Source organism: Meriones unguiculatus, chromosome 12 (assembly GCF_030254825.1).
Source record: "Meriones unguiculatus strain TT.TT164.6M chromosome 12, Bangor_MerUng_6.1, whole genome shotgun sequence".
NCBI lineage: Eukaryota > Metazoa > Chordata > Mammalia > Rodentia > Muridae > Meriones > Meriones unguiculatus.
Window position 1 is genome coordinate 12,553,321 of NC_083360.1, and position 71,295 is coordinate 12,624,615.

Here is a 71,295-nt window from a genome sequence, read left to right on the forward strand (position 1 = left end):
CTGAAGCTGTTTATGCTAGGGTATTTTACCATAGCAACAGGAAAAGTAACCAAGACAGTGTCTTACTCTTTTCCACAAAGTGCCCTACTAGCAGCCCACTTTCTATCCCTGAATCCTTTGGCCAGTCTATTGCATCCATGTAACCCTGAAAAGGTCCTCCTTTGGGCTATCTGCACAGCTAGATTGAAGTTTTCTGCCCATATGGACTGTCCCATAGTGGACAGCCCGGGATTTCCCACGTGAATGGTGCTAAAATGGTTCAAGAATAAGTGACAGTGTTGACGAGTGTCCTCTTCTGCAATGCTGTGCTTGTTTCAGGTGCACGCTAACATGAGAATGGTTTGCCTGACGGACAGGTCACAGCTCTGAGCAGTTGCAGGGCTGGGGTAGGGGACTTCCAATGTTTTGTTCTGCTTTGGCATTTTCCTCCGTTTCCCCAGCTGCGCACTACCTTCAAGCTCCTTGAGACAAATTCCAGAAGTAGAAAAGGGGCTCTCTGGGGCAAGTTACAAATCTCCATCTCAGGCCCTAGTCTTTCTTCTCTGGTATTGACTGTTAACACCAGACCTGACAGTTACCGACCTACGGAAGCCTCCTGGGCTTCAGTTTTCTCACCGGTGGATTCTGGAGGGTGGCTAGGATCTGCTAAGGGTCAGTCGACGAAAGGGCAAGTGTTCGGTGAAGCAAACTCTGTTTCTCTCTGCAATCTGTGCCTCCATCATTTAATAGGGGTGGTGGGGCCGTGTAGGCCACTGTGTTGAGCCAGGGGAAACTTTTCCCAGATTTTTTTTTTCAGGGCCCAGCATGGGAAGAGGTACCAGCTGTGGCAGTCTTACGATTCTACTGCCTCTGGGCAATAGAAAGTGGCTGGCTTCAGTGAGCTCAGGTGCAGACCCCACAGGGTCGGCCAGCCGGGCCCCTTTGCCACATTCACCTTAGGTCCTCAGAATCAATGCAGTCTGCTCAGAAGTCTGGCCTCTTTGGAGAGCTCAGGGCAGCGACCCATCTCCCAAGTCAAGCCATTGCTTCTAACCCCTTCTTTTCTCAGGGTGTGGGGGCTCCTACTTTTGTTTTTAATTTTTATTTTTTTGCTGGAAGGACGCTCACATTTTGACCTCGCAGAAAGAAGTCCAGTGTCTCCGAAATTCTTTGCAGCCCGTAGAAGGATTGCGGGTCCCTGCTCCCTGCTTCACTCAGGGGGATCCCAGAGAGGTCTGAGCCACGGCCTGCCCCTCCCCCAAGGTCATCCAACTTTTCTCTTCCCCTCCCCCGCAGGGGCAGGGCGGGCCCCCGGGTGCATTATTCATTGGTCCGGGCCCGCGGCGAGCGCGGGTGCTGATGTCAGGCCAGCGCGGGTGAGGCGGGTGCGGCGGCCGCCCAGCAGCCCGGGCGCGAGTGGGGGGGCGCCGAGTGGGGGTGGCGGCCAGCATGCTGCTCGGCTGCGGCTCGGCCTCCCACACCCGCGGCGCCCGCGTCCTCGCCAGCAGCGCTGGCGGCCGATCGGCGAGCGGCACCCGCGTCTGCAGCGGCTCCGGGTCCGAGCGCGCGGCGCGGGGCGGCGGCGGCGGCGGCGGCGGCGGGGGTCCGGGCCCGGACGGGGACCCGGGGAGCCGGGCACCCGGCATGGCGCTGCGGAGAAGCGGCGGGGCTTTGGGACTGCTGCTGCTGAGCGCCGCGTGCCTCATCCCGCCCAGCGCGCAGGTGAGGCGGTTGGCGCGCTGCCCCGCCACTTGCAGCTGTACCAAGGAGTCCATCATCTGCGTGGGCTCCTCCTGGGTGCCCAGGATCGTGCCTGGCGACATCAGCTCCCTGTGAGTGGGACCCCTCCGTGTCCGCCCCGCCCCGCCCTGCGCCGGCCGCCACCGGGGAGTTGCGGCTGGTGCTGGGGCAGCGCCACCTGACCCTGCTCCTCGGTCCCTTTCTTTGCGTTTGGGTTGGGGGCGCGGAACGTGGGTGGAGTCTGTGCAGCGGGGAGGGTGGGGGGGGACCCCGAACCCCGGAGTACAGGAATCCAGACAGGTTCGCGTGACAGTTTCTCACTGTGGCCCGCGGCCACCTGCATCAGACCTACCTGGGGGAGGTACGACTGCAGACCCAGGACCCACCTGGGGTAGGGCCTCTGCACCCGAGACTGTAGCCTGCTCCCCGGGGGGATCCTCGGGGTGCTTTAAAGTTTTGAGTGGTTCTGTTGTGTTGTCGGGTGGGTGGGTGTGTGACTGGAGAAGAGCTAAATGTCCCTTGATTGAACGGGCTACCTAGGGATGGGTGAGGCCTCACCGCAGCCTCCCTCAGAGGTGCTGTGAGGTGTTTGGCCCCCTCCCGACCTCTCCACACTGCAGGCTAGGAAGAGCCTAGCCTGGGCAAAGGCTTGTGAAAATGGAGGGGCTGCTCCATGTGGGCTCCAAGCGGGAGGCCCCAGAGGGCTTCCAGTGCCTTACAGTTTAGGTGTCCAGCTGAAGCCCTAGGGTAGGAAACCACCTCGACTTCTTGCCTTGATTGTCACCTTTCTCCATGGTGGGATGTACTGCCAGCCCTGACGGAACTAAAGAGAAAGGGTTCTCTGTCCGATTGCTAAGCACTTTCAACTAGGTCTCACACAGTCACACGGGTGAAATGTTGCTGTGGAAGGGGCCTTAGGGCATTATCTTTATTGCTGGGATATCTCCTTCTAGGATAGTCCTGTTGTTCCAGGCTGAGGTTCTGGGGTTGTAGAGGAGGGAATCCTTAGGTCGATGGAGTCCTGGGGATCACATTGCTTGTGCTTTCTCCTGTGTGTCATCATTCTTGTGCCTCTTCTCCAAGGCGAAAACAGCATCAGGGTTCAGGGATGGAGAAGGTCTGTGTCCTTTTTACATCTGTAAAAAGTTGCAAGAGTTTGGCTGTGGGGAACAGCGGGCCTGTTTGAATATTACTATTGGTAAATTAGATCACATGGAAGATTCTAGAATTTCTCTTGTTAAACCCTTGGGATGTGATCAAAGCTGAACTGTTCTACATGTTAACTCCGGTAATGTATAGAAGTCCTGCTGTGTCCCAAAAGAGTAGGTGACCCTGAGGCAGAAACAAGCAAGCTTCTTCCCGGAGCTGACTGTTTATCTGGCAGATGGCCTTGCCTCTTACTTCCAGGGCAAGTTCAGGTGTCTCCTAAGTTTCCCCCAAGGCTTTCACAGTGCATTTAATCAGAAGCGCTCTGCGTGTCTTTCAGAGACATGTGCCTCCAAGGGGAACGCTTAATCCTACCCAGAGTTTTGTGGATCCACATTAGCTTTGTGTCTGCACAAACAGAATCTTGGGTGAAGCAATTATCCATCTTCAGCCGGGCCTCCTGTAGTTAAGTGGAGGAAGCTAGGGGATTGATTTAAGCTGACTGAGCTAATGTCTGTGCAAGGAGCCAGACCCATGGTGTGGGATTCTGTTAGGCAGACTAGTTTTTCTATGGATCGAGTGCACTGGACAGCAACTAGCCTCTCTCCTCTTGCTCCCTAAGAAGATGCTGGCCAAACACACAAGGCTTCTCCCCAGAGAGGGGCAAGTGCCGGTGGAGGATGGGGCCACCTGCCCGCTCGGCTTGGCACCTCCTGAAAGAAAGCCGGGCCTCACCCTGTCCCTCTCTTGCCCGTAGGAGCCTAGTGAACGGGACATTTTTGGAAATCAAGGACCGCATGTTTTCCCATCTGCCTTCCCTGCAGCTGCTGTGAGTATGGGGCATCTCTGCAACATGGGGTCCCTGACAAGTGTTTCTTGAAGGGAGCTCTCTGCCTTGCTGGTGTGGGTCTCCCTGTAACACGCCGGTCCCTGAGTCACCCGGCTGGCTCCTACTTTAGCTTGTCCTGTGATGACCACGTTAAACCACTGCCCTCCTGCTCTACTTCCTTCCCTGACTTTATGCCAGCTTCTCCGTTGGGACTTCGTGGTAGATCCCGCTCACAGACCTGGCAGTTAGGAGGTGCTGGCATTGATCAGAACCAGAGTCTCACCTCAATGCAGAGTTGCCCCAAGCATCTCACCGCACGGGAAACTCATCTTTAAAAATCGTGGTGCCACTTTCAGACAGGAGCATTTCCAGTGTGTCTCGCGTGCACGCAGGTAGCACAGTAGGCATTGCAGCTGTGCGCGCGTTTATCTCACTGGCCTGGCATCTCTTCAGAAAAGGTGCTTTTGCTTGCCCATCTGACATGAAGAAACTGGTGCTCAGGAAAGGTACTTTGCCTTGATTCACAGAGGCAGGATTCAAACCCCAAACCCAAAGCTGTGTTTGCCCCAGCTCCTCGTAGTGAATCATGTCCAAGTCAAACACGGTGAGTGCCACATAGGGCCCTGAAACCCAAATCGTTTGATGCTTGATAATGAAAATGAATGTCCCAAAGTAACTTTTTGAAAGCAATTCACTAGGCGGGGGTGTGTGTGTGAGGAGTAGGCAGCTCAGTGGAGCGCTTGCCTACTCTACAGGAAGCCCTGGCTTCCATCCTTAGCACAGCATAAACGAAATGGAAATGAGCAGGGGGTCTTGAGTAGATAGGGCAGACTCTTACCATCGTTCTTAGGCTCAGTAAGACTATGCCACAGCGAGCAATGCACTGTAGAAAAAATACAGGCATACCAATCACTACCTAGCCACATTAAGTTGCCATTGGTTTTTAACGTGACACGTGCTTCCTGTAACATTAAACTTGCCACCTGAAATCTCAGTTTGTATGTCAGCAAGATGACCCAGTAGGCAACGGTGCTTGCTGCTGTGCCTAATGACCTAAGTTTGACCCCTGGATCCTGTATGGTAGAAGGAATGAACCGACTCCTGCAAATGATCCTCTGACAGCACGTCTGTGTTGTGGCACACTTGTGCCCACAGATATTTCATACACTTATACAGTGAATGAATGAATGAATGAATAATAACTTTGATTCTTAACTCTTTTAGGATGGAAATATAGCTTAGATATTATTTAGTAAAGAAAACAGGCATTTTCTATAAATATTTACCAAAAGGATTTACCTGGTTACTCAAATTGAAGCTGCATACTGATAATCTTCTAGAGATTTCTTAACCTTTTAAAAATGATTATTTCTCATGAGAATGTACAGTGTGGTGGAAAGATTTTGCTTTTTTGTCCCCACACTGTGTGACTTTAATTCTCTTATCTTCTTTGGGCTCAAGTATCTCTAGAATTCAGTTGGGTTAGATCCTTGAAGATCTGTAATTCCAGAGTTTCTTGGGCGTCATGAAGTATTCATTGGCTATCCTGTTGTGCCTAGCAGAAAGCTGTTTTTGAATAATGACCATTAGTTCATATTTCCTAAGATCCTCCAGGAGAGAGTGAAGTTATATTGGAGATAGCAGAAAGTTCAGCCAACCAGGATCCCTTCCTCACTGATACCTCACAGTGAGGAGGACAGTTGGAGACCTACGGGTTTGTCCTTAGGCTAAGAAGAGCCCTCATTTGCCTCTGGATCAGCACCTAGCAAAAGAAAAATACATGGCCTCACCACGTGACGTAACCTTTCTGCTAAAGCCTGTCTTGTTTTCAGATTGCTGAACTCTAACTCATTCACGGTGATCCGGGATGATGCCTTTGCTGGCCTTTTTCATCTCGAATACCTGTAAGTGTTGTGGTGTGTGTGTCTGCTGAAAGTTTGTTCCCTCCGGTGGGCTTTCCGAGCTGTGTCCTGTAGAGGGGATGGGGTGCAGAAAGCCCGTTCTCACGCTAGCACCGACCTGTGGGTTGACTTACTTTCCAGCATGCTGGGGCAGGAGGAGGCTGGAGACAGAGCCCAGGACGGGAGGCACTCACTCATTCATTCTCTGCTGACATTTAATTTGTCATGTAGTAAGCACGACTGGAAATTGTGTTGGATATTTTTACCCCCATAACTAGGCATGGATTTGCTGATGGGCCAAAAATAGAGCTGGATGGTTCTGAGGGCTACTTATTTTTAAACAAAGTTTCCCTATTTGGGGGGTAAATTGCCTGGTTTTTATCCAGCTGTCCCATATCCCATTTGCTCTAGCTCCTGTGAGTTCTGCTAAAGGTCTAATTAGATTTTCCTTTTTCTAAGAATGAAAAACCCAACCCAACCGAAACCCTAACAACAAAAAAGCAGGAGAGAGAGTTATTTTCCCCTCTTCAGATGCACCACGGCCCCCTTTAGCAGGACTTGGCTGTCGTTCTTACTTCAGCCTTTCTCGCGTTCAAGTCTCTCTCTTCCCCCTGAAGTTGTCCCTGTATTCGCTAAGTCTGTAATAACGTTAATCCTGCTATCAGTCGGCATTTCCTTGCTTAGCATTCAGAGGATTTGCAAAGCCTTGTTCCTGCTGTCTTATCTGAGGCGAGCAGGTAGATGTTGGGATTCTAGACACATACCAGGTAGAGCAAGCTCTCTGCTGGTGTGAGGTCTCAGGGAAGGATGTCTCCCCAGGAATTCTTTCTCCGGAGAACCCTCTCATAATCTGGTATTTTGGCATGTATTTCATGTGGAAAGAGTGTCACAGCTGCAGGGTTGAAGCCACCAGGGTCTGCTAAAAGCCCCATAATAGCAGTGGGGTCCCTGGGATTTTCTCTGGTAGGGAGTTTGCTCACTGCCTAGGGCATGAGGTAGGAAGCTAGCTTATCAGGGTATGCTATAGTCTAGTACTAAACAGACACCAGAGTTTTTAAAAACAGGCATCAGAGAATTCTCCATGGGAGAACTAACTCATCAATTGTGTTACAGACGTGGCAAAGCCTTTCCCTTGGACCATCTCGTCAAAGACCCACCAGCATTTGACTTAACTCCTTGGCCCTGGAGAACAGTTACACTGTATCCCTGTCATATCTTGAGAGTTTGTAGCTTGGCCAGTGTCATTGCTACAAGGGAGCCCAGTACCATTTCAGCCCAAAGAAAGTCAGCCTTGCTCCCTGTACTGTCCTTCCTGCTTCCTAGCCTTGTCCAGCTTTGAGAGCAGCCCTCCCTTGTTCCCATTTGCCCAGATAGGACAGGATGAGCTCACGGTTGCTGGAAGCAAGGCTTAATGGAACTCTTCCTCAGCAAAAATGAAAATATGGAGATATCTGTAAAACAATGGGCTCACCTCTAGGGATTGTGGTATCAACAAAAGTATAGATAGCTAGGCACAGGGCCGTGGAAGAAGCAGGGAAATGCCTGGCAGCTCTCCAGTGTTACAGAGAATTCCAGCGTTGGGAGGATTTCTGGCCTCTGTGCAGCACATCCTTCATCCTTCCTCAAGCCCAAGATGTTATTGCCCAGGCTGCCAGCTCTGAGTTTGGAGACATCCATGCTGGTCTGGAAGGATCAGAGAACAGGCATTCTTGCTCACGTACCCCGCTCCCTCATGGGGTTTAGCAAAGCTTGCTGCTAACTTGGGAGTTTCTATACTTCACGAGTGCTCTCTGACTTTATTGCCGAAGCATACTGTATCATCTGTTAGAGATGTTAAGGAGAGGGAATTCAGTTATATTATATTGCTTCTCTCCTTAGGTTCATTGAAGGGAACAAAATAGAAACCATTTCAAGAAATGCCTTTCGGGGCCTCCGGGACCTGACTCACCTGTAAGTCCTGTGAGATCTGCTGTGTGGGCAGGGGAAATGGCTCAGTCTGTAAAGTGCTGACAAGCATACAAACACAAGGTCCTTGGTTTGATCCCCCAAACCCATGTAAGAGACAGGCATGGTGGTGCACACTTGTAATCCTCTGTTGGGGAAGCAGAGATGGGAGGATCCCTGGGGCTTTCTGGCCAGCCAGCCTTGCCTAAGCAGTGATCCCTAGGTCCCAGAGAGAAACTTTGTCCCCCCAAATAAGGTAGATGGCTCCTGAGGTCACATGTGCACAAATGTACAGGAACATAACACACACACTCATACTCACACATACAGAGAAAGATAATTGTTTTCCCTTGCTATTTCCATATTCACAACAGCTCTCAGAAGAAACTCATTCTCAGATTGCCCAAGAGGTTACTACGCTGTCAGACAACACTCATTGTGGTGACCAACTGCATACTGGTCTCCATCATCCTATGTCACCATGGGGACCACATGGCTCCATGTGAAATGGGAAACCCTCAGTGCTGTGAGAGCCTTGTGTTCACGGAGGAAGTGGGATAGAAGAATGGCTTTTATACCCACTTGGTGGCAGGTGCCAGGCTGGTGCCCAAAGGTCTTCTCCATGTTTTATGGTAATCCTTGAGTTCCCATTTTTCAAAAGTAGGAGTAAGACTTAAAAGACTCTGTGAAAGACGTCACCTAGAGGATAAAGTGGCATAGAGACATTGAGTGTCCTCCCATTATGATGAAAGTTGCTTTTTCTTTTATGTTAGATTAACCTGTAGTTTCAGCTAAGCTCTCCAATTCCTTAATGGCCTGCCAGAGACCAAAGGGGAAAAAAGGAATTGATCTGAATTGATTGGTATATCAGAATGAAGCAAGTGTACACACTTATAAAAGCTAACAAGATTGGAAAAAATAATAGCTGTGTTTGTGAAAATGCAAAACTAGTCATTGTCATGGTAGATGTCATTTATCAGCCAAGACCCGGGCTTCATTTGCATAATATATAGTTTCTGTCTGAGGAAGATGATGGGTACTTTATTATAAACGTAGTCACCTTGTTTATAATAAAAAAGAGAATGGGGACCTTGGAGGGTACTGAATCTAGGTGCTGGGCAGGGGTGGTGGTCCCTTTGAGTGGAGCCCTGACCATAGTATTGGGGTGTGGTCATTTAAAAAAGAGTCTTCTCACTAAGCTGTAATATCCTGGTGAAGGCATCTGCTAGTGGACACAGTGAGCCTGGGTGCTGGGGCCACCAAGAAGAAGCCCTGCCTGAGCTGGAGAGCAAGGAGATGGGAAGTAACTGCGGCGAATGTGCGTCCTGTCGACATCATTGTTCTGGGGTTTCCTTGCTTTCTGTGGAAGTTCAGAGTCAACCTGTATGCTGTAGTCCTAAGTTCCCATGGACTGAGACTTCAGGTCTGGGTTCAAAACTCCAGTCATCACTTATTGATATTACTTGGCTTTTCTGACCTTTAGTTCCCTCATTCTCAAGATAAGCATGATTATACTGACTGGCTAGCTGACATACATAATAAATTTATGATGTTTTGGCTGTAAAGACTGAAGTCCTATTCTCCGTGGTAAATGCCAATGCTAAGGGTATGACCGGCATCACCATCCTCCTCATCCTCGACATCATCATGATATTCTCATCAACGACCGTATCATCCCATCCTTCTAGTCATTAAAAAGTCTAGGTTTTCTCTCTGGATTGCTAAGTTGGTGATTTGAGTATCTAGACAGACTGCAAAAGGCTAGATAGTTGTCTGGGGAAGAATAGCTGAGGCGGATAAGTGTGGGTCTCAAAAGTTGGAAAGGAGGGCCGTTGTTCTTGGGCACAGGCTGCAGGCAGAACTCACACGTTGTTTCTATATGGAACTGTCCCCATCTCCCCTTTAAATTTCTCACACAGAGGAAATCTCAGCTCCAGAATTCACTTGCTTCCTTCGGGAAGACACTACCCAGAATCTTCTCATTTAAATGAAGTGTTTGATGTTGGCCTTTTGTGAACTCCCAACACTTAAAGACCCACATTCATATTAAAACATGAGTTGGGTTCCAAAGCAGAGGAAGCAGTGCCAATCTGTAACTAAAATCTAGGACATTTGTTTTCCAGCAGTCTTATAGAACCCAGGGGACAGAAAGCTATTAAATAGTTTGAGAAATGAAGTAAGTGCTAAGGAGTTTGTAGACAAAATGAAATTGAAAGGAAGATGCTAAGCACTTAGCATGGGTAGGGTAGATAGCTCATGAAAATTGGGCTGGCTCCTGAAACCTAAGTTACAAGCTTGCTAATTATTCTTTCTTTCTTCTTCTTTCCTTTTTCTCTTTTGCTTTGGCCATTCTATATATTATTACATTATTACCATTTCAATGCAACAGCTTCCAGATAGCCATATTTTTTTTATGCTGAACAATTAACTGATATTTAGCTAAAGATTTTTTGCTCTTTGCTTCCTAAATCAAAACAAACACCTCCCTTCTTAAAATTTCCAAAAGTTCCCCCCAGTGAATGTTCAATGTGATTATATAATCAGCTCATTTCCCAACACATCAAAAAATGTGTAAGTGCCTCATTAAGAAAGGCAAAGCAAAACATCACACAAAATGGTATTCTAATCCATTTATGGTTACCTGAGTGGGAAGAGGAATAATTAGAAAGGGTTCTTCTCCTCATTCTCAGTCAGTATCTGAAGGAAGATGGTTTGGAGTCAAAATGGGCTTAAACTTTCTACTACAACTGACTGTAAAAATAACCACTCATTAATTTAACCATCATTCTAGGATAGGCATGGCTCTGCTATGACTAGGTATGACTAACTCCATACATGTTTTATAAACTACCTATCCACTTATCATTTATACATGTAGTGATTTGTACTTACGAGTAGAAGAAAAGTCTAGAAGAAGCATGCATTTACTGACCAGTTGACCTCAGCATCCGGGGGAAATCACAGACTTGTACATCCTTTCTACCCAGCATCTTCCCACAAGAGCACTGCACTGTGGGTATCCATTTTCAGCTGGTTGGCAACAGGGCACTGCAGAATCCCAGATCAAGAGGAGTTGATGCTTTTCATAACTGTCTACCTTAGCTGGAGGTGGGTGTGGCCTAGCATCTCAGGCACCTCTTCAACACTAAGAAGAAGCAGGGAAATGACTTCTTACCAGCCTTAGTTATGAGAAGATGGAATTGATGACAATATCACAACATTCATTTCTAATCATGCCACTTTACTAAGAGTTTATTACGTCATCCGAATGTGCCAGAGCAGAGTGTCTTCATGTAAGAGAGTGATCACTGAGTCCACTTCAGAAACACAGATGATCAAATGTACTTTGATGGACAATGAGAGAATTTCTTGGGAAAAGATTGTGCATCTCCTGTTGTTAGTTGTACACTGTTGCTTCATTCGGTTTTCAAAAGAGCATATCCACCTTCTTAATTAACAAAAATTTCACAACTTTCTGCGTGTCTGCCCTTTTCTAGGGATGGGGTAAAACCACAGATAGACAGCAATCTCAATCTGTGTGTTGCTTTTGTGTTGGGAAGGTATGCAGTCAAGAAGCAAACAGATAATTTTTGTCTGTTTGCAAATGAACACCCTCCAATGCAGTTCAAGGATCCATGACAGAGATTCACGTGTGGATGAATGAGAGTAGTGGTGCAGTCTCAGCTAATTGGGGAGGGGGTGTTTCTGGACTGTGGAGAGTCCTACACACATAGAATGGAACCTTGTCATGTTTTCCTGGTTTTGTTTTTCCCTTTTTTTGAAGGCAGGGTCTCCCTGTCTAGGACTGGCTGGCCTGAAATTCACTGTGTATACCAGGCTGGCCTCAAGCTCACAGAGATCCACCTGCCTCTGCCTTCCAAGGGCTAGAAGTAAGGACATTGCTCTACTAGACCTGGCCTAGGACCTTGGCTTTTATCCCAAGAACCATAGAAGCCATCTATAGTTTAATAGCTATGCATAAAGAACTTAATAAAGTGCATATTTTCAAAACAAAAAAGCTTACATTCAAATCCAGTTGTCTTTGTGTAATGGAACTTGTATCTCTCTCTCAGTGTTGGTGATCAAAGCCATGGATTGAGCCGTGCTTTGGTGAGGAGGCTCAGAACTCTCCTTGAATCATTAGATGTGCTTAAAGAGACTTCAGAATGACTGGCAGGAAGGGAGTAACCACATTAAAATGTGACTTTCTTTTTCTAGTTCTTTGGCCAACAACCACATTAAAGCACTTCCAAGGGATGTCTTCAGTGATCTAGATTCTCTGATTGAACTGTAAGTAATGCAATTTAAGTTTGTGTATACTGTCACCGGCTGTAGTCAAATACATTTTCCAAATCCCTAGCCTCTTGACCACAAAGTAGTACATGCTGAGAAATAGCATGTATATTGTCTTCTGTTAAATTCAGCCATTACACTATATGCTGTGTCCAAAGTAAATTAAGATTGCTGGCTGAGTGGTCCCTGTGTAGTCTATTCATCCGCTGTGCCTTCTCAAATTTCACTAGAAGCATCATGACAGTAGCACATCTTACCGGATGCAGTTTAACAAGACCGTGACTATTCCGGTTATGTTTCTGATACTGTCTTCCTATTACATTCATTAATGGGAAACCTATACTAGGATGTTTTCCTCTCATCCCTTCCCACTTCCACCATTGCACTGAGACAATTTTAAAAGGATCATCTTTGAGAACTCTGTATGCCGTTCAGTTAAAATCGCTGCATCAAAAAATATTCGGTAAAGACAATGATAAGTACAAGAAAATAGACGTATGGATTACAACTATTTTTTTTAAGTACCGTATTTGGATTGTTTTAGATGGATAATTCCATTGTTTTACATTAATACCAAAATACAGCAGTCACTGTCTGTTTCCCTGTGTGTGTATTTGTGTTTTGTATTTTAGAGACCTAAGAGGTAATAAATTTGAATGTGACTGCAAAGCCAAATGGCTGTACCTATGGCTGAAGATGACCAATTCCACTGTGTCTGATGTGCTCTGCATCGGTCCACCAGAATACCAAGAGAAGAAGCTCAACGATGTGGCCAGCTTTGACTATGAGTGTACCACAACAGGTGGGCAGTGTCTCCAACCTCAGAGGTGGCCATGTAGAATAATCCTTTCTTTTCCCTGTGACCTGTCAGCTGCAAATGAGGCAAAGCGAATATACATATTTTCTATCAAAATCATTTTCAAGAAAATGTAAGGATTTTAAAAGAAATCCATGACAAGGTGGTTTATTGAGTAAAGGTGCTTGCCACCATATTGGGTGACCTGAGTAGTTCAATGCTGAGAAAACACACACACACACACACACACACACACACACACACACACACACCATGTAAAATATTTAAGAAATGAGTCAGTGTGCATACGAAAATATCTAAACAGTTGGGAAGGGTTTTGTTAGCTGTACTGGCTCTAATTTTAATTTTTTCTTTAGCATTGTTCTCCTTTTGAGAAAGGGTGTTGCTATGTAGCTCAGGCTGGCCTGATTCCTGCTATGTTGAACAGGCTGGCCTTGAATTCAAGGCAATTGTTCTGCTTCAGCCTCCCAAGGGCTAGGCATTGTGGTTTTTTTTTTTTTTTCACCAAGCCTGTTTTAATTTTGATTCTTTGCAAAATTCAAATTCTTCCCTCTAATTGTGTGTGCACACATGTGTGCATGCAAATGTTCGTGTGTGCACGCATGGGTATGTAGATGCCAGAGGTCAAACATGGGTGTCATTCCTCAAGCTTGCTTTGTGAGGCAGCATCTCTCATTGGTCTGGAGCCTGCTGATTCAGCTGGGCTGCACAGCTGGTGAGACACTGGGGCTCTGCCTGTCTCTGCTTCCCCAGCACTGAGCTTTGATGTGTACTTTACCAAGTCCAGTTTTTGCTTTGTTTTGTTTTGTTTTGTTTTAATGTAAGTTCTGGGGAAGAAAACTTAAGTCCTCATATGCAGAAAATACTTTCCTGACTGAGTTAGCTCCCAGCTCACCTGTTGGCCGGTCTGTCTGTCTTTCAAGACCTTAAGAACTTGGCATGAGACCCTCTTCCAACTGGCTCACTTTTCATGGGAAGCCAATGCAGAAAGGCCTGGGTATTTTTGTTGTCACTGGCTTTTATTTTTATTTTTTACTCCAGTAAGATGATACTTATTGTAAGTTTAAAGCCATATATATTTTTTTTATCTACAAATTATTTTCCATCTCAAGTAGGAAGAGATAACTAGGGAAATTATAGCCGGTGGCAGAGTAGAATTTATAACTTGACAAGTGCTTGCCGAAGAGAAACAATCACACTGAGGGAAACCGGCAAAGGCGGTTTGGCTTTGTTGTTTTCAGAGCCCACCTCAGGGTTTCCGTTTCCATGTTTTTGAGGTTATAGAATAAAATTAAAATGCCGACTACCTCCAAGTCCCTGCAGGTAGAGGGCAGGGGGCTACCTCTGTTTGAAAGGTTCAAGCAGGTTTCCACTGCTTCTGAAGCCGGATTTTCAAGGAGAGAGGATCAATGCGCAGTATGCAGCCAGCTTTCTAGATGTTTGTGGAAATAAATGGTGAGGCTAGGAGTTGCTATCTACAAAGCCTGAAGGCATGTCAAGAGGAACAGTGGGAATGAGAACTCAGAAAACAGTTAAGGAACTGCGAAAGTCATAAAAAGAATCCCCAAGAACAAAGTATCGTATTTAGTCTAAAATCTACTGCTCCCTTCTAAACCAATAAGCCAAAACATACCATGCAGAACTGAATTCCAGGTGTTTGAATTTGTGTGCACGCGCATGTGTGTCTGTTTGCAGCTAGAGAAACTCACACGTTTTGCTCTTTCACGGGAAACTGGAAGTTTCTGGGAAGTAGCCTTGTCTTTCGCCAAAGCTGCGGCGTATTCAGCTGTGTAATTGGCAGGTGCCCTTCACTCAGCCAGGCAACTAAGAGGTTATTTATTGTGCTATCAGGCCAGCGCAAAAAATCAGAGGTCACGGTCAATGACATTTGTACAGAGAGGTGTCATTCAAGACCACTTAGCATTAAGTGCTGTACTATAGCTTTCTGAGGCTCCTCTTGGCCTTTTCTTCAATTCTTTTCCGGAGGGCTCTAAACTCCACAGCGAGGCTGATATCTCCTGTCATTCCATTTGCACCTGGTCGCAGCATCCGTCTCTGAAAAGATGACCCAGGCTTATAGGAAACTCTGGGAACAGAGCATCATTTTCACCAGAAAACGGGATTTTTGACCTCGGGGCTTTGTGGATGGTTCTAATTCTGTTCTGGGACTGAGAATTGTCATTGGAAAGGAGACGCCTTGGAATTGGAGCAGCCAGGGTCCTGGGTCCCAGAATCCATGGGAGCAATGTGGGCCCTCTCACACTTGGGCCATCTCTCTTGAGTTTATTTGTCTTTGCTAACAAGCTTCCTACTCCTTTGCAAAGTCCACACGAGGCTTTCAGGTAAGACGTAGCTGACTGTTCTGTCCCTGTTCCTTAAGGCTGGTGGACACATTAGCTCTGCTCTGAGACTTTCCTACGGGGATGGGGAATGACACAACAAGATGACCTGTCCTCAGATACTGTCCCTGACACCTAGGGGCAGTGTGTGATCAATAAATTGTGAGGGTGTGATGCTCTTGTCTTCTGCTCACATCAAGCCCTGGCCTCTGGTGCTTTCCTCAGAAGGGTGTGTGTTTGTGAGGATGGAGACTTCACTGAGAGAGAGAGAGAGAGAGCGCGCTCAGGGTCACCTTATGGCTTCCTTACTTTGGAGGAACCCAGCTCTTAGCTCAGATGCCTCCCTGTTTGGCCCAAGAGAGGAAGGCATTGTTGCCGTGCCTTTCTCCGCCGAGGGGAGTAATGAGCATGCAGCCGCCGCCCGGCTGCCTCAGCAATTCAGATTAATCACAAGTCTATCCCCACCCTCGCCTTCAAGTCTATTTTTAAACCAGGCAGAGATTCCTGTTACCCACTGATGATCCCATGTTAGGTGGATAATTCGCTAAATTCCTTAGAGGGAGTGAGTTTTGCATCCTAATTGTCCTGTTGCCATCCCTGTTTCGGGGCTGATGAAAATGCAAAGAGAAATAATGCACTAACGTGCACATCTCTCCCCACAGGCTCAGGATCATGTATAATTTATTTTCCGCAAGCTCTATAAATAGCTGTGTAAAAATGCGAGCATCCAGTGGGAGAAAGGCCGAAATTGTAAGAGACCCACTGACTTCATGAACTGGATCTGGTGTGAGTGGAGGCAGTGGCTCTCGTGGCAGAATGTACCATTAATATTTTAACGCTAGTAAATTGATGTCACTTCTGTATGTGCGCCCTTTGAGGTCTCCCTACAATGGTTGTGCCTTTGGCTTTTGTGAAAGTCGAGTTCAAATGTGGGTAGGAAAAGGCATTTAAATTTGTCTGCCTCTCTCCACAATGTAGAGATGCCTGTGTCTCAGTCCCTGCCCTTCACCCTTTCTTCCTTCTCCTTTGATGGTGGGAGTGAGGCTGTGTCTTCTATGAAGGATTAGTCATTTACGTGATTAACAATCTGTGTCATGCCAGATAGTCAGCATATAGAAAATATTATGAAATGATGAATTAAATTTGGAAAAGTAAATTAAAGCAGGGCCAGGGAATCTTGATTTGTGTAACATGTTCTGTATTCTGGTAGAACTTCTTTTTAACAGAAAAATTTCATTTTATTTTTAAGTTGTGTATATGCGTATGGGTTTGTTCATACATTTGTGCCTATGGAGGCCAGAAGAGGGTGTGGTATCCCTTGCAGCTGGAGTTACAGGCAGTTATGAGCCCCCTGACATGAGTGCTGGGAATCGAACTAGGGTCCTCTGCAAAAAGCCGCAAGTCCTCTTAAGCACGGAGCCATCTCTCCAGTCCATCTGGTTGATCCTTTATATTTCAGGATTCCTCAGTAAAGGTGGAAACCTTTTGTTCTACTTTAAAGTGCACACATTCTAATGTAGGGACTTAACGTTTCTGAGATTTGAAAACACAGTTGGGAGAGAAGCGCATACCAGTAGGTATGTGAGCTGAAGACATCGGGGAGCATTTAGAACCTGTGGCCTTTATGATGAAAGGAAAGCAGCTTAATGGAGAGGAGTTTATCACTGTCTCTGATGAAATGAAAAGAGCTGCATTCTTTGATGTTTTAGAGCCCAAGAAAGGGAGCCTGCAGGAGCTGCCTTCTTTCTTCCTGTTCACTGGCCTTGAACATAAGCAGCCTTGATCACATGCTAGTTGCCTTCTGTGCTGGCTTGGCAGTTATTTCTTGGTGGGGGTGGGGATGTCAGGGACAGGCTAGAAGCTCCTGGGCATCTTCCCCGAGTCTTCGGCAGGTGGCTTGCTACTGCCATCTTGCATAAGTAGAACCCTTGCTGATTGGCCTGGCTAAGTGCTGTGCCTCATGCTACCACCTGTGGAAATGTAGGCTCCTCTGATATTACCCTGGAGGCTCCCGAGGCTCCATCTCCCACCTTCAATCACATGGAAGGTGATCGATATATAGACCAGAATCACATGATTCTGCCTGTCCTTTAGGGCTGGCCTCCCCTGGACTCTTTGCTCTCTGCTGGGATGAAGGGGGCGGGATGTCATTCTCTCCACTAGAAACATTGATCCCTCTTGTTCACCTTCTACCTGTTGGGCTACAGAGGCATCTTCTTAGTTTCTAGTGACAAAACTTCCCTCCCATCTCCCTGTTCTCACAGGTCCTGCTTTCTCTACTCAGCCTTATTGTCTTTCTCCCACAGGTGCCACAACAGACCGGGTTAGGGCTATGTCCATCAATTAAGTTTAAAAAAAAGTATATTAAGTACTTATTGTGTACCGCAGATAAGGGAGGGGCACCTCTTAAAGTGAGGACTATGACCTTCCTTTTCTGTTAGACTAAGCAGTACTCATATGTTTACAGATGTACGTACACGCATAGGAAGGCAAAGAGAGGTCATGTCATTTCCCCAAGATCACCCAGTAGCAACATCAAGAATCAGCTCAGCAAGCATGTTATTAAAATAGACACCCCCACCCCACAAAGATGGTCAGGATGTAGACGCAGCCTGTGGATTAGCCTGTGTGTGAATCTGTTTATACTCAGCGTGCTGAGCTCTGACATAGGCGTCTCCACCCTCCATGATCTGATCCCCACCCACCATGTAGTTGAGAGGGGGAGCCTCCTTCTCTCATCTTATGACAAACATTCTGAGACCTGGAAGTGACCAGTCCTGGGTCTTAAGGGCAGGTCTTAATAATAGCAGAAAGTAGCTTCAGGCCGTTTGCCTCCTGACTTTTTCATGCTACCTGCCGTTACTAAACCCTTCTCACCCCTGCCTCGTATTTGCCACCTCAGTGCTTACCCAGCTGCTGTTGCCTTGCCTGCCTCTTCCATTGAATGGGCTCCCTTGCTGCATGGCTCACGTGTGACTACAAATTAGACTCATATTATTGTTTGAGGTTGTGTGATTAAAACTTAAACATCATCAACCAGAGATGAGTCCAGCTAGTGTTGTGGGGGCTAGTCAGAGATGGCCTTGCTGGTGACATGAATTTGAATAAGGATAGAACAGTCTCCTCCTGGATGTGTAACCAAGGGGCTGTACGTGTTGGAGCATTTCTGGCCAGAAGAACTGCTTAGTCTGTTTTGTAACCCTTTGTTGTGAGTTTTTGTTTGTTCGTTTTTGAGACAGGGTTTCAGTGTGTAGCCCTAGCTGGGCTAGAGCTTGCTATATAGACCAGGCTGACCTTGGACTCATAGAAATCTACCTGTCTCTGTCTCCTGAGGAATGGAGTTAGAGGCATGCTCCACACATCCCGAGTGTGCTCTCTCTTTCCCTTCCTCCCTCATTCCCTTCCTCTTTTCCTTCCTCCTTTCTTTCCCCCCCTCCTTCCTTCCCCTTTTTCTCTGTGTGTGTTTTAAAGAATTTCTTTTTCTATATAGATTTCTAATTCTGCCACGTACAGGCTATGCTAGCTCTGTGGGCATGCCCCCTCTGTCCCTTGGCAATTCTGTGCCATACCGAACTTCCACAAAGAGTTGGTTGTCACTTATGGGCTCAGTGTGGGAGGAACACTCAGTCCCCAGGAGACAGAAGAGGAGGGCCCATGTCACTATGCTAACACCACGTGTTCCTGCAGTGTTCCTTGCCTGTTTGCTGCTCTGTCACGATGCCCAGACCCTAGGCACAGGACACCAAGGCCAGTGTCCAGAGAGCTCATTTAAGTTTCGTCCAATTTCCCAGGGGTGCTTCGTAAACCTCTGAGACCCCTGCAGAAAGTATGTACTTAATGCATGCTCTGTTTGGAGTATAGTACTCACTGTGGCCTGCAGGGGTGCTGTTTCCCAATAGGGGGTGTACGGAACTGGGTGCAACGGGATCCCTGCGTTGGCTGAGTTTGAGAAGGCTATCATCAAGCCTCTTCAGCCAGCTTCTTTCCCGCAGGGGCTGCTCTGAGAGAGCGGGAAGGGTAGCATTGGTAGCATTCTCAGAACTTACTCACGTGTCACCTCCCCTGTCGCGGAATAATTTGCGTGCCAGCTTCCTGAGTTTTCGGCAACCTCCTTTCTGCCCTGGCTTTCTGAAAACCAGGTCTCCCAGATTCCACCAGACAGCTGAGATTCTTGTTGGCGACTTGTGACAGGGTCTCCAGGAAGCAGTATCGAAAACTGCCCTGACCTGACAGTCCCATTTTTCAGAATCCGCAGAGCAAAACGTTCCCCCGGGCAGTGCGGAGTTAGTTGCCTGTTCGTGCCCAGGTCCCTGCACGGATGACGCAAAGCAGGGAGAGTGGCGGTGGAATTCTCACTGGGATTTTATGAACTAATACTTGTCTTTCAACACCCACCCTCAGATTTCGTCGTTCATCAGACTCTGCCGTACCAGTCAGTGTCGGTAGACACGTTCAACTCCAAGAACGATGTGTACGTGGCCATCGCTCAGCCCAGCATGGAGAACTGCATGGTGCTGGAATGGGACCACATAGAAATGAATTTCCGGAGTTACGACAACATCACAGGTGCGCCGTGGGGAGAACCGTCTCCTGTCAGAATCAAGGGGAGGACTGACGCCTGAGCTTGTGGGGAGGCGGGGACCACATCCCAGCCCACAGGAATGGTCCCTAGAAGATTTCCGAGATCGATCGGTGATAACAGAACTGATAACAGAGGTGGTAATCTCTCACTGGTGGTAATCCCTTTGGAAAAGAGGAGGTGGGGACTTCATGAGAAAGGTGAAAAGCTTCTTCCTTTAGTGGTAACATGTCCCATGGGAATCCCATGACTGTATAGTTAAGGCAGCCTGTTTGCCATAGAGTTAAGTCATGGCTTTGTTTTTGTTAAGCTGATTACTAACGTACACACACACACACACACACACACACACACGTTCTCCTGTTGCTTGCTCCCATGCTCCTTTGCTGGGTCTTGATGCACACACTTAGTTAAAGCATAGCAGTGGGAATAGATCATAAATTTAGGCCTTTCGCTTCTTTTGGTGCCGATGTGAATTCCCAGAGTTTTTAAAGGTACTGAAAATGAACTATCTGCTTGCTCTTTAAGTAAATGGATAAAATTAGGATCAAGACAATCTTCCATTCTTCTCAGCTTTTTTAGTGTAACTGATACTGGTGGTACAGACAGCGCTCTGGAAGCCTGACCAGTGGTCCTTCCAGAGATTTCCTGCCCGGGCTCCAGGAGGCATTGAACTGTTTTCTCTGGAGTCCATCATGGTAGAAATTCTGGGCTGGGAAGATCCTAGGAGTTTCTCAGGCACAAGTGGCTACACAGCAAATACAGGAGAGAAGTTCAGCAGAAACAGTGGCATTTCACCCCTGGGGAATGGGTCACTAATGAGTCTAATCGTGAATCCTGATGCTCAGGAGATGCCGACTCAGATGAGCTAGTTGCTGCTACCTCCTGACCTTCTAGTGTGGAGCATACTGTCCAGGGAGCAGGACCAGGAAGCGCAGACTCAATATAGGTCTGCGTGGAGGACCCTGAACCTGGTCCATGTTCGGGGAGGGAGAGGATGTAAGAAGAACCAAAGATCCTGGGGGAGTTTGTGCCATGGTTTGGGGCTCAGGGCTTGGCGGATGATGTGTGGGCTGGCTTCTGCCTGTGTGCCAGAGCAGTGAGCACAACTTTACAAGTGACCTACTCTACTCATTAAGGGACAGAACCTTTCCCTATGTGTGTCCCCATCCCAGGTTGATGAAGACAGAAAGGAGCAGTACTGCTGTCTAGCTGCCCTTGCCACTCACTGCAGCTGGCAATACAGGGGAAACGGGTCCCTTTTAGGAGTCTCAGTCTCATTAGTAAAGGGTCTCAAGAATGACCTCAACTGTGAGCACAAGGGCAATTTTATTAGTATTAAAAGGGAAAGCACAAGGAACACAGCGGTAAATCTCAGCAGCTGCCTGGAAGGGGGTAAGTGAAGGAGAAGAGAAAAGCCGTGCCATTTCATCTGGTGCAGAGTTGGAGACAGGTGAACAGAGAGCACATGGTGGGGAGGGAAGCTTTAGAGAGAGAGCAGGAAAAAGAGAAAGGAGAAAGCCCAAAGTGTTAAGGAAAGCAGGCTTAGAAAAGAGATAGAAAGAAGAAAAGATGTCTGAATTATAGACACCTATAATTCTGAAAATCAGGCAGACTTATGAGCCTACTCGGCTGTGGACTGGGTCTGTAAGCTTCTGCGCTAAGGGTGAGGATTCTGGGAAGGAAAAATCTCATTAAAGGACTAATGAGCCCATCTAACTCTTTAGAATGGCTTGAGGTGAGCCTGCCTCTCAAGAGGTGGTCCTTAGCCAAGGTGATTGACCCAGCCCTCTCGCCCAGAGATTCTGTTCTCTTGGCTTTTTTCTTTAACTCCAGCATTGGTGGTGACAGTAAATCATTCTTCATGCATTTATTCATTGGGCACCTTCCCTGAGCCAGCTGCATTCTAGCTATTGGGGACATAGTATTTGGGCTAGTTCATTAACGTTCATAAGCTTCCTTCATCTATGAAATAGGGTTAGTGTAGTATTCGAGTTGGCAGTCTGGTAAAGATGTTGTGGGTATCATGTGTAATTGGCAGAGCCTGAAGACAATGGCAGCCTGACCTACTGGGGATGAAATGGAGCCAGCTTTCCTTCTCCCACAAGAGACCCCACCTTTCTGACTTCAGTTAAGATTTCTAAGACCCTGGAACTGGCAGAGATTGCCTGACAGTGAATTATTCAGGCAATGTCTGAGCGATGTATGTCCGTCCTTGGTAGCTGGAGTTTAGCTTGGTTATTAAAGAAAGCCTTCTGGCCTGGGAGGTCAAACAAACACACATGTGGAGCCACTGGCCTTGAGCAAAAGGGAGCGAGGGAGTATGGATGGTTCTCCTCCTTGGCTGAGCCTTCCTCATTCATCATCTTGCTTTGTCATAGGTAACTCCAAAGTCAGTAGGAGCTGTCAGTGTGTTCTCATTATGTGCTTATTAGATGGGGTCTCTGGGGAATCAGAGAGGCACCCACTCTCTCTCCTGGGGCCCTGGTAGGGTGATCCTCTGTCTCCAGTAAGAAACCCAATGGTCTTGTTCACATCAAGACCATTGTTCTTGAACCAAGAACCAAGTCTTGTTCTCCTCTTTGTTGCTCTTCAGCTTTTTCCCTTTTATTATTATTATTTTTATTGTATTTTTTTATATTGCTCTGCATGTCCTGACCTGTAATCTTTCTTTTTACACTAACAGAAAGACAGTCAGACAAATAGACAGACAAACAAGACAGACAGACAGACTCTGTTGATGCTGATAGCATTCATAGGCTAGTCACCTGAACAGTGGGATTGAGGTCCTTCTCTGGGACAGACAGAGGTCTAAGCAACACCCCCCCCCCAACCCCCAGACATAGAGACCTCTGTAGCTAACCAGGAGGATAGAAAGCTTGAATTAGAAATTGCTGACTATTTTGGCAGTTCATGCCCCAAAGCCTTAAAAAAAGATGCCCAACATTTGTCCTAGCAGATTCCTGTAGTTGAGAACACTGCCAGATGGTTTCAAAACATGTTTATTTAACGACATGTGAAAGGAAACATGCCATTTTTCAATAATGAAAAGCTAGAAAGAACTGCTTTGTCCAACAGTATAAGACTAGTTAAATAGTATTTGGTGCATTCATGCAATATAATACTGTATAATGTTGTTTTTTTTTCTTTTTTAGTTTTGTCAAACTTTATTTTTATGAACGTTTTGTCTCCTTGTACGTATGTGTACCACTTGCATTCCTGATGACCATAGGGCCCAGAAGATGGCCTAGGATTCCTGGAACTGGAGTTACAGTTGACTGCAATATGGGTGCTTGGAACCAAACCCGGGTCCTCTGGAAAAACACCAAATGCTCTTAAACTCTGAGCCGTCTCTCTAGCGCTGATATATAGTGATTATAAAAATCCAGTAGATGGCTGACAGCATAGAGGCTCAGTGAAAACAGTAGTTTCTAAGGCTGGAAGATAGCTCAGTCAGCAGAGTGTTACTGGCAAGGATGAGAACCTGAGCCTCAGAACCCACATTAAAAACAAACAAACAAACAACAACAACAAAACCAAGATGGCCCAACACTTGGGAAGCAGAGGCAGGTGGGTCTCTGTGAGTTCGAGGCCAGCCTGGTCTACGGAACAAGTTTCAGGACAGCCAGAGCTGTCTCAAAAAACAAGAACAAAAATGAAAGGAGGGAAAATGGAGATGTGATGCCTCGTGCTTATGATGTCAGCACTGAAGTGGATACCTAGGGCTTTCATGAGAAATGATGCCTAGGCTTCTCCTGGTCTCTGATATACATGTACACATGGGCACACACAGATACACATGTGCATACATATAAAGGTTTTAAAAGCATGTATATAGTATGCGCTCCAATGTTTTTAAAGAAGCATATTTGAAACAGCTATATGTATAGATATTGATACATGGATTAAGGATGAAAGAAATATATCAAAATATTAAGATTTCTTTTGATTGCAGCATAAGCAGATTTTAATTTGTGTGCGTGTGTTTTTGGTACTTTGGTGATGGAGTAGATATGATCTAGATTTAAAACCCAGGCACTATCACATACTGGCTGTGTGAGTTTAAATGGAATGTTTAACCCTTCTGTGTCTCACTGTAAAAATGAGCGTCATGGTAAGACTGTGCCTGTCTGCAGTGGTGATTGGAAAGAGTGAGCAGATAGGTAAAGTGCTTAGTACAAGAACCCACATTCTACGATTTACCTGTTGCTCTTTTCAGATTTTGCTTTGGTGAACAACACTTTTGCACTCAGAAAAACAATGCGGAAGAGTTTGTTTTAAACAAGGGCAAGGGATCAGGTTCCAGGAAGTTCAGCACAATGACAGAGAGCAATAAGTACCTATTTGAAAGCCACTGATTAGCCCCAAAGCTAATCTTCAGGGCAGAAATTGGGTCATTAGCCTTGTAATTTACAGACAGATTTCACTTTGGTCAAATTTCCAAGAAAATTAAAAGAAAGACAAAACTTGTAATGATCTTGAGGGAGGGACAGTCATCTTTGACTGCTCTTCTCTCTTGATAGGTGGCCTTCCTCAGTAGGGGATAGGAGTCCAGCACAGAGAGAATGCCAGTGGTGGCCAAGAGCTGAGGGGTTAGGGACCCTTGTGAAGCCTGAACAGGGACTCAGGCCACTGTAAATTCCACAGGCATTTCTGAACTGTGGCCAGGCTTTGGGGGGGGGGATGTCTTTCAATTGTCAAGGCAGTGACTTCACTTATCCTTCACTGACTCTCCTGTGTGCCCACACCATGCACTGAGAGTTCTTCTCTGAACAGTCTTGCACACTCTTTGAGGTTCAGAGGCCCTGATGACCCCACCGTGGGACACAAGTGCAAAACTTGAAAGTCCCTACGGCTTCTTGTGTACTGTGCTGTGGTATCAGGTACACTTGTATTGTGTGCAATCAGTCTTCATGTCACATTCACAGTGTAGCTGCTAGACAATAGCTCCTCCCTCTCCCCAGCTCTTTACGTCCAGTCTTTATGCCTGTGACTCCTCCTGCAGGTGGACTGACAGCTTTGTCCTTTCATGGCCTGGCTTCACTTAGCCTGATGTCCTCGAGGCCAACCCATGTTGCACCATGCATTGGGCTTTCCTTCCTTTTGGAGGCTGAATACTACTTCTGGTGTTCATGGACCACAGCTGGTTTATCCCTTCATCTGTCTGTGAAAGCGTAGGTGGCATCTACCTTTCAGCTGCTGTGTGTAAGGATGCTTTCAATATGACTGTCTTGGGACAGTTAGTGCTTATAAGCAACAGAAATTTCTTTCTCAAGTTCTGGAGTCTGAGCCATCCAAGATCAAGATATCAGCAGATTTAATATCTGGTGTCGTGGCTGTACATGTGTGTGTGCATGTGTGTAGTACCTGAGTGCTTATGTGTGTGAGTGCAGGCACGTGTGTGCTGCATTGCATGTGTGGGGGTCAGAAGACAACTTTGGGTGTCAGTCCTCACCTTCCACCTTGTTTGAGATAGATTTCTCTTTTGTTGTTTGTCTGCACCAAGCTAGCTAGCTGGACGTTCCTTCTGTCTCCAGCCCCCACCTTGCCATAGGAGCACCAGGACTCTAGCACCTGGGGATTTGACTTATACCCAGAGCTATTTCCATAGTCCTTTGGTCCAATTGCACCCTTCCCCATCCCTACCCCACCCCAGCTTCCTTAGGACAAAAGGGCAGAAAGGGCAGAGGAAGATCCCTGAGGTTTCTTTTGTAAGGGTAATTCTAACCAAGAGAATTACCTAGTGACCTAGTTACCTCTCTGAACCCCTGCTTCCTGGCACCATTCCCTCAAGGTTGTTAGAGATGGAGAAACCCCTGCTCCTGAATTTCCTCCTGCCCCAGCCGTCGTCGCATAAATCTTCATTCCTGGGCTCCTGCAGATCTCCCCGTGGGGCACTGCTAGAACAAGCAGTCTGTTTATTTTGAACAGGAGGGTAAATGAAAGTAAAGTACACCTTCTAGAATGGAGGACAGACCCAACCAAGCAGCAACGCCAACCAGCCACCTCTACATCCAATCCTTGACCTACCACTTCTCCAGTTATTCACCCTTGGGGTGCTCCCTTTTCCAGAATAGCTGAGGATTTTTTTTTGGAATAATTTTTATCCACAATTCAGTCTGTTGTTATTAAATGTCTGTGGTGCAAGAATACAGTTGGCAGGTTTACTAGGAGAAAGGGCAATGGTGCATGCTCCCTTAGTGAGGCTCTTAGTTAGTGTTTCTCTTGCTATAATGAAACACCATGGCCAGAGAAACTTGGGGAGAAAAGGGTTTATTTACCTTATTCTTCCCACATCACAGTTCATCATCAAAGGAAGTCAGGACAGGAACTCAAGCAGGGCAGGGAGCAGGAGCTGGTACAGAGGCTAGGGGGGAGGGCTGCTTACTGGCTTGCTTCTTATAGAACCCAGGACCACCAGCCCAGGGATGGCACTACCCATAATGGCCTGGGCTCTGCCCCATCATCATTAATTTTAAAAGATGCCCAACAGGCTTGTCCACAGCATGATCTTACAGAGATATTTTCTTAATTGATGCTCTGTCCTTTCTGATGGCTCTAGCTTGTGCCAAGTTGACATAAAACCAGCCAGTCCTCTCTCTAGAGAGGGATCTGTGGGATCCGCCCAACGCCGGCTTTGTTGGTTTTCCTAGAGCCCTGGCTCTCCTCTTACGTGGTCTGCTTGGCTGTCTCAGATACCATCTGCAAACCTTCTCTTTTATCTTCCCCAGGGTTCCCAGTGACTGTCTGGGTTGGGTTTTGTCAACTTGACACAAACCTAAACATATCTGGGCAGAGGGAATCTTAATTGAGAAAAATGCATCCCTAAGATTGTCCTGAGGCAAGTCTGTGCATCTGTCCAGCATTTTCTTGACTGATGATTGAAATGGGAGGCCCCAGCTCACTGTGGGTGGTGTCGCCCCTGGGTAGGTGGTCCTGGATGGTATGAAAAATCAGGTTGAGCAAACCCAAAGGATCAAGCCAATCAGCTTTCCTCCTCTGTGATTTCTGTTCCAGTTCCTGCCTTCAGGTTCCAGGTCTGTTTCTGGCATGATTTCCCTCAGTGATAGACTGTGAGGTGGAACTGTGAGATGGAACAAAACCTTGTCCTCCACAAGTTGCTTTTGGTCATGGTTTCTTCACCACAGTAATAGAAACCCTATCTAAGACACCAACCTCACTCTTTCAGCCCTAATATTTGTTTCAAGCCTAAAAAGATCACATTTCCATGTACGATTTTGGGGAATACAAGAACATTTGTTCTCTCAGTATCTAGATATCTCACCCAGGCCTTTGCTTTGTGTTCTTTTGGTTTTGTATCAATAAGTAGAATTATCATCTAGGTTTAAGTTTGCAAGAAACCCCTGTTCTATCTCCACAATACCACCACCTGCACCTTTGGGCCAGTACCACCTAGCCCAGGGTCTGGAGGGAGGTTCAGCACTTCCTGCAGCCACGCTAATGCCATCTCTTTCTGTTGGCCACAGGCCAGTCCATCGTGGGCTGCAAGGCCATTCTCATCGATGACCAGGTCTTTGTGGTGGTGGCGCAGCTCTTCGGCGGCTCTCATATTTACAGATATGACGAGAGCTGGACCAAGTTCGTCAAATTCCAAGACATAGAAGTGTCTCGGATTTCCAAGCCTAATGACATCGAGCTGTTTGAGATCGACGACGAGACATTCTTCATCATTGCTGACAGTTCAAAAGCGGGGCTGTCCACGGTTTACAAGTGGAACAGCAAAGGGTTCTACTCATACCAGTCTCTGCACGAGTGGTTCAGGGACACGGATGCAGAGTTTGTTGACATTGACGGGAAGTCGCACCTCATCCTGTCTAGCCGCTCTCAGGTCCCCATCATCCTGCAGTGGAACAAGAGCTCAAAGAAGTTCGTCCCCCACGGTGACATCCCCAACATGGAGGATGTGCTGGCTGTGAAGAGCTTCCGAATGCAGAACGCCCTCTACCTCTCCCTCACCCGCTTCATCGGGGACTCGCGGGTCATGCGCTGGAACAGTAAGCAGTTTGTGGAGGTCCAGGCTCTTCCCTCCCGGGGGGCCATGACCTTGCAGCCCTTCTCCTTCAAAGATAACCACTACCTGGCCCTGGGGAGCGACTACACATTCTCACAGATATACCAGTGGGATAAAGAGAAACAGCAGTTTAAAAAGTTTAAAGAAATCTATGTGCAGGCTCCCCGGTCCTTCACCGCGGTCTCCACCGACAGGAGAGATTTCTTTTTTGCATCCAGTTTCAAAGGGAAGACAAAGATTTTTGAACATATCATTGTTGATTTAAGTTTGTGAAGGTGTGATTGGGGGGATTTCAAAGGTGTGTAGTGTTAGCTCTCAGAAGAGAGAGAGGACCAAGAAGAAATAAAAGTAAAAAAAAAAAAATCATAAAAATAAGCCAGGCACAGAGCTCTGAAATTAAAATTCACAATGCACAGGGGAAATAGTTAGACATTTTCAGACTTTTAGGATTCACATTTTAACCAGGGATTGCATTTCTATTTTTTTTTTTTTTTTTTTTTGGCTGATTGCATGACAGGCCCATGCTGCTATTTAAAAATGACATCTTAAAGCCTGTAATTTCTGAGAAAAGAATGCAACATCTCTACCATCTAGAAAGCAATGTACTTCTACTTTATTTCCAATAAGGAAGGATAAGATGGAGCAAGATGGGCCAGCCCTTTTAGTGAGATTAAGAAATAAAGACAGAAAGCCCCTACCCTGCTAATCACCACTCCCCTCCCCTGCGCCTTTCTCGTCTCATCTTAGCAGTCTTTCAGCTAAGAACTCTTAAAGCCAAAGTGAGCTGAAAAGATTTGCTGATCATCCATTTGAAAAATCTTACAACACTCCACAGTGCTATTTTGAGCCATCCTAGTTTCCTGAAAGTCATGGCCAGTCTTCCAGAATCTTCCTTGGGACCTTGGCTCTGCCCTCATGTGGACTGATCTCCCTCAAGAGTGTATTCACAGCTTAACGTTTGACATTGCTTCCTCTGCCACAGAGCAAATATTCTGGTGACACATGTCTAGGCCAGCAAGGGCTGTGGGCCCAAGATAAAGGGGTTTCCCCACCCCACCCCTTTTGTGATTTAAAGGTGACCTCTGAGGTGGCTGAGCAATCATGAGTGTTTGATGTTCTCTGTTCCTCACTTGTGTCTGTGAACCCATCCTTTTAGTTTGTGGGTAACTGGCAGACGGGCCAAAGGCTGAATGGTGCTTTTCATCTGTCCCTTAGAGGGATCGAACAGGTGTCCCTACCTCCTGAGCGTTGAGTAGGGCTTTTGAAGTGAGATTTACGGAGTCAGAGGGGACCTTACTCAGATCTCCATGTGCTTTGAGACCCAGAGGGGGTCCTTTGATTGATGCATGTCTTTGCCCTCCAGACAACTTAATATTTCAAGTCATTGATTGAATAGGAGCCTGTCTACCTGCCCACCTGCCTCCCTTCCTCCTGAAACAGTCCTTTATTGAGTTGTAGGTATTGCGGTGGCTGACTTGTGGAGCCCTGCTGAAGTTTCTGCACGTACAAAAGTCAAAATCACAGCTTGGGTGCTGTCGACGGGGACACGGCTTCCTCTTCCAGCGCTCTACCAAGAGGTAGCATGGCTGTGTGCCAGCGGTGAGGCAGCCTGTGGTGCATCAGGAGAGGCCGGCTGGAGCCAGCTGGACTTAATCTTACAGATCAGGTCTGTGCGTGGGACCAGGTAGCCTATTTCAAAATAGGCCTCCAGTGGGGCCAGCAGGGAGCTCTTGGGGTATGATTTTGTAGATGGCTCCACAGTGGATATTCTGGCTCTCTTTGAGAAGAGGAAGCTGCTGCTTTAGGGGCGCGCTTTGCAGGGTGTCCCATTTGAGTGCAGTGTGGAGTTTTGAGGGTCCTCTCCACACTGTGTAGGTAGAGGGACTGTCAAAAACGTGGATGCCGGCCTGGTGTTTCCTGACTGTAAGCAGCAGGGAATGATCAACGTGCCGCACTATACACTCCTGGCTGATGCTTCCAGCCTAGGGGACCAAGGACTTTAATGAACTCTGTCACTCATATAGTCTGTGGTGTGGCTGCTTAAAACCGGTGCTAAATGCCAAGCAAATGGAGTGATCCCTTTTAATTTTCTAAGCATAAGTTACCCTTTCTTTGCATTCTTTTGTTTCTTGGTTCATTTGAATGGACCACGAGTTCCCAGCTCTACACGTTGATGGCTAATGTTTCTGCTATTCCTTCCCCTGAAGAATTGGTGAGCCGTGCTCCCTCATGCATGGGTCCCCCAGACAGGCTGGCAGCACTGATGTCAGGGAGAAATGACACTCTTGCTTCCTGCTGCTTGTAGAGGAACCCATAGGAACATCTCTCAGAGTGCCACCTCCAAGGAGCCTTGCACCAGCTGCTCTATGTTCCCCCACAGACTGAAGTCAGGGACTTCCCATGGTCATTGCTTAGAGTTTGGAAAGGCAAGATATACAGGATCTGACCTTGGGATACGGAGGGAGGGGGTTGTTACACCCAGATGAAGCATTTGAGGAGCAAAAAAAGACTCCGAGTAGGTGGTGGGACTGGGGTACAAGAGGACTGCCATTTCTCTCTGCTGCAGTCAAGCTGTCTTTTCCTTCTAAAACACGTTTACACAAGAATGGAGTGTGCAGTCTTCTGAGTGCTGTGCTATGGGAGGAGGTATCTGTTCTGGCCAGATTCGTGAAGGAGCATGGATGTTCTTGGCATCAGGCGGGGAGTTTTGCTTCATTAATCTTACTGCTCTCTCCCAAGAATCCCTGATGTTTTAAGCAATTTCTGCAAAATGCTTTCTCCCAGTAATAATGTAAAATAACAAAACCCACCCACACAATCATGATAAAAGCCCAAGGCAGAGAAATACATAGGATGGTCCAGCTATGTTCCTTCTGTTCCTTCTCTCCCTCCCTCCCTTTTTTCTTCCTCTCTCCCTTTTTCTTTTTTTCCCCAACACACATCCACTATTATCTCAGCTTGTCCTTTGTCCATCTCAGCAGCTGGGTCCTAAGCTGATTCCTCCAATCAGCCATGTGGCTTTAAGGCCATAACCTGAAAGCAAGGGTTAGTCCTCAGACTCTGTAGGATTTGTAGTAGAACTCTATAAACACTAAAAATAAACCCTAAGGCCATCAAGCATTTTGTTCTTGGGCCATGGATGCGATCAGCTCACATCCTGGAAGCTTTTATTCCTGCCTGTGTGTCTGTGTTCCCCTTGTGTGTCATGTGTAGCTCTCTGGTTTACAGAGGGCAGGTGTTATTCTAATCTCATAGAGAAAGAAATAGGCACAGAACCCAAGTGGATGGCAAGGCTAGAACTTTCCCTTGGACAGCAGGTGCTGCATTTTCTCTCTCTAATGCTCTGCTGTGCTCACCCAAAGACAGACTCTGTTATGTTACCATGACAGTGAAAACAGCAATTCATATAGATTAAGTAAAAGTACAAGCAGAATGAAGAGCCAAGAGGAGAGTCATACCCAACAGACACCATTCAATCATCAGTGCCATTGAGCAATTAATAAGCACCCCAGAACTGTGTGACATGCCTAGCTGAGCTTGAGAAAGCCTTGCAGAAATGTTGATAGCTTCAGTTGTCTAGAGAGGATTTCTAACAGGCATGGCTGTATCTCCTCCAATATAGCCATGGGAGGAAAGCCGAGGCTGGACACATCTGGTTCTTGTCACAATGTCCACCGGATAAGATGAGTTCTGGGAGAGAGAAATTAAAAACCCAAATGCAAGAGCAATGATGAATTGCTCTGGGGCCCTCTTCGGTCTTCTGGGAGCTCACAGAAAGCGAGTGCTGTATCTCTCTTCCCATGGAATGAGGCTGCATGTTTTTAGGAAGGAAATCAGTGTGAGATGCTGCAAGTTGAGCTGCCAGGAGTGTTCGTGATGGAAATTTCTCTGGCTGGGGGAGCTCCATTGGAACCAGACAAAGTTATGTGGGAGAGCCTCCTTTTGCATGCCTCCTAAAAGAAGCCTCTAGCCAGCTTCCCCGTGCTTCTGCAGAAAGACTCCCTCCTCGTCTGAAACCTTGAAAGGTTATTTCATTAGGCAGTGCTGAGGGTTTTGTGCCACAGTGCGCTAGAGCGGGATCAGCAGTCTAGCAGCAGGTGCAGTGGGCAAGGTGGTTCATATCTGGGCCAGCATGGAAAATGGGGAGAAATGCGGGGCAGTGGCTGCAGAGTAGGAATAAGCTTGAAAGACAAGGGTGATCATAATTTTCTGTTGCCTTAGCAGAAGGTAGAATGACCAGGCAAATCAACAGCATGCCAATAATTGAACAGCGTCCATTGTGATGCTGATTCAGATAATGATATCATCGGGCCCTGGGCTCTCAGCTGAGGCACTGTGCTCCTTCACCCTGTCTCATTGCTTGTGCCAGAAGCCACCTTTTTCTAGTGGGAAACTATGCATTCCCTATCCAAGCCCTTGACTATCAGGAATGTATGAGAACTGTGATAAAATAGGCCAATATGCCATTTGGTACTGTTTTTATGTATTTTAAATGTACAACTTAGGTGAAATAATACTTTATATGTATATGAAAGTAAGTTTTACAGGGGGCGGACAATGATGGATGTGTTTTAAAGCTGTAGATATACTTAGCTCTTTTTGGAAAATAGATTCAATACATGATATGCCTCTTAATTCTGTATATTCTGTAATCCTGTGAATAAAAAGTAGCAAATGCCCAACACGGCTCTGGTCTCTGGTCTGCTTAAAAACGGATGTGTTCTTTCAAGTCACAGAGCTGAAGGGTGCTGCAGAGAGCTGAGGCAGTTGAGGAGCAAGGAAATATCTCTGTGGCTTCCTTGCTGTTTAAATGGAAGATGGATGCCATGGGGGCCCTTTGTTTTTTCATTTGGAAACTAAGAATTTATTTAAAAGCCACCAAGTATTCACTGAAGAACTTTCCAGTGTATGCTTACCCTATCTGTGGACTCAGAAACACAGTGGATAGCCTAGCAGTTCTGAACCCCTTGAGGGAGGGACCTTGGTCCTCCAAGTGCCTAGGTTCTAGCCAGCACATAGTAGGTCTACAGCACATGCTTGTCACATGTTCCTTAACCTAAGACCAATTGATTTAGCTGGACAAGGGAAGGGCCAACATCCTAATTCACATAAATGAAGCAACACCTACTGTGTGCAGAGCGCTTTAACGTGCCGAGGGCTCCCAGGGGTAGAACACTTTATCCGTCATAGAGGGTTCCATCATTAGACAGCTGATGACTGCCCAGGCACGACACAGTACCAACTTTCTATTGCTACAATTGTGCCCATTCCCAGGGGCAGGAGCCCAGCACGGCATAGCTGGCACTTCTGCTTAAGATCCCGAAGACTGTGTGCAGTCTCCTAGAGGACCAGTCCACATTGCTTACAGAATGTATTTTCTTCTGACTGTGACGGGGGAGTCCCCATCTCCTTGCTGGTCATTGGTTGGGGGTCTCTTTCAGCACCTAGAGCCCACCCCCAGGACCTTGTGCTTTTTCAACCCCATAGCTGAGGGTTTCTTTAGGTCCTCTGGAGCCTCAGAAGAGAAACCCCATCACTTTGACCTGGTTCTATTGTTTTAGGTAGGACACACATTCTGCTTTCATCCCTTGAACACAATTTATGGGGGTTGAGAAGTCACCCTAAAATGTCTGATCTCTAGATTGGATGCCCAGATCATCAGATCAGGCCCCAACCACTAACAGGCATTCGCTCAGACCCGGAACAACAGAACATGTACACATGGAGAACTGCTTCTTAGGGTAAAGGTTACCATAGGCCACAGGAAACACCTTTTTGACCACTAGACACGGGAGAAGGGTCTGGTCTTTTGCATTTTTATTTTGCAATTAAATCACTGTTTTATGCTTGTGAAGTGCAGAAAGGAGAAAAAAACATCTCCAAACCTGCAAGCCTGAAGCTCATTAAGGTGGCGGCTGATCCCGACACCCCGGTGTGGTTGGTCTTGGATATCAAGAGCTCTTCAAGGTTCTGCTGCCCCACCCCACAGAGGCAAGGACACTTCCTCTCTCCATTTCTCAGAGTGCTAATTGAAGCCAAACTGTCTGGGAAGAATTGAACCCCCAAGTAATATGTCACCTTCACTGATCACCTGGCTGTGCAATTGGCTTGTACCTGCCTCCCAGACAGCACACTTCTTTACTGACCAGGTCTAATTGGCACAAATGACTTTTTTAAAAAACAACAAATTGGTAGCAAAGGTGATACTGAACGCCTCCCCCAAACCCAACCTCCTGGCCTCTGCTCCAGGCAGCTTCTCCTTAAGTGTGAACTTCTGGTCCTGCCTGGAGTCAGACAGCAAACCAGGCAGGGAGGCTGCCAAAGGTGAAAGGCTTCCTTAGGCGGTAGCCTAGCAACTGCGGCCATCTACGGCCAGCTGAGCACTCCAGAACCTCCTGTACAGACCTCTTGGTGTCTGGTCCAGGAGGCTTTTAACAGACACGAGAGAAGGACAGCAGGGTTTCCCCCGGGGCAGGAGGAGAAAGTTTAGCTCACCACATCAAGACTGTCATTGTCCTCCAACCCCTAGAGGGGGCGCAGAGCTCAGAGCCCTGTCTCCAGTTCCAGATTGGGTGAGAGATAGTCACTCCAGCCAACTCATTTGGCTCAGAGAGAGCATTGTAGCCAAAGGCTACAATGAAACCAGGGGAGGGGTTACAAATGAAGCAGAGGAGGGGTTTCATGTAAAGTGGCCTGCTTGTCCTGGCCAAGGCTCCCACGTTGTTTCCCTTCAGTCCTCCATGAATTCTGGACATATTGCAGTTCTATAAGATTTGTTTTTAAATGTCAAGTTTGCATCGTTTTCCAGTTCCTTTATATTATCCAGCACCTTGGATCTTAAGTCACATGAAATTCCAATTTCTCTTGCTCATTGGATTCTTTCTGCCCAATTCTGAGTTCCCACTGTGTGACCGGTGTTGTGAGTGTGCTGAGAATTCAAAAGTCTCAAGGGACAGAAGCAGGACACTGTGGCACACGCCTTTAATCCCAGCAGAGGCAGGCAGATTTCTGTGAGTTTGAAGCTAGCTTGGTCTACACAGAGAGCCCTAGTTCTGCCAGTGAGAGAGAAGAGGAGAGGGGGAGGGGAGGAGGAGAAGAGGGAGGGAGAGAGTACAAGAGTGAATGATTAAGTAGAGTACAACCCTTGATGAAACAGACAACAGACCATGAAGATAGACCAAGCTGTTTTGATTTCTTCTCCTCATGTCCCCAACAGAACGGAAGAGGAAGGCCTTCTGAAGGCCACTTCTGAATCCCAGCATCCCAAGCCCATCACTCTCTCATGTTTCCATCCTCTTCAACTGTCCACACATGAACCCTGTCCATGCCCCTCCCCTATTCCTTTCTCTACATCCATTTCTCTCAGCAGATGAAAGGGGGGAATGCCTGCACCAGCTAACACTCATGTATCTGGTTCCTGCTGTTGTCAGGGGTCTAAAGGTAAACTGTTAGACCCCTTTGCCTTTGCTTTCCTCCTCTATCCAGTCTGCTTGTGGGGATTTTAAACATTTCCCCAGATTCTTCCAGGCTGCCTCCATCAGAGTAAAACCTGAAGTTTTACTCTGGAATGTGAGCTGGGCTTGGAGACTTGCTTCTAAGGTAAAAATGTAATACAATGGTTAAAGATCTATAATAATAGGTGAATGTTTATCATGAGACTCTGTACGTATATATGAGACAGGGTCTCATAATGCAGCTCTAAATGGCCTGGAACTTGCTATGTAGATCAGGCTGGACTTGAATTCACAGTGATCTGCCAGCCTCTGCCTCTCAAGAGAACAGGTCTTAAAATGCATTGGGTGTATTTTTATCTCCTTGACCAGTCTCTCTGAGGAAGGCCTGCTACTGCAAGCCATTCCAGTGGTCTGCTGAGGAGGGGAAACACCTGAACAGCACCTTTTCCAGTAATAAGGATCATATCATGGGTCTTGTAATGTTAGCCTTGGCGTGGGCTTGCTAATGTGTAAGCGAATGAGCAGCTCAGGGGAAACTCTTACTTTCCTCGGGAGGATCAGAGAGGCCAAACTGAGGCAGGCGTCACTGAACCCAGTTTCCTGGTTCTAAGTGACTCAGCTCACTGTGTAGGAGCTAGAGAGAACAAGGTCTCAAGGAGGCTGCCGGGAGCCTCAGGGCAGGACTCCCGACACTGGGAAGGAATCCTACCAAGAGGGAGAAAAACCTTTTCAACCAAGGTCAGCTGTCAGCGATGTCCCCGTCCAAGGACAAGACAACATTCTGGTATTGAGAAGCTTGGGAGCTCGGCTCCCTGTCTCCTGATTCCATTTGCAAGCTCTGCCCAGCAACCGGGGAAGCTATTTTTACTCTGTTGGAAAAGCTCTTTTTTCTCCAAGGCAGGTTAAGGAAGGAGAACCGGGTGGTGGGGAAGGACTTGTCTGCAGCACAGGTGATGAGGCTGGGGACCTGGCAGAGGCAACAGCCTCCTCACCGCCTCTCCCTTCTCACCAATTTGCTCTTATCAGATTTTCACATTGCAACATCCCGATGACAGTAAACTACAGTGTCATTCAGGGTCCTGAAAGGACCCAGTCAATTCTCACATAGAGAGTGAGAATTTTCTGGTCACTTGTATCTCTGGCCAAGTGGAATATCTGCTCTACTTACCAAAAACCCAGCTCCCCACGGCCCCGCCATCTGCATTTACGGCGGCAGCACATACTGCTGAGGTGGCTTTCCCTCCCTCTGTTGACTGCCAGCCACTTGCATCTTCTGTCACTATAAATAGCATGCAACAAAACCTCCAATAGGTAGGTTCTAGCCCAAGCTCCTTGTAAGCCAGGAATCCTCAGCAATTGTTTATGGTCAGTCATGACATCGCAGAGGAAGGAAAAGTGGGCAGTGGGAAGGGAAAGTGAGTGAAAGCAAATTGCAGCAAAGCTGTGGTAGGGGTGGTGGTGGTGGTAGCGAGTCAGGGCAGGAGGAGGAGCTGGTCACAGAGTTGGGGCCTGGTGGGATACCATTGTTCCTCCAGCATGCCTGTTCCCACGGGTGTGCAGAGAGGGGTGGGCCCTTGTTGGGGGCTGGGCATCCAGCAGAGTGGGACTAGACCTACCTTCACTCATTCGTTCTCAGGAAGCTTCTGGGAAGTGGACGCTCTCCATCTGCCCATCTTACAGATGAGGAAGTAGAGGCATAGAGAGACTTAGGGCTTCGCTAAGGCCACACAGGGAAAGGGCAGCAAAACTAGGGTGATATGGTATAGAGCAGCTAGGGGAATTTATTCAGCTTTGTACCCAGAACACAAATGCAACCAATTTACCCCCCATAACAGAGTTGTCAGATACAATGGTGCATTGCTCAGTAAAATTTGAATTTCAAACAAGCAACGGTTCATTAATGTGGCACTCACGAGTGAGGCTGGACTGGCTACGCAGGCCCCAGGGATTTGACTGTCCCCACCTTCCAGCACGGCCATGGCCACTCTTTACCCGGGCGCTGGAGATTAAAGCTGGGAGGCTGGGGGTGCGCCATCTTCCCACCACCCTGAAATATAAAGTAAGTTTTTCCTTGTCTCTTTTCTCTCTCACTCATCTCAACCGCATGGCCCTCCCCCAGGACCCGTACTTTTAACCCCTGCTGTGTGTTCTTTAACAAGCCATGGAGGGGGAGGGGCATCCTGGCAGAGCGATGCTGGCCTCAGTTTAGCTTATACGTGTGGACAGTTTATACTTTGTGTAAAGTTTTGCACGAGCAATTTCAATATGGCAGAACCACGTGGTTCTCACCCTGATGTGGCCCAGGCCGAGTGTTAGGTATGAGTGGTGCTTTCTGAGGCTAGTTGTTTTTCCTGTCCACTGCACTCACTGTCTTTCCCCCTCCTGCCAGCCATTCCTTCTGGTGCGAGGACATGGGAAAGACTAGGCCTGGTCGGGAATCATGACTCCATGACTCAAATCATGGGTTTGAGATCTTTTTGAACCTGTGGCTGGTCTGGGAAGGAAGTTGAAGTCTAGAGATGATGTGTCTTTCCCCGAGCCTGACCTGGTCACTTCCTGCTCGCGCCTTGTTCTTACTGCTTGATGCCTGCTGGACTCTGGAATTCACCTGCAGCTTCACCCACGTCTGTGTTGAAGAAGCAGGACCACGAAGGCCCATGGCCATGCCGTTTCCTGAGGAGTCCCAGGAGGCTGAGGCTCCCCTCAAGCTGGGATGGACTAGCCTGTGCCACACCCCATCACTCCTTTCTTTACCAAATAGGACTCTACAGTAAAAAGTCTAAAGAAAGTAGCTCAAGATTTGCTTTACAGCTGGCTCTGGGGAATTGCAACACAATGCATTTCCATAAATTCTTGTATTTGTGGAGAGGAATTCCTGCCTTACCTCCTCCTCTCTCTGCAAACTTTTGTTGCCCCCTATGCCATACGTTATGCTAAGCAGTGTCCGTCAACAAAGAATGTGCAGTTACTGTATGTGGAGCTATCTGTGCAAGGGTACTCATCAATGAAAGTTTTCCAGAGGGTTTGGGTCACATCCTTCAGATGCTCTCTACCACAACCAGGAGCCTGCAAACTCTTGCGGCAAATCGGGCCTTCTGTCTGCCTACTTTTGCAAATAAAGTTTTATTGGCACATAGGGCATGCTCTGTAGTCTTGGTGGCAAAGTGAAGCAGCTGCTACAGAGACACTGTGAACTTCAAGCCATCATCATTTACTCTCTGGCCCACGGTAAAAAGATGTTTGCTGGTCTCTGCTCTATATGAAATACACTTATTCTACTGAGTTTTATGTGGAGAAGAAGAAGAAGAAGGAGGAGGAGGAGAAGGAGAAGAAGAAGAAGAAGAAGAGGAAGAAGAAGAAGAAGAAGAAGAAGAAGAAGAAGAAGAAGAAGAAGAAGAAGGAAGCCCTAATAATTAACTGAGTTGATCAAATAGCAAATGGCTCAGCTGCATTCCAATCTGGAACTGCCTGAATTAGTTTGGGGTTATTGAGTTAGTTTAAGATGATTGGATTGGCCTAAGTATGGTTTACTTGCTACTTAGTGCTATAGGATCCATAAAGAAATATTAGCACAGGCTGAACTTGACATACCACTAATTGCAGAAAGAAAACAAGAGACTAGGGCAGGAGAACTGAGAGAGCTATCGTGAGTTCCTGGCTAGCCTGGGCTACATAGCAAAACACTATCCCAAATATACAAGCAAGCCAGCAAGCAGACAATCAGGCCAGCCAGAGGGAAAGTGAAGAAACGCAGTTTCTGGCACTCTTGAATTGACTTATGCCCTGATTACTGCTCAGCCTAGCCTACCTGCTTGTTCCTTGTCCTTACCACCCAGGGCAAAGTGCGTGATACCCCCTGGAATCCACCTGTGAAACACGAGGGTCATCACTGGTGTAAGTTTAATAATATAAGTCAAAGGTTTTCCTGCTGTAATGGATGGACAACTCTGCAATAATGCTGCTCATTTGGGAGGGGGTCCGACGGCATCAGATGCTGTTGTGATAAGACAGGAGCATTTCTGGATAGCAGCCACTAGCCCCATTGCAAGAACATCCCTGCATCTGGGCCTTTTTCCCAGACACCCCTCCCCATCTTCTTAGACCCTGCAAGTCAGCTCATCTCTCAAGGACACATATGTACGTTCTGAGCTCCATGGAGCCAGCCGTTCTACATCTGAGGGTGGGACCACCTCTCTTGTTGAGCTGACTGGCATCTTCTCCTGGATACTGAGGGTGTGGGTGTGGGGTGGGGTAGGTCAGGGGATGGACTGAAGGGAGGAGGCTTCTTTTGGGATGCATGAGATGGTGTGTCCCGGGCTCTGCATGCCTGTTGGTCCTGTTCCTGACCTCCAAGTACACTTCCAGCACCCAGGACCTTAGTCAGCTGCTCTCTGCTCCCCCTGCCTTCCTCCCTGTTCACTCCTGGATCAGAAGGCATGGTGGTCCCACTTCCTCTGCTTCATCCCATGGCTGCACACTCCTCCGTCTCTTTGCAAACACTCGGTGATGCAGCCAGCCAAACTTCAGTGTGGTAAGGAAACTGAGGGGACTTAGATCGCGCACCTCAATCAAGAAGGCCTGCTGTCACGTCTGTACTCTTGCTAAAGAGGTCAAGGAAGGCTGCTCCTAGAGTTCAGCTGTCCCGTGGCTTCCCTCTTTGGCTAGAATTTTTCCGTTTCCATCCCAGTTGGGGCAACTGGGAATCGTTATCCCCTTTGGAGAAGCGCGCCAGCAGGTCCACTAGGTGGGGGTATTGCAGAAGACAACTGAGCCCCAGCTCGGGCGCTCGGCCTAAATGTCCTCAAGGTCCTTCCGTGCCCAGGGCAGAAGAGCCGGTGTCCTAGCTAACGGGCTCTTCTGTCGGGTCTCCGGAACAGTGCAGGAATAGGCAGGGACTTCTTAAGGGAGTCATAGCCCCGAGAAATGGCTGGATGTGCCTGTGCCGGAGGCTGCTTCACAAGAGGCCGAGAAACACCGCTGCTGGAGCCCAGCTTCCCAGTTTGCCCAACGAAACCAGGTGATGAGTGGGGTGGGGAGCGGGGGGTGGGGGGTAAGAGTGAGGGATGAAGGGGATTCACAGACATACACAGCTGTTTCTGCAGCAAGTGAGTAAGGACTGGAGAGACAGCAACATTAACATAGAGGAAGCTAATGGGCAAGAAAAGGCTGAAAACCCTTCCCCACCTGGGCTACATACAACAAACAGAGCATGCTCAGGAAAAGCCCCGCAGAGATGTTGTGTAAATGACCTATGAAGCAACTGGTGCTCTTTCCCTGCTGACTAGCCCACTCCCATCTGCAGGCACTTCCTTTCTCAGTAAATTGTTCTATCACTCCCCACGTATCGCGGGTCTAGTTCATGGTCCGGGGACATAGAACCTAGAAGCTTCAGTGGCATCCTCCAGCCTCGGATGTGGGCCTATCACACTCCTACCTATGAAGACCTTGCATAGTATTGGCGGTGGGCGTGGGAGTGTCACGCTTGCTCTGCTGCCACTGTGTGGCTTGGGGACTCTACCAAGGGCTGGGCAGAGAGCCTGGAGAAGTGCTTACGTGGCTTTCCCACCAAGCCCCACGTGAAGAACGGGAGACTTGTGGTGCAAATTAAGATGATGTGGTTGAAGAGAGCCGACTCCACTTTTAATTAAAATTCAGTTCTGCAGATGTCACAGGCTGGGTGCTTTCATCTAGTCAGGGCAATGCGTTGCTTCCCGGTATTGAAGTGTGGGTGGGGCTGTGGCTTGTCACCAGCAATGCTATGGAAGTGGTTCTGTGACATTTAAAGTTGCATCACAAAGGGCCGTGAGAGTGCCTATCAACGCCTGACAGGGGTGCATGCTCAGGAACGCTCTCATATTAGTATCCCCACTGTAGGTGGCTGGTCTAACAGTGGGATGGAGGCCCGAACAAGGAAGTGAGAGTCCAGGAAAGACAGGAAGATTGGAACAGTGCTTCTTAGACAGTACAAGCACAATGGCACACTCCAGCCTCGAGGGGATGGATGGTCAAAGCCAAGGAGTCAGATAATCCATGGTGTTAAAAAGGCAGAGCTGGCCCCTGACCCTCCTCTTGGGCAGCCCACCTCAGGTAAGTCCACATGAGGGTAAACTCAGAGGCGCCTTGGCTATTGAGGAGACGGTGGCTGGGATGGATGCAAACAGAGAGATATTTACTCCATTTTAGAAACAGATGATTCCTGTTCGTCCACCGAAGGAAGCACTGTTAGAATGTGCGTTAGTAACCTCTCTCTCACCGTGACGGAACACTTGACAACCGTGACATAAGGGAAGAGGGACTTACTTTACTTCGGCTCACAGTATGCCGGTGCAGGCCACCACAGCAGGGGAAGGCGTGATGCCGGCAGCTTCATGGTGGTGGAGCGCAGCTGGGAAGCCTCACATCCTTACATCTCTTCACCAAACCTTCCTGTGCAGGCAAGAGCGAGCTCATGGGAGGGGAAGCAGGTCGGCCTCGTGGCATTCCTGCTAGTCCTCAGGCCGTGGCCGAGCTTCCTTTGCTCAGAGTCCTCTAGGAAAAGCCACCAGCCATGTCAGGTCCCGTGGGCGGTTGCACAAGTCTATGTTTGCGGGCTACAGAACGAAGTCCCAACTCGAGGAATTTAAGGTTGCTTCTGACTCCCATAGACTCACTGCTGCAGTGGTTTCGGGTTCATCCCCACCTCAGCGTATATTTGCCCTTAGGGCAGTAAGGTCAATGAGGGTGGCGCTTGACTGCTGGGAAGACACTGTGAGAGAATTAACCTGTTTGACAGGTAACAGCTGTCATCCATAGAGAGCATTCCATTCCCGCTTACTTGGCAAAACACGTAAGAGATGTTTTCTCACTTAATTCCCACTGCGAATCTCCGAGGTAAATAGCATCCTTATTTTATAGAGGAATAGGCTTGCCTGCATGATTGATAGGGGCTGATGCAAAACAGAAAGGGAAGCTCCTTACTCAAAAATTCCTGGTGACGGCGAGAGCCAGGCAGGAAGCTAAGCAGAGGGAGCTGGGGGCGGAGGCACAGTGCACAGTTCCTGAGTTGTGGATAGCAGCCCAAGAGAGGAGAAAACAGAAGCACAGAGAGGGTAAATTACCTGCCTAGGGTCACAGAGCACGTGGCCATTGGGGCCGGGGTTTGAATCCAGTGTGTGACTCTCTATAAAGGTTCTTGGGGTGAAGGCAGAGAGTGAGCCGGAAAGAGCTTTGTCGAAAGGCTGAGGAGCCAAGCAATTCCTCACTGGTTATTTTCCCTAAGCCTTAAAAAGTGCCTGACAGGTGTGTGTGCCTCTGCAGACAGCTAGGCGGATATGGCTAGAGACCCCTCGCCCTGGACCCAAGTCACAGAGGTCCACTGCAGGGCCGTGCCTGACCTCATCTGGTCACTCTCTGCTGAGATGCCGCTGCCTCCTGGGTACCTCTGTGTGGTACTGGATTCTAATAAGCACTCAAGGGCCAGACCCCAGCCACGCCCCTGCTGGGTCCATGCCCCTCCAGGGGTATTACGGTTGGTTCTAATGTCAACTTGCCACAAGTTAGAATCACCTGAGTAGGGAGCCTTCCCCGAAGAACTGTCCAGACTGATGTGAAAGACCCACTCCAATGGTGGGCAGCACCTTTATGTCAAAGCCAAGATCAAGAAGGTTATTTCAGAGGGAAGTCCATCCCCTTGCCGTCTGCTCAGTTTGCTCAGCTGCTGCTGCTGCTTTTTCCACTGGCAGCAGAGCCAGTGTCCCCAAGCTTCCACTGTAGAGTAGGGACCAGCAGCTCTCCAGGAACTCCCCAGGCTCCTGGCACCAGGTCGGGACTACTGAGGCACTGTGCTTGTAGACCGAATGATGACCAGTAACAAGTGTGTGTGTCACACACGCATACACATATACCACACATGTACACACAATTACACACACACCACAACACACACACAACACACAGACACCAAACATTCACACACACGAAGACATATGCACACACACACTCACATGCCCGAAAACATATGCACACATTTACATATACACACACCACACATATACACCATACACATACAACATACACACCCCACATACCCCATATACACCACATGCACACATACACCACACACCCCGTCATGCATGCACACACATACCCCAGATACCACACACACACACACACACACACACACACACACACACACACACGAGAGCGCCCATGCCCATCCCAAATAGCTTTTGGGACTACAACCATGAGGCACCCAGCCTCCAGGCCTGAGCGCCAGCCTGTCGGAATCTCAGGTGTGATTTTAAAGCTCACCTAGTGAATTCCGACATTGATCCATCCCTGTTCTGTCCCGCTAGAGAGCCCTGCCCCCAGATGAGGGCAGACCACGCCAGGCTCAGCTGCTAAGCGCATGGGGTGTGCGGACCGGTGTTCCCTTAGGTTTCTAAGCCCTTTGCTTGGCAAAGCCCCTGCTTGGTGGTGGGGCTGGCTGCCTTTATGGGAGATCCTGGGTTAGACCACATAGTGGCCCATTCAGCATTTTTTTTCCCCAGCAAAGCAAGGGTGCCCAAAGGCTCAGGAGAAACTGCAAACATACCAAACGATCACTGTTTTGACACCATAGGAAGCAAGGATGTCAGCCAGGAACACGGAAAGCCAGCTGCTGTGGCCTGACCCTCTGCTCACACGATACAGAGCCGCAGATGGGCCCCGTTGGCCTGAGGATGCTACCCAAGAAGCCAGTCTCCTTCCTCCGTTCTTTCTCTGAAACTGTCAGCCTCATGGTTCCAGGAGGCTGTGCCGCCTCTGGGCTTTGAGTCTGCAAGAAAAGAGAGGAAGTATGAAGGGTAAAACGCATTTGACAGCTCTTAGTGCTAGGACTCAAACACAGGTCCTTCCACAAACTCTTTGTCTCAGGGACACATGCCTAGCCCTTGTTTTAGTTCTGAGACAGGTTCTTGCTACATAGCCCATGCTGGACGCCCCGTCCTCCTGTCCTAGCATCCCGAGTGCTGGGATTGCAGGTGTGGATCTCCCTGACCACCTTCCTCTTCCTAGGTTGGTAACAAGTCCCCCAGATCCTTTCTAGTCGATTTCCATGAACACTTTTTTTTTAAACAATGGTTAGATTTCACTGTAATCTAAGGATAGGGTGTTTTAACACAAGCCCATCCGGTACACAGCAGAGACTCTTAGAACAGGAGAGCATGGATACTGCGAGACTGAAACAGTGCGGGAACCGTAGCAGCTGGGTGCTATTTTGGCTCCAAACCCCTCACCACACCCCACTGTCTAGACCAGCACTGTCCTATAAAAAAAGAATGCAAACCCCAAAGTAAGTTTGGGGTGAACTTGAACACGTGCTCTAGTAACTACGCTAAAGGGGAGGGAGAGAAGTAGGGTGTGGTCGCACAAGCCTGGCCCCAGCCCGCGGGACTCCAAAGCAGGAGATACAGAATCTAAGACCGGCTGTAGTTACATAGGGAGACCCAACTCAGAAGAGCCAAATAAACGAAAGCTGAAATGAACCTAAATGTCTTCTTTAGGCTTCAGTTGTTCTCGGAGACTGAATGTGGTGGCCTCCTCCTGTGATCGGACACTGGGGTTGGGTTTGAGGCTTGGAGGTGGAAGGAAGAGAAGTTCAAGGTCATCCTCAGCCATATTAGCAGGTCTGAGGCTAGCCTGGACCAGAGATCCTGACTCAAAAAAGAAGAAGGAGAGTAACAAGCAGTACTTCTGCCCCTACCCAGCAGGGCCGTTTATCCTGTAGCACACCCTGGTTCCCCCCCAGCTGCGTCTTCTACTGCACTCGGAGGTGCCTGTGGCCACAAACGTTGCACACTACATCTGTTGCTTGGGAAGCTTGTTCTCAGCTGGGTAATTTAATTTTGTCCCCTCCCCCCCACCATGGGAATGTACATTTCTAAGCATATTTTTACTTTTTATTGATACAGTAATTGCATTTTCTCATGGAATACAGTGCAATATTTCAGTCTACAAGGTGATCAGAGGTACTCGCCCTCCCTCACATGCAACTATTATTTCTTTACAGGTCCCATCCTCCTTTTCCTATCAGGGCGGGGAATTAAAAAAAAAAAAGGGCAGGCAGGTGAGGATGTCACGAGACTTCAGTAGAGATATTGAAAATACAGAAAGACCCCTGGCAGTCACACAGCACCCAGGGCAAAGAAGGTCTATGAAGAGGAAGAATTGCCCTGGCTCAGGGCTGCTATTGTTCCTGTTGGGAGCTTTGCTGGAGACTAGCTCGGAATGGTGTCTGACTTACAGGAAGCCCCCATGATGCCGGTGGTACTGTGATACCCAGCTAGACAGCTGTGTCGTAAAACCACGCCCACACGCACACAGAGCAAGCTCATTACAATAAGGCACACAGGCGGTTCGTGTGCCCAGTCTGTGTATTGTGGACGTGAAGGTGGATGTGTGAGTGTGTAGGGTGTCGAATACACTTCAAGGAGGGTATTCTGTACTCATTTCACAGGTCCTCAAAGCCACTTCGTGAGTTAGAGATTAAATATTATGGTCCCTTTCTACAGACGCGTAAACACGCCAAAGAGATTGAAGTGTCTGCCCACGTTCCACAGCTACCCTGACCTCAGGGACTGCTGCCACCCTCCTGGACAGAGATCGTGCATAAACAGCAATTCTGGGCCAACAGGTGTCCATCCTGGGAGCCTGCTCCTAACCTCATTGCCAACGCCTGCCACGCCCATCCGGCGGGAAGGCCCAGTCTCCCCAGCTCCAGGCTCCTCCTGTCCTGGAAACCGGCTGCAGCCAGCCACAAAGAGAAACAGAGAGCGGCAATTGCCGCCTCAACAATGACAAGTGATGAGGCACAATAGGAGGGTCGGGCCTGTAATCAGCTTCAAGCTATACTTAGCTATTTACGAGTCCTGCAAGCTCGCTCCGGCGCGTGCGGGAGAAGAGCACGCTGCATCCTCTACCCTCAGCCCAGCGCTTGCTCATCACCGCTGCGCACCATGCGGAAAAGGACCCCTTTGTGACAGCGCCGCAAATTACAGCCCAGGCAATCTGAGTTTCAGTTGGTGGATTCTTCTCTCTCCTAAAAGAAAAATCTGTGTTAAGCTTAATTACAGTCTGTCATTACCCGCAATCTTGTAATGATCCAAAGTCCCAGGCAAAATGATAATAATAAAAAAAGGGAAAGTGAGCGAGGATCAATTCAAATATGAATAGAAAAGATCTAGACAAACTCGGGGAAGGGAGGTGATGGGGCATTATTCACAAACAATCGAGAATGAAGACCGGCCTCTCCGGAGGTAAACAGTTGTTCCGGCGCCATTGTCCCTGCACCAGGCTCAGGGCTCATCGCTAACTTCCCTCATTCTTGGCGCCTTGAATCTCGTCGCTGTAGCGTTCACCTTGTAAAGTGCAGTGAGCAGCTCCCGGGATGGGATGGGACACCCGTCATCAAATGACCTAGATTTAATTGGACGACACTTCTCACATTCTGAGAAGGAGCCCGAACAGACTGGAAAGTGTTCTGTGATTGCATTCCGCTTATAGCAAGAAAGGAGTGGGGCAGGGTGCTGGGGGAGGTGGATCGACGACAGCTTTTAAACCAAGTTTTCTTCGGTCAGTTTTTACCGACCCAGGACCCACGGTGGCTTGCTTCCCAGCTCTAGACGGCTGCTGGGTGCGCCCTCTTGCGGCCGCGCGGGGAGTGAAAGGATCTCTTCCCTCCGCCCCTCCGTAACCCGGGGGCTAAGCTGATGAACTTGAGACAGGATGCTGAAGAATGGCCAATCAGGATGTCTCAGGAAGTCAAACCAATCTTCCTGGAACTGGGGTGTCTTTCGGACTCCACTGAACTTTTTGAGACCGTGTAGGTGTTAAAAGAAATCTCTTCTTTCCCTTTTTAGCTTTATCAAAATTATGGAAACAATTATTCTATAGCACATATAAAATTGATTATTCCACTTACTGCTTATGAGAATTTCTTATCTACCAAGGAAACCTGGAGGGACCTTTTAAGTGAGATTGTGAGTAGGAATTCCATCTTGGGGGTGGGGTAAGCATCGATGCACCCATACTCAATTACTTTTTTTCATACTTAATTACTTTTCTACTGCTTCAATAATATACCATGCCCAAGGCAACTTAAAGAAAGAAGCGTTTTAGATAGGAGGTTATAGTTCCAGAGGGTTAGATTTTATGATCCTCGTGGTGAAGAGCAAGGCAGCAGACAGGCAGGCATGGCACTGGAGCAGTAGCCAAGAGCTTACGTCTTGATTCACAATGAGGAAGAGAGAGATGACCTGGAATGGCTAGACTGTTTTGGAACTCAAAGCCTGTCCCCAGTGGTACACCTCCTCTAAAGAGATTACACCTCCTAATCCTTCCCAAACAGTCCCACCAACTGGGGATAAAGTATTTAAATATATTAGCTTAAGAGGGAGGACATTCCACGTCCTGATCCCCATAGGCTCCTGGCCATATCATAACACAAAATAAATTTAGACAAACTTCAAAAGCCTCCATAGTCTTTTTCAATGTCAAAACTTTTATTAACTGTAACCCCCTCTAAAATCAAAAGGCAAATTAGATAGTTCCAACACACAATGACATAGAATTTGTGGTACCATTCCAAAATGGGGGAAGGGAGGCATTGTGAAGAAATATTGAACCAAAGGAGAACCAAAACCCAGCAAGGCAAACTCCAAATCCTGTAGCTTCATGTGTGATGTCCAATGGCTTAGGTGGCTTCATACTTCCATCCTTGATGATTGTAATAAGCTTTTCTCCTGACTGGGTCCACTCATTGTCTGCAGCTCTCCTTGACAGATTTCCAAACGCTCTGGCACCCCTAGCATCTAACACAACCCAGGATTTAATTTCACATTTTCATAGTAGACCCTCTGAGCATTCGTGCAAGACTCCCCAGATACACACCTGACCTCAGCAGCCCTCCTTACCTTCTGAAGAGGATTCCACAACCCCTCTACTTGTGTACCCTTCACGGACTGTGAAGCTAGAGTCATCTGGCTGGCTGTCACGTGTGAGGCCAAGTTCAGCCACCCGCTTGTATGGAACCTGGCCCCTTCCTTCAACTATATTTGCATCAGCTTTACTGTGTTTTTGCTTTTCAGAGGCAGAAGCTTCCACAGGCTTTTGCTTTTTAGAAAGTGGAAGCTTAGCTGTATGCGGTCTTGCTCTGAGGGATGCCCTCCCTTTACTCCAGTTCACAATAGGCCTCTCCTTACCTCTTTCAGAGCAAACCTTGGCTCCAACATTATATTTTCTGGTGCTCTTTTTCACTTCAAACTGTACATTTTATTTTATTTTATTTTTATTTATTTATTTTTTTGTCCAACCTGTTCCTTTTCATTGTAGACTTGCCTAAGAGTAGTTGCTAATTATCACATGACAGAGTCAATATTAGGTTGTCTTGAACTCTTCTCTCCAAAGAAATTACTCCAATATTTTTCAAGTTAGCCTCAGACAGATTCTTAGGATATGGGAGGAAGGGGTGGGGGAAGCAGCTACCTCCTTTGCCAAAATACCACAAGAATGATTTCTAGCTCAGTTGTTAATATTCTGTCCTTCTGAAGCCTCCACAATTCACATTATTTTGAACATTATCTTCCAAGCCCCTATTAGGATGACCCATTAAGCCTGGCTTATAGTGTTCAACCAACTTTCCTAGTCCAAAGTCCCAGTGTTTTCCACATTCCTTCAAAAACCAGCATGGTCAGGCCTGTGACAGCCTACTTCCTGGTATCAACTTCTGTCTGAGTAACTTTTTTATTGCTAAGAGACATCATGACCAAGGCAACTTATGAAAGAAAGACTCTATTGGGGGCTTATAGTTTCAAAGAGTTAGAGTCCATAAGCATTACGGTGGGAAGCACTGTAACAGGCAGGTAGGCATGGTGCTGGACCACTAGCCAGGAGCTTACATCTTGAGACAAAAGCATGAGGAAGCGAGAGCTAACCAGGAAGGGCTAGAGTCTTTTGAAGCTCAAAGCCTGCTCCAAGTGGCACACCTCGTCCAACAAGGCCACACCACCTAATCCTTCCCAAACAGTTCCACCAACTAGGGATAAAGTGTTTAAGGACATGAGCCTATGGAGAGCTGTGATGGCTCTTCTGGCTTGTCAACTTGACCATATCTGGAATGAACAACAATCCAGAAGCAGAGGGCACACCTGTGATCTAGGTCTTGAGGCAGGAAGACACATCTTTAATCTGCCCTCCCACCTCCATATATACGTATATGGAGAGAGAGAGAGAGAGAGAGAGAGAGAGAGAGAGAGAGAGAGAGAGGTTTGTTCCATAGTTCTATGATTCTAGAGAATCCTGACTAATACAAGGGTCATTCTCATTCAAACCACAACATCAAATCCCCATTTAGGATTTGCTTTGCTACAGTGGCCTTTAGGTTATAAAGAGAAAGCAGCCAGTGTCCTGTGTCATTCATCACTTTCTTACCCTTGCACTCTGGCTGCAGAAAGAAAATGATGACTTGGTTTACTCATGGGCCCTCTTTCCTGATTTCGAAGTCCCAGAGAGGCTATTTAGTTGTGAGAACAATTTTAAGGAAGAAATGAGTTAGAAATTATTACCTTGTAAAACCCAGAAAACTCAACCAGTATTTTGTTTTTAATATGCAAAACTTGTAGGGGTGGATAAATGAGAACTCTAGATTAAGGCTTCAGGGAAGGCTTGCTCTAGCAGATCAGAACCCCCACCAAGGGCTTTTTATTTCTCCCCTCTGTCTTCTGTGTTGTAGCAGACACCAACTGGATTTGTCATCTGCATTCGTGATCTGCAGACATTCAACGTTCTCTGCATTCCTCAGCCCCAGGGCATCCTCTGTCCCCAGAGATGTATACAATAAGCTGAAAATACCAGAAAGTAAATGTCCTCAGATTGCCTCTCCACCCCAGGGAATAAAATTTAGTGAATAAATACCTCAGCTATCAGTCCTCAGTGAAACAATTATAAGCTGTGATTTGCACTGTTTTTCTCAAAGTGTCCCCCAGGGACTGAGCCCCATTGCCCACGGGAGGATTAAAATTCCCCTTCGTGGTTCCCATTCCTTCCCAGTCTCATTTCTCCATTTGCTTCTAAAAGTTCCTGCCACCCCGCCCTTACTGCTCCCCAAGGTGCTTGCACCCAGTCTTTTTCTCTGTCCTAGGCTACCTTGCAGTGGGAACAAAGCACCACACTTTCCCAGCAGTGGGCCTGACATCTCTCCGAAGGGCTCCTATCAACCCATCAGGACTTTTTGATCACAGTGCATTTTAAAAAGAACTTAATGGGGATTGGCAAGGTGGCCCAGTAGATAAAGGTAGTAAAGACTGGTGTTTGATTCCAGGGACCTACAGGGAAGAAGGAGAGGGAGAACTGATTCCTGAAAGTTGTCTGACTTCCACACCTGCCCTTGCACAATTAGTCTATCACCAAGCCATATTGTAACAAGAACTAACCTGACTTTGAGGAAAGGTACTGGCTTAGTAACTGGCCTAAGGTGAGTGGCCCTCATTCCCATCCCACCTTCTTTTTATCTCTTCAGCCCCCTCGACACCCTAACTTTTCTTTCTTTCTTTCTTTCTTTCTTTCTTTCTTTCTTTCTTTCTTTCTTTCTTTCTTTCTTTCTTTCTTTCTTTCTTTCTTTCCTTCCTTCCTTCCTTCCTTCCTTTCCTGTCTTTGAGCTCTTACAACAGAACACAGAATCCTGGATTATTTCTAAATACATAAATTTGCTTCTCGTGGTTCTGTAGGCTGTCCAAGATGAAGGCGCAGGAGTCTGGTGAAGGCCTTCCACCTGTGTCCATGCACGGAGGAAAGACAGAGCAGCGAGTTAGCCAAGCACCACACACTCCCTTTCAGAAAGGCCTTGCTTCTTTTTCTTCACAGGGAAGTTGAGATGCTAGCCCAGCCCTCTCTTAAGAGGTCTGGTTCTTTGTTTGTTTTTGTGACAGGATTTCTCTATGTAGCCCTGGCTGTCCTGGAGCTCATTCTATAGACTGGGCTAGCCTTGAACTCAGAGAGACCTGTTTTCTCTGCCCCCTGAGCACTGGGATTAAAGGTGTGCACCACCATTGCTTGGCAGAGGACCATCTTTTAATAGCATCACACTGCCAGTTCATGAATTTAAGAGGGGGCACATTAACAGACTACTTTGAGCTACCTTTGAAATAATTTCTGAAGTTAGACACAGTCATCACTCAAATGTTCAGCCCTGAGCCAGGCATGGTAGCACACACTGGTAATCCCAGCACTTGGGAGGTAAGAGCAGGGGAAGCACAAGTTGGAGGCCAGCCTAGCTTAAGAACAGGAAGCTTCCCTTGGATGTGGGGAACATGGGAAGAAGGTGTGTGATCGCATGGCCTGGGAGTAAAGGAAGCTGGCTCGTTCGGCTCTTTCATTTCCCACAGGAGAGGCTGGAGGTTGGGCAAGCAACGCGAGCCTGCACACAAACACACAAGCGTCTCTCCCACTCTGACCAGCAGGCTCTCAGAACACCACAGCACCCAAAACCTCCTGCCCTGACCAGCAGCCTCGTTTTTTTCTACAAAACAAGTTTTCAAACCCAGGTTGTGAAAGGATTCACCTCCATACTGGCTTATTGAGAAATGATGTTTTAAGCTTTAGTAGTAGATGGTAACCCTTTCCTAAGCACAGGCAGAGAGAGAAAGAGACAGACAGACAGACAGAGAGAAAGTACACAAGTGTGAAGGTGGTCATGGGATCCTGTGGGCAGGAGGCCAAGGGTGGCAGCTGAGCCGACCATGAATGGGAAAGGACCCAGCCACACAAGACCCGGGCCACACTATTCCAAACAAGATGTGGAAGGAGATAGAGTGAACAAGAAGGACAGTAGGGCTGAGTGGGGAGTGGGTTTACACTGTGGACAAATCCAGCCACATGGTGAGGAATGTGGGCTTTCGAGTTTCCCCCTGAGAAGCAGCCGGAGGTTCCTAGCTGGAAAGCGGTAGGAAGAGATCTCCCCCCCACTCCCCGTACTATGAATCTGCTCAGAGAGCGTAACTCTGAGCCCACATGTGCTCCAGCAGACAGACAGCCATGGAGACTCCCAGGGACTAAGGTCTTGTACCAGCTAGGGGTGGGGCAGCTACAACGTAGAGCCAAACACTGTGGGCAGCTATGTTCAGTCCTAGCTCGGTGGAGTTCACTGAGCGCTTGCTGTATACACGTACGGTGTTGGGTATGCTGTTGTGACACGTGGCTGGCTCTCTTATGTCTCCTTGGTGGCGGAGGAGTTATGGCATCAGGCCCTTCCTCCAATGACCAGAGGACGACGCAGAGGACACTGTTTCTAGGTACTGCGGCAGAGCTGCAAGTCTGCTGAGTCCCCACCAGCCCCAAGGCCACTGGGAATCGCCGACATCTCCAGACAAAGTGACCTGGCAGTGTTTCCTCTGTGGGGAATGTGCGTTTCTGGCCCCTGGCTTTTGGATTGCAGTGGGGACATGCTCCCGTAGAAGGAGGGGACACGGAGTTGATGGCTCCCGGCTCGCCCAAGCCCAGGAATCTCCGAGTCCCAAAGTGCAAGCCCCCTCAGTGATGAGAAGCCTGCTCCTGGCCACTTTCCGCTTCTGCTTCTGGGGCACCGCGCGCCTTGCCCGGGCCGAGGCTGACCTAGTTTGACTGCGGGCTGCGCAGGAGCGCTCTGCCGCAGAATTTGTTCCCGTTTGTTTATCTGCCGCTAAAAATACTCCTGAGAAGCAGAGGCGCAACTGACCTTGACTCTCGCCAACAGCCCAGGGCAGATGCTCTTCCTGGCTCCTAACCTGCCGCTCTGTACTCCCCGGAACAGACGACTGCTTCCCTCAGACACACCTCCAAATCCGTTCGGTGGTCCATACCTGTAACCACAGCACTCGGCAGGTGAGGGCTGGAGAAGCTGAGGTCAAGGCTAGCCTCAGCTACACAGTAAATTGAATTTAGCTTGGGCTATATGAGATCCTGTTTCAAAAGAACAAACTGTATCTGTCCTCTAGAGGCTGGATGCCCAGCGGGTTGGGAACTGGTGGCAGCTTAGCCTTCCTTAGTGAGAGGCTTTAGGTCATCAGAGGTGTTGCGCCCTCAAAGGGCATTATGGGTACCTGTTCTCTTTACTTTCTCTTTGCTCTCCGCCCATGAGGTGAATGGTTTTGCTGAACCATGCACTCCGGTCGTGATTTTACCACACACCTAAAGCAATGGGGCCAATCAGTCATGTGTTGAAGCCTCCAAAATTGAGAGCCCAAATAAATCTTTCCTGTTTATAAATTGACTATCTCAGGTGTTTTCCTTTTTCTTTTTTTTTAATTTTTATTTATGCTTCTCTCATATAATACATCCCGACCTCAGCTTCTCCTCCCCCTACTCCTCCTAAAGTAATGGAAAACTGAACAACAAAAACCACTTTGATTGTCCGCAAAATATTTCCAGAGGTTTTTCTATCATTGATTTCAAATTTAACTCCACTGTGGTTAGAGCACACAGCTTGCACCACCTGAGTCTTCTTAGAGATTTAAGGTGGTTTCACTCTTTCTACCAGATAGAGCCTATACTGGGGTGCCCTGACTCTGCTCTGTCATCTCCACTGTAGCTTGAGTAGCAAATGCTTTGTCATTTCTAGTGAAACAGAGAGAAACCTTTGCAAGCCTTTTTGATTGTGATGCTATCTGAGGCAAACCAATCCTGAAAACACAATCCTGGCCAGAGTGAAATTCTCCTTTTTACACCGGAAGGCATCAGATAAAATCTATTGGCTTCCAAGTGGCTGTTGAACTCTTGGTGCCAAAGGTAGAGTAAATTATTCTCTGTTGTCAGCAGTTTACAGAATCGGCAGTTAGCAGCTGTGAATATTGGTGAGAGAAAGCCTGTGCTATTGCACCTAGGACAAGCTCCTGTCTTACGTAGCCATAGGGACTCCACTCATGAACCCATTGCACAAAAACTGGCAGGATCAAGGCTGGACTTTCGTTCCTGTGTACTGACTGGGTCATGGGTCCATTAATTGTTTGATAGCACTTCTGCAGTTGATGCTTTCTTATGATCATTAGTGTGGTCTTCAAAGTTATCACACGTTATGTCCACATCTAGCTTCCCCAACCCTTCCGGTTCTCAGTCTGATTATAGTGCCTTAACAACCACACGAATAAGGACTCAGCAAACTGTAAAGGGCTAGATAGTAAATATTTTACCTCTTGTCTGCTGTCTGGTCTCTGTGGCAGCCACACAGATTTGTTTTTACAGTGGAAGTGAAGGCACAAATAATATGAAAGTGAATATAGGTATGGCTGTTTAAATAAAACTTTATCTATAAAAACATGCACATATAAAACACTTACATATGTACATACATACATACATCGTGGAGATTTGTCCAATAGACCAGAGCTTGCTAACTTGGAATCTATTCCATTACTCTCTCTCTCTCTCTCTCTCTCTCTCTCTCTCTCTCTGTTGCTGTAGTCTGGTGGTAGTGTGAGACCTAATATTTATACGTATTAAGTCAGTAAATCAGTGGGCTGAATTTGGACTCACTTTTTCTGCTTCATCTTGTAGGAGATGCTGCAGGAGTTCTCATAGGTGCTGGCTGAGGAGGAGTCAGACACTGGTCCGTGGCACTGGGATCTGTGCTACTGGCTTATGCAGGCTAACTCACACCTTCTGGTCACAGAGGAGCCTCTTGGGGTCTGCTGTGTTTTGTTATTGTTTGTTTTTAGAGACAAGCACTAGCATGGCCCATGGCCACCTGATATTCTGTGAGCAGGGTCTCAGTGTCTTCCAGAGCCCGCTCGTATGCCAAGTCTGGATGGTGTTCTGCTCTCGTGGCCTCTTCCCCTAGAACTCTGTGTCTCTCTCATTGGACCAGAGGTCTCCTGTGGTTTCTTTCTCTGTCACATGTGTCTAGGACCACATGGGCATATGGTTCTAACAGCCAGGATGTTGAAACTACAATCCAACTGAAGAACTTTCTCATGCTCTGGGAATCTGCCAAATATAGAAGCTTCCAGTTTCCCCTTGGGTTGCACCAACCTTATCAAGCATTTAATGCCTGCCCTCTGAACCCTTGAGGCCCTCCTCAGTTCAGGTTTCCTTCTTAATCATAGGTCTAAATTTCAATGTGTGTGTGTGTGTGTGTGTGTGTGTGTTTTGTTTTGTTTTCTTTATTTTGGAGGGAATATCCCGGCCTGGTTATCCATTTTACCAGTGTGGCAGCTTCCCAGTTCTTTGTAGGCTTGTTTTCCATTCACTGATCATTCTATTGTGGCATTTGCAATATCACTTGCTCATTGGGTCCTGTTGATTTGACATCACAGGGAGCCTGGGATAAACTGTGAGTGTGAGTATGCTGGAGAAAACAGGAATGATGGATCTAACAACTTATGTAATAGCCGTGGACTGGTTAGGGTCTGGATCAGCCCTCTCAATGGCAGAGTGACAAACTCCAAATTTAGGCAGGAGAACACTCAGAGGCCAGCAGCCTTAAAGAGACCAGGACAGCTTAAGAAGTCATTCTGAAAGTCATTTCTTATGTTAACGAGGGTCAGTGAGAGGGTGAGCTTGAACCAGTTCAGAAAAGTTTTTGCTGTGGGTTGGGTTGGATTAGCTAGGTTGTCTGCCCTCTCAGTGGAACCATGGAAGCTTCACCTTCTAGGACAGCAGAGGGAGGGACAGCTCTTCATGCATCCCGGTCATTTGGTAGATGGTACATGAGGCTTATGTTTTTGCCTCCCCAGTGTTCTAATTGCTGTATTTCAGTTATTTCAGAAGCTCCTTCAGAGTCTAACCTGCATAGACTCTTTCCATTTCTTGCCATTTCCTCGGGTGAATATAAAGGCAAAGATGGCCTGAGCCATTTTTGAGGGCACGACTCAAACGTTGGCTGGCTCTCACAACCATGAATCTCAGGAAACTTTCATGTTGAAGCCCTGGAACTCTGTCCCCGTTAGGAGCAACTAACTCCCTGTGTCCCTCCTTGCTTCAGCCTCTGGCAGCCACTATTCTACTTGCCATTTCTCTGATATTTAGGTCTCCAGGCTTTTCATAAAACTTTAATCACATAGTGTTTGCTTTTGAGATGGGGGTTCATATGGCCCAGGCTGGCCTTGAACTCATGACATAGCCATGGATGGCCTAACGTCCTGATCCTAATGCCTCTATCTCCCAAGTGTTAGGATTACAGATGTTGGACCACCCAGCCCAGTTTGGTATTTGTCCTTCTGTGAGCGGTTTGTGTCTGTGTCTTCAGGGTTCCTCGGTGTTACACACTGCACATGTAAATCTGACTAGAATCGTCACTTTTCTTAGCCACTCATCTCTCAGGTAGTGTCTATGTTGCTGTGGTGTGAATGTTCCCCTCTGTCACGTAGATGTTGCCCCTGTGATGGTATTAATAGTGTTAATTGGTTAGACCATGAGGGGTCTTCCTTTGTGAAGACATACTCCACACCATTGGATTTCACATTCAAAATAGTTAAAGGTGGTAAATTCTGTGTTATGTGTTTCTGACTTTTTTTTTTAAAGTCATTGAAACTTCACCTACTTCCAAACCAACTTCATACAATGCTTCAAGCAGTTAATACTAGAATACATGCAGGAAGACGTAAAGCCAAACATGGAGAAGTTTGCACTCAATCCCGCCCACAGACACACATACACATACTCTCACATGGATATACAGACATTTCCCCACACACTCTTTCACACAATTCTCCCTCTCACTGTCTTTCTCACTCATGGTCTCACTCACCACATTCTCACACACATACCTATACACGTAGACAGAAATAGACGAGCTAACATGTGCACACAGACTGATATATGTAGTGATACACAGTTTGTACTGATGTGGACATGTGTGTCTTGTAATGCTCAACAGAATTCCCCTGTGAGGGTCTTCAAGCGGAACTGAGGTTGGGTGTGATGGTCCGTAATCTCAGCACTCCCTGAGTTCGAAGCCTGCCTGGTCCACATAGCGAGCTCCAGACTAGCCAGGTCTACGAAATGAGTTGTTCTCTCAAAAACAAAACAAAACAAGCACAACCAACAACAACCACAAACCTGAACTGAGAAGGCTTCCTCAAGATCTTGGGCACCAGAGCTTTTATAGCCAGGCCAGGGCTCGCTCTTTAGTGGGGGCAGGAGCAAGGCCTGGCCCTCTCAGGCCATCTTGTCCTCTGACACCTGAGGTCACGGCTATTGTGGCTGTCACCTTCTGTAGAGTTCCCTAGGGTGCCTTTCCACTTAGGGCTTTGTGAAGATTTGGATTATTAAGATGTAAATTAATAGGCACAATCCCTGGCCCTTAAACTGAACCTTTTCCTGAAAGGCCTCTGAGGGCTCTGGCTGTTTCCCGCTCCACACAGAAACGCTGCCTCCCCAAGGACACTGCAAGGTGTAAATGGCCACTGAACGTGTCTGAAAAGAAAACACTTTAAATACAGTCAGGATCGCAGGTGCGCTGGGGATGGGAAATGGATTTGGTTGGATAAATTATGATCAGCTACATTTTGCCTTTTTTCCTCCCCTTTTTATAAAGCCACCATAAAAACCCAGGGTAAGTTACCATGAAAAGCTATAATAATGCTAATTTTGTTCCCATTTCTTGGCTTTTTCCACTAGACTTGAGGCTCTTTAATATGACTTTAAAATTTTTCCCATTAATAATGCCCTTTCTTTTGGACCCTGCACTTTTGAAGTTGTATTATTATGTTCCTCTGTGACTGACGGCAGCATATTTGGTGTTTAAAATCAACTGCTAATGCGTGAAAGCACATTCCCAAGGGCCATGCTGTCCACCCCCATGTTTAAAAGCTTCCAAAAATGAGTGAGGATGAATCATTCTGAATGGAAGCATTTGGGGCAGCTTGCCCTGGAAACTCTTGGCAACAGGCAGTTCTGGAAGATAGGCATCCATTAAACAAGGAGGCACACATATGATCTGTTACTTGCTGCCTGCAGTCTGGGGACCAACTAAATACCAATGATACCCACGAGTGTGCTAATCATCCATCACAGGGACCATTTCCCTCTACGTCATGCCAGGCCCTGGCCTCCACTCCTTCCTCCCAAACATAGGCCCTCATAACATATTTGGGAAAGGCCAAAATTCTGGGTTTGTACCAGAATTCATGTTAGAGCTGTAATTCCTTGATGATACAGTATTGCGAGATGGTGTCTGATAGGAGTGTAGACTGAAGCAGTCACTATGGAAACCAGTGTTGAGGGTTCTCAAAAACTCAGGAGTGGTACAGCTGGGTCATATGGTGGCTCTGTGTCCTGCCCTAGTGATACCTACACACCTGTGTCAGTGCTGCCCTGTTCGAAACAGGAGGAATTAGAGCCAGCATAGAAGTCCGTCAGCTGTGGGGCAGACAAAGAAAACGTGGCACAAGTACACAGTGCTGCTCCATTTGTGACTAAAGGAAAATGGGATTTTGAAATTTACAGAAAGATGAATGGGAACTGAGAATACCATGCTAGGTGAGATAACCTAGGCCCAGAAAGACAAATGCCTTTTGTTCTCTCTTATGTGTAGACCTGTGAGTAAATTTTCGAGAGTTGAGTTTAAGCTGGAGTGAGTCAAGGCCAGGTGGCAAGAAGGGAGTCATGAGAGAGAGGTCTGTGGGATGGGAGGAATTTAAAGGGCTGGGGAGGATAGTGCTTAGTCAGCTTTCTGTTGCTTCCGCGAAGCACTACTACCAAAGCAGCTGGAAGAAATTAGAATTCACTTAACCTTACAGCTCGTGCTCCATCTTTCAGGGAAGTCAGGGCAGGAACTCAAGGCAGGAGCTGATGCAGCGGCCAGGGAAGAGTGATGCTTTGCTTCCTATGGCTTGCTTAATTTGCCTCCTCATACACTCCAGGATGCCTTCCCAGTGATGGTAACACCCAAAACAGGCCAGGCCCTTCCCCATCAATCACTAAGAACGTGTAGGACAGACTTGCCTCCAGACAGATCTCATAGAGACATTATGAGACTCTGAGTTGAAACTGCCTCTTCCCAAATTGCTTTAGCTTGTGTCTAGTTGACAAAAAACCAACTGGAACAAACAGTAAATCCAATGTAATACGGAAGTAGAAGAGGCTGAGGGATACTAAGAGAGGGAATGGTTAAAGTAAAATGGAATTAGAGAGGTTAGAGAAGGGTGGTGGTTGGAGGATTGGTCAACCAAAACTAAGAATGTATGAAAAAAGCTATGTAGGAACCTACTACTTTATAACCTAACTAAAACTATGTGGGTTTTTTTGTTTGTTTGTTAAGATTGAAGAGAAGTACTCTGCATAGGTAGTTAATGTTGCTCTGAGAAGTCATGGGTTTTCAAGCCCACATCCTGATGCCAGGGTGGGATACTTCCCTATGAGTTGTTGGCCAGAGAGCTCCAGAGGTTCCCCAAATGATACGTAGCTACTCTTAGATGCTCACCAGAGCCAGACAGTAAGACCCTAGGTACAAGACAGTGCTGGAACTGAGAAGGAAGCTTCGTCCATGCTGGCTAGCTCTCATAGTACCTGTAGATGCTATGAAAGCTCTTGGGGCAGGGTGTCATCAATAAACACACCCAGCTATACCTTCTATGTGCAACCGTTTTTAGCTGCTTAGCATGATATGCCTACTGATGTGATGCTGGTACAAACAGTCTGGGATCCATCAACCGCTCTCTGATCGGATTTGAAGCTAACTCCATGCTACGGAATACAGGCTTGATATTATAGAACTGATCAAAAGTCTAAGGCTAGACACATCAGAAGTGTTCTGGGGAAACAATTTACTGATATTTTGCCAAATGGACATGTCGTTAGACTTCCTTCTAAATATTTATGTTTATACCCATAGACTAGTATGACTCTCAGTCTTAGTCAGAGAAGCCTTTTCAGAAGTGGGTGATGGTCAAAGTACTGAGAATAAGTCACTGCTGAGTGCTTGAACCCAAAAGAAACTTCTTTGTGAGGTCCAGGGAACTTCATGAAGGAGAGGTTTGGAAGAACTGTGGAAGCATAAGATTAGGAAGAGTAAAGTCGGGAGCGAAGAAGGCTGGGGGAAATAGCTCAATGAGTGGAATGCTTCCTGCCAAACCTTGGGGCCTGAGTGTGGTTCCTAATGCCCATGTAACAAACCAGACATGGTGGCACACACCTGTAGTCCCGGGCTAGGAGAGAAGGACAGGAGGATCCCAGGTGCTTACTGGCTGCCAGCCACGATGCTCTGTGAGCTTCGGCTCCAGAGAGACCCTGTTTCAAAACAGAAGGCAGAGAGCAGTAGAGCAAGACAGCATGCCCTTCTCTCTCCTACTCACATGCACACATACACGCACGACCCCACGCCCAGACAGCCTTTCGACTATTCTTGAGGACCTTCTCCACAGCCACTCTCTAAGTGCCGTGTTTGCCACCACTTGCTGGTTTTTCATGGTAGGTCTCTTAAATCACCTGCTGTAACCCACTGCCTGCCACTCCTCTGCCTCAGAATTTATAGTCTAGTTAAAGTCACATCCATGAAAGGGGAGGGAACGAAGGCTCTCTCTCTCCCTTCAAGCCCCCAAATTGATTTGGCACTGGAAGCCACTGTTATATTTTATACTGAGTCTTCTGAATCAGTTCATTGAATTTTAGCTGTAGCTATATAAAATCCTCTCCAGTGAAGTTATTTGGCCATATTGCGGATGGCTCTGCCGTGATCCATCAATGCCACTAACTATCAGCAATAAAGAAGAATTCTTTTTCTCTTTTCATTGTAATGAATTTTCTAAACTCAGACTGAACTTTGGAAGGCACTTTGCTATTCTTTTAATTTTTAAGCAGGAACATTTTGAGATGCTCTATGAAAACTTACAGGAGGGGCAGAAACAAAATTTGGTTGTTTCCTATGTTGCATGAAGATGGTTGAGGAGATTTAGGCATCCATGTCTTGGAGTTCATGGTAGGGGAGGTAGAATTTGGAGAAGGGGCTCATGGGAATTCCATTCAATAGGTCTGACTAAGTGTCCTGGGAGGAGGAGTTTGGCAGATAAGGAGCAGACATCGGTTGGGATTATTTCAACCTATTATACAAACCAAGAGAGAAAGTGAGCCTAACTTATCCAATGCTTACAAAACACAGCCCAGCATGGAAAACTGACCTCCAGGGTAGTGAGGAAGCCATTGACACCAGCAACTGAAAGCACCAAAGAGTGGCTCAGGTGGGAGAGGCAGGTGATGTCGTCAAGTAGTGATAACTCAGCTCAGGGAGGCAGGGCCACACCCAAATGCCCAGAGGCTTCTGTTTCAGGGCTGCATCTGGAGTTCATAGAAACACAGATTTGAGCAAACCTTTAGGCTAATCACGAAGTTTGCATTAATATCGGCTTCCTCAGGAAGCTGATGTCTGTGACACTCCTGTCAGGTGCTGAGAGCAGTTCCGTGGTCTCCGTAGATGTCCTGAGTCTAAACATGCCATCTCAAGGGATAAGCCTTTAGTTAACCAACATTTCCATTTTTACCAGATGTGCAATGGCATTTAACCAAACAAGAGTCAAGCAAAGAACAGTTTGGAAAAAAGATTAATTTTTATTTATGTTGTGTGTGTGTGTGTGTGTGTGTGTGTGTTTGGGTGTGATGTGAGCAGTTGGTTACAGAGGCCAGTAGAGGACATCTGATACTCCAGAGCTGGAGTTAAAAGCAGCTGTGAGCCATTCAATGTGGGTTCTCTCTGGACTTGGGTCTTCTGGAAGAGCAGGGAACACTCTTAACTGTGAGCCATCTCTCCAGCCCCCAAAGACTATTTTTACAAATAACTATTTAGCAGGCACCCTCTCTTTGTGATAACATTCACATCTTGTTTATAACTTATAAACATCTTGTTTATAAGAAAAGCCTGTGGATGTTTCTGTTAGCATTCCATCAGTATGACAAACATGCCAGAGAAATCATATTTGTGGAGGAAAATGCTGATTTAGGGCTCATGGTTTCAGACGTTGCTTTGTGCATGTGCTGAGGTGTGGCATCAGAGCACAGTAGCAGTAAATGCATGATGGGTCAAACCTGCTCACTTCCTGGTGGTCCGGAAGCAGGAAGAGAGGGGTCATGTTTATAAGTTCCTCCCTTTAGATCTGTTAAACTCTCCAGGCATGGTCCTTGGTTGATTCATCAATCTCTGCAGGGCCCCCTGTGTCCAGATTTTTTGGCTTTCTTGGTCTCCTTGTGGAGCTCCTGTCCCCTCCAGGTCTTTCTATCATCCTCTTATTTCATAAGATTCCCTGCACTCTGCCCAAAGTTTGGCTATGAATCTCAGACCTGCTCAGATGTAGCCCATGGGCAGCTCACTCTCCATGGGGTGGGGGTCCCTAATAAAGGGAACAGGATCTGTCTCTGCCATGAACTTGCTTGCCTGCTCTTTGATCACCTCCCCCTGGTGGAGTGGCCTTACTAGGCCACAGAGGAAGAGGACCCAGATGAGACCTGATAGGCTTAGGAACTGATAGTAGTGGAGGATCATCGGGGGAAGAGATGAGGGAGGGCTTACAGCAAGATACAAAGTGAATAAATTGTTAAAAAAAAATCTGTTAAACCACGAATCCATAAATGGATGAATCTATCTATAAAGGCAGAGCCTTCAACTGACTCACATCCCAAATACCTCACTTCAAACACTGCTGCACTGGGGACCAAGCTTTCAAAATGTGACCTTGTGGGCAGGTGGAGCAACATTTCAGAACCAAAACACAACAATGCAAACTCAGATTCACTAAATTTAGACCACATCAGGGACATGTGAAGACAACGGATAGTCTGTGTTAAATGATTTGTAGCAAGCAACAAAACCAGACTGTCATTTAACAAAGAGAGATTTACTAGAAGGATTTTGGGGACTTGCAGAATATTCAGGAGGCTGTAGAACTGACCTGAAGGTGGAAGATTAGGACATGGCACCACAACCATTATACCCATTTCATCACAGTGTCTGGGCACGGTGTGTGCATCTACCTGGCTTTCCAATCCAAAGTCCCAGAACAACGTGGCCAAAGTTGGGTCATGTGCTTACAGCTGATTATATCAGAACACAGAAAGAAGGATCTAACTTCATAGTAGTCTGGTAGAATAATCATTTTCATGACCATTTTTTTTAGGAAAAATAAATCCAGAATGCTTTGGGGTAACCCAAACACATATGTCTACTACAGATCCAATATAAGAGAGAGAAACATCTGTGTTTATAACATTCCTTTTCACACAAAGCCATCATCTGAATTATTTAATTTTTTTCCTGTGGATAGTCCCTGAAACAATGGTTCTCAAGTTATGGTTCCCATGCCAACAGTATCAGCACTGCATGATGCATCTGCTTCCTAGAGAGGCTGAACACATTACCAGAGTGCTTCCTATAATGGAAATATTTCTCTCACAGCGCTGGAGCCCAGAAAGGTACAATGAAATTGCTGGCAGGGCCACATGCACTTGGAAGGCTGAGAAAGGATCTTTTCTTCCATCTTCTTCATTGCTGGTGTTCCCATCAATATTTGGTGCCTCTTGGCCTGTAGACTCATCACTCAGGACTTTGCCTTGGTCATCACATAGTATACTACTATCTCTCTCTGGGTCTGTGAGCTGTGTTTATTTTTCTTCTAAAGACTCCAGTCATACTGAATACAGACCCGAACCTAAGCCAGCAGCTCTCATCTTCACTGAGTAATCTGCAAAGTTGTTGCTTCCAGCCAGGCCACTTTGTGTCTACAGCCATACCACACTGAACATGCCTTATCTTATCTGGTTTCAGAAGCTAATAAGATTACATTCTGAGGTTTCTGATGGGCATGGATTTAGCAGAAGGGTGGAGGCTCTTTGCCTAGCAATTCTCACACTTGTCCTGAACCTGTGGAGTCAGAGCGTAGGGGTGGATCCCAGCAAGCACTTGTGGGGGCTCACACTGAAGTGTGAGAGGTAGATCCCAGAAGATGCTTGTGTTTGTCTCCCAACTCAGCATCCGGTTCTCACAGCAAATGTCTGGAAAACTAGCTCTTGAAGGACAAAGGAAGGTTTGATGGGAGAGGAAACACAGCAGTAGGGGCAGGACCCACGACCAATAATGGACCTGCCCTTGAGCTCTGATGACGCTGCGAGCGTTCCTTGCCTGAAATAGCCGTCATCAGTATCATCATTATCATCATCTGCTCCAGTCATTTAGGGCATCAGCGGAAGTCATCACACAGGCACTCTCAAAATTTGCTTTTATTACAGGATGGTATGTCCACCCTGGCAATAGATTTACTATCTTTAAAGGTATTTTTTTTCCTCCCAGCACTTAATGCCATTTCCTCCAGAGAAGTTGAAACTTATTTTTATGGCCAAAGGTCCCACAGAATTTCCGAACCCATATTCTTCTTGATTGGTGTATCGCTTCTCTTTAATGCCAGTAACTGATATGTGGTATAGATGCATTCTTAGGGCCTTTGTGAACTGAACAGATACTATTACTTGGAAACGGTGGTCCAGAGGAACTATGGCTATTTCACCATGATTTAACTTCACATTGCATATCAATCAATCCATCAGCCACAGAGAGATAGCAAGCATGTCTGGGGCCACTGTTCCATGATAAACATTTTTGTAGAAGAATAGGAAGGTACATAGAAAAATATTAAATACTTACAATGATGGCTAACATTGATTATCAGTTTGATTGGACTGAAAAATGTCTAAAAGGTTAACAAAGCACACCATTGGCTATATCTGTAAGGTCTTTTACAGACACAGTGGGAATGTTGAACGCATTCTGAACTCGGTCTGCTGGGACGGAGGCTGGATAGAAAAGGCAGAAGCAGCCTGCCAGGCAGGCTTACTTTCTCTTGCACTTCCCTACTTTCTGATCACAATGCAACTTCACTGCAGGATGTCTTTCTGCCATGACCTGTCTCACCTTGGCACAGAAACACAGAGGCCAGAGACCAAACATCTGAAACTGTGAGCCAAAATATGTCCTTCTTCCCTTAAATTGTTTTTCTTAGATAATTTTTTACAACAGTAAAAAAGGTGAATACTCCCCTCCTCCACATGCAAATATCTGGAAGGAGGCAATCCAGTGTTCAGGGAAGAGAAGGAATTTGGTGCCTGAAAACCTCCCATGGATTATAACCTCCCTCTTCTTCCCCCTGGAATGGCCAGAATGGCTGGTGAAAATACTGACTCTTCACCAGATCCCATGGGCTCCGATTGCTTATGGTTAGGGACAGTCCTATGACTAACTCTGACCAATTAATGGTTGTGATCATAATCATGAAAAATAATGTAGTTATTTAGAGCCACTAAACTTGGGGATGGTTTGCTGCATGATGACCGGTAGGTGAAATAGCCTTGAATCTTCATTGTATTTGCTTTTTGTTATAGTGCTTCTCTCAATAAGAAATTGAACCATCATTAGTTTGTCAACTGCATATTATCATTTGGGTCTTTCTCTGCCAAATATAAACTCTGTGGGGGAGGAGATTTTGATTTCTTCCCTCAACTTTCAGGATAATACTTGGTATGCTTTAGAACTCAATAAATATTTGTTTAATAAACATACTAAGAATGCTAACTGATGCGTGAGGCTTACCTGGCTACAACAAAACAAAACAAAAACTCATATCCACACGTTTTCCTTGGGGCTGGAGAGATGGCTCAGCAGTTAAGAGCGCTTGTTGCTTTTGCAAAAGAGCCAGGTTCAGTTCCCAGCACTGACATGGCATCTGACAGCCATCCATCACTCTAGTTCCAGGGGATCCGATGCCTTCTTCTGACCTCTGTGGGCACCAGGCATGCGTGTACTTCATATACAGATACTCAGGTAAAACACTCGGACATTTTTTAAGAAGTGTGAAAATGTAAAATACTGTCCTGTGAGTCTCAAGATCCAGTTAGATTTGCCTTTTTTTTTTCTTTTAAAAAGACTTATTTCATACTATTTGTCAGTGCTAGGAATTGAGCCCAGAGGCTTATACACACTAAACACACACTCTACCAACGAGCTATTCCCCCAGCCCAACATTTGCCTTTTAAATTAGAAGTCTGTATTGGGTTGCTAAAAAAAAAAAAAAAAGCCAACAACGGTCTCTCTCTCTCTCTCTCTCTCTCTCTCTCTCTCTCTCTCTTAAACCCAGAAAATACTTTGGTTGAAGGTCCGTAGCACATTTTAAAATGACATGGGCATTATTACTATTCGCTGGGTAACACAGAGCTATCCTGTGGGCAGGTTAATGACAAAGTACCGCTTGGCCCCCTTTCTCCCCAGGATAGATTTCCAGTGCCACTCAGTCCCTCCCCTTTAAGTACATACAAGTCCGTACTTCTAGGATAGCACATCCTAGCTGGGACTGCTAGTTCCTTATTAATTCCTGAGATCCCAACAATTTTTCCATCAGGACAAATGCAAGAACAGCCTCCTCTTTGTTAGTCATCAAAGAAGATCGTTTTCCCGGGAGTTTCTCCCCGGACTCGCTGGTGCTGGCTGCGCCATGTGTGAGACAGACGTAGGATGCTGCACATTGCAGCCGCCTTTCTCTGAAACAGGTTGACTGTGACTTCTTTCACACCTGGTTGGAGCGCAGAGGCATAATTAGATGAGGGCTCCGCTCCCCAGCCATTGCTCTGATGTTTCTAAATTGGCTGGCGTGGTCCTATTTTCTCTCTAAATGGACAGGACCTTTGCCTCTTGGAGTGCAGACTTGCAAGATTGATCACCGTGTCCCCCCCCACCCCAACTCTTCCCTCTGAGCAACATTTTCTCTGGTGTTTTCAGGTATTCCTTCCTATACATTTCATTTTTGGGAGCCACAGCGCTGGGCTGTAATTTAATTTTTCTAAATTTAGTCCGGAGAAGGCTCACGGCCAGGAGAAGGGGATTACAGTTTACCAGGGACCCGAATTTAAGGAAAGTCCTCTGGGAGACCCGGATTTATTTACAGAGTTGAGGAACTCAGAAGAAGGCCAAATAGACTTAACAGCCGCACTCCCCTGCTTCAATTTAACAGTCTTTTAAGCACAAAATCAAACACGACACAAACAAAGTGGCTCGAGTCTTTCCTGAGTGTCTTACCTTAGCTTCTGCCTGGCTACCCACGAGGTTTCCCCAAAGACCACATTCTGTCTTCTGTGATGACCTGTAGCTTTTTAAGGAGGGTTAAAAAAAATTGTATCTCCAAGATGGTTCCTGGGTCGGCAAGAGCAGTTTGGCAATGCAGGAAGGAAACTAGCACAAGATCAACCCCGCTGAAGATCTTCAATGGAAAAGGCTCCACTTGTGTCCAAAGCATCTCAGAAAACCTGAAGAGCTGAGTCAATTTTATATTTCACTCTTCACTGATGAGGAGGTTCAAATGGGAGCCACCATCGAGGCTGTGCTGGGGAACTGAGCCTCGTGTACTAGGATCCTCTTAGAAGTCTCGCCTTTCCGTGTCTGTTTCCCCGTCTGTGAAATAGACATGAAAATGTAGCTCCATCGTGGGGTTATTGTGACCAGTGAAATGAGTTACTGGATACAGACAGGAGGGTGCAATATAGAGAATGACTTCTGTCTTCTGTGAATAGCACCCATGGGTGTTCATCTTCCTATAGCATTCATGTGAGATGGGAACACTTGTTATAAAGGATGCCATACAAAATGTCTTCAGAAGTCAGAGACAGGAGACATGGGTACTTGAAATCTGGGAGGCTATTTATTTATTTATTTATTTTTGAGATGTGTAAAAACTTCCTGGTTGTATATACCTTTAAGAGCCAAGATCTATCTGGACTATAGAATGAGATCAAGGCTAGCTCCACAGATAACAGTGAGTTTTAACAGTTTTCAGACTATTTGTGAGTGGAAAAGATGGTCACAGTATTGTTTTCTTCACCTGCTTCTTAACTGCTTTGCCATTAGATGGAGTCATGTGACTCATTCTGGCCAATGGGGCGTGTGTGCATAGGTGCTAATTGTATCTAATGGTCTCTCCTCTCCTGTTGCAGCAATCACCTGTTCTGGATGCAGTGGCCATGAGGTGTAGAGGCTGTCAGGGTAGGGACCTCAGTGTGGGTGTGGGGCAGAGACACCTACCCCTAACTGAAATGCATAGACAACCACACAATGACTATGTTGTGTGAGCAAAACATAAACCCAACATTTGCTAAATCACTGCAAGTTTATGCTTAGTTTCTCATTGTTGTAGCTCCTTGCCTGTCCAGCCTGACATTATATATAACACATTTTACACTATATACAAACACCACACATTATTTAGACCTATATATTTGTGCAAGATGATGGGAGTGAAACAATCATAAATAATGAAAGTAGGATGAATACTGAACAAATGCTTGATTGTGGAGACGACGAGAGAATCTAATTTTATTAAATATGACATTGTAGGAACGTTTCCTGGAATAATTAGAGAACCTAGAATAGTCCACTGAGCAAGAGCTTTCATGCTTTGCGTGGCACCTACGAGGTCCAGTGGCTCTGTATTAGTTACTTTTCTGTTGTGATGAAATGCAATGAGCTAAAGCAACCCAAGGAAGAGAGTTTCTTTTGGCTTGTGGTTCCAGAGGGATGGCCTCTGTCACGGCAGGGAAGGTGGTCGCTCCTGTTCTTCACGCACACCCAGGAAACAGGAAGAGGGTAGGGGCTACGAACCATGAAAGCCTGCCTCCAGTCATGTGCTTCTCTGTAGCAAGGCTGCACATCCTCCAGGTCCCATAACCTCCCCAAACATTGCCACCGACTGAGGACCAAATCTTTAAATACATGAGCCTACAGGGAACCCCCTCCCCTTTTTAAATGCAAATCACTACAGGCTTCCACATGTCAGAACATAAGACATTTGTTTTGTAAGCCAATCTTCAAAAAAAAATTTTTTTTTAAATCCCAAGACAGAGATTGACTATCGTGATTCCCAACCCATCTCCTTAGACCCTCCTTATCCAGAGCAGCAAAGACACTGCATTTTCTGGAAAACAGAATCCTGACTCAGGCAACAGCTCCTAGAAAGAGTGACCCAAATCTTTCATGCATCCAATCGTTGAGAAGGAAGGGTGTTTCTAGAAAGGAAAATCTCTCTCCTCCATAAGTAAAAAGACAATTCCAACTTGTCCCAGAGTGGAAAGTGGAAAAGACTCAGTTGACTTAGGAAAGCTATATATATGTAGGCATGCATGCATGCATGTATGTATGTGGTGTTTTTCTTGCATATTAAAATGTGGAAGGAGATAACGCCTTCCAGGGGCTGGAGTTATCTCAGCAGTTAAAGCATTTATTGCTCTTGCAGAGGTGCCCAGGTTCCCTTCCCAGCACCACCTGTTGCTCTAGGTCCACAGCATCCAACACCTTCTTCTGGCTTCCTGGAGTAGTACACACATATACATAGCTGACCACACACAGAGACACATACAGAAAGAGAAACAACATTTTGAAATAAGAATTCAATAAATATCTATTAAAAGAACCCCAAACCAGAAGCTTAGCATCTGCTTGACAGTAGTCATTCTCTGAGAAGTATTTGCGGAACAGTGCTGGAGAACGGGGGCTACTGTTAATCCCAAGCATCTTGCTCCTCCTTCCCAGAAATGTGCACAGATTTCACCTACAATAGTCAGTTACCATGGACACTAATCATTTTTATTTTCTTGACGGGTACCCAATTATGTCTAACTTTCCATTTTCTTTCCTCTTCAGCATACTTGAAATGGCCAGTGTTGTGACTTTGAAAACTGCATGGAAGTTCACAAATCTCCAACGTTGGCCTTGATTTTTTTTTATTTTTATTTAATTTTATTTTTTTCTTATCAGTTACATTTTATTAACTCTGTATCCTTGATTTTTTTTTAAACAAACCTACTTTATTTACAGTTATTAAACGCTTTTTCCTCCCTTCCAGCCTCCCAGCACTGGGTAGGAGGGAAAGGAGGTTAGTGAGGACAGGGACAGGGGGTGGAGTTCTCTCTGCTACTGCCTGCTGGGTAGGGTCATAGCATTTTGTTGGGGGCAATATCAATATTAGTCATCCAGAAATCCAGAAGTCCAGGTAACCAGCATGTCAGCAAACAGGAACTGCAGCAGCAGAATGAACCAGCAGCAAGCAGTCCTCCTCCAAGCAGCCGAGTCTTCTTCCTGTGGGCTGTCATATTTATACTCTTCAAAGTCCTCAGCCTTCAATTAATTCCACCTGGCAAAGATCATGTTCTGCACGAGACACTTAACAGGTGTGGACAAACTAAAGTCCCCAACTTGGAATTTTAACAAAAACATGTTTACATATCAGAAACCAAAACATTCACAACACTCCAAAGACAAGCTAGAGACCAGCTCCAGGGCACAGGGTAAACCAAGGCAGGTCATTGCAACATTGGTCACCAAAACAGCTCTCTGGCTGAAAACTTTTATTGTTTAACCACAGAGGGTCTTAATCAGTTCAGCCAGGTGGTTCTTTTAACTCAGAGTACAAGCAGCTGCAGCCCTGACAGTTTCTTGCTGTAAATCAAGGGGTTATAAAAAGAAAAACCTTAGTTCCTTTTAACTTAATGGCTCAGCCGTGAACAGCAGCTCGCTGGAAGTTAAGAGTACTAATGACACTTCGGACTGCTTATCACTTACTAAACTTACAAACTTACAAAACCATTCACACATTTGGCAGATCCTTATGAACCTCACACACACATGCACACATCAATAGACAAAACAAGGGACCTCCCAAAGACAACGTTCATCCACATATACTTAAACATGTATATACATATACATATACATACATATATATACATATACAAATAGACAATATGTGCAGATAATTACACATATACACTGACACACAGACACATTTTTAGATGAAGCAGGTGACCTCAACAACTGTTTAATTCTGTCTTGGGTTTTTATACTGTCTAGTACAAAAGTTTTCTATGTATGGAAAAACTACATCGTTCAAAAATAGATACAATCATTACATAAAAGAGGAGTTACAGGAGGACTACTGACCCTAATATCTAGCCAGATACTTTGTGTATCATAAGTTTAAAGTGCTGGTTTTGTCTGTATGCTCATTATGAGTTCATAATTTATTATGAATTATTATCACAACTCATAATTTATTAGTTTTTAAAATGTGCATTATATATTGAAAGCAAGTTTTTGTGTCAAGGTTTTTCTAAGAAGCAGGTGTCTGTCTTGTGTTGTACAGCTAACCATTTACTCTTTGTTTCTACAGTCCTATGGTCCTATGTACACCTGGGCCTTATCCTTGTAGTAAACCTAGAATGAATTTATCTCCTTGATTATTAATTTG

At 46.7% G+C, this 71,295-nt stretch overlaps 1 protein-coding gene and 1 long non-coding RNA gene across 4 annotated transcripts; both read left to right on the forward strand.

The window, feature by feature from the left end:
- The first annotated feature begins 1,330 nt into the window (after positions 1-1,330).
- Lgi2 (leucine rich repeat LGI family member 2) lies at positions 1,331-32,281 on the forward strand. Its single transcript, XM_021657750.2, has 8 exons — positions 1,331-1,811; positions 3,623-3,694; positions 5,527-5,598; positions 7,474-7,545; positions 11,758-11,829; positions 12,465-12,634; positions 19,390-19,554; positions 27,055-32,281. Exons 1-8 carry the CDS (start codon positions 1,429-1,431, stop codon positions 27,870-27,872), a joined length of 1,824 nt encoding a protein of 607 aa, XP_021513425.2. The 5' UTR covers positions 1,331-1,428; the 3' UTR covers positions 27,873-32,281.
- A 7,538-nt stretch (positions 32,282-39,819) lies between these two features.
- On the forward strand, positions 39,820-46,978 carry LOC132646721 (uncharacterized). 3 transcript variants are annotated; one of them, XR_009584974.1, is made up of 3 exons: positions 39,820-40,070; positions 40,914-41,140; positions 45,528-46,978. It is a non-coding gene; the product is annotated as an uncharacterized LOC132646721 (long non-coding RNA). The 3 variants fall into 3 exon arrangements; XR_009584973.1 differs by having other exon boundaries at positions 40,928-41,140; XR_009584975.1 differs by lacking the exon at positions 45,528-46,978 and adding an exon at positions 43,653-44,604 and having other exon boundaries at positions 40,928-41,140.
- The last annotated feature ends 24,317 nt before the right edge of the window (positions 46,979-71,295 follow it).

Excerpts from the sequence above, each read along its gene's own strand:
- Lgi2 (XM_021657750.2), top strand. The coding sequence starts at position 1,429 with ATGCTGCTCGGCTGCGGCTCGGCCTCCCACACCCGCGGCGCCCGCGTC. Across the intron at positions 1,812-3,622 it reads CCTGGCGACATCAGCTCCCT|GAGCCTAGTGAACGGGACAT; the intron begins GTGAGTGGGACC and ends TCTTGCCCGTAG. Across the intron at positions 5,599-7,473 it reads CTTTTTCATCTCGAATACCT|GTTCATTGAAGGGAACAAAA; the intron begins GTAAGTGTTGTG and ends TTCTCTCCTTAG.